General features: G+C 42.3%; 9 protein-coding genes and 1 pseudogene across 16 annotated transcripts in view; 4 read left to right on the top strand and 6 right to left on the bottom strand.

Annotated features, from left to right (window-relative positions):
- Positions 1–886, bottom strand: part of LOC106582843 (transcription factor HES-5-like) — a 1,620-nt gene extending 734 nt beyond the window's left edge. The window contains exons 1-2 of the mRNA XM_014166346.1: positions 749–886; positions 1–627 (exon numbers count right to left, since the gene is read on the bottom strand). The exon at positions 1–627 is cut by the window's left edge and continues 734 nt beyond it. Coding sequence (XP_014021821.1) covers positions 196–627; positions 749–871 — 555 coding nt within the window. The 5' untranslated portion in view covers positions 872–886 and the 3' untranslated portion in view covers positions 1–195. The remainder of the gene's footprint in view (positions 628–748) is intronic.
- Positions 887–3,437: 2,551 nt separating this feature from the next.
- On the bottom strand, positions 3,438–5,047 carry LOC106582773 (transcription factor HES-5-like). The gene is made up of 2 exons (XM_014166191.2): positions 4,910–5,047; positions 3,438–4,793 (listed from the first exon to the last, which is right to left on the bottom strand). Exons 1-2 carry the CDS (start codon positions 5,030–5,032, stop codon positions 4,362–4,364), a joined length of 555 nt encoding a protein of 184 aa, XP_014021666.2. The 5' UTR covers positions 5,033–5,047; the 3' UTR covers positions 3,438–4,361.
- An 8,145-nt stretch (positions 5,048–13,192) lies between these two features.
- Positions 13,193–14,715, top strand: LOC106582841 (transcription factor HES-5-like; annotated as a pseudogene).
- Positions 14,716–17,332: 2,617 nt separating this feature from the next.
- Positions 17,333–18,826, top strand: LOC106582840 (transcription factor HES-5). Its single transcript, XM_014166343.2, has 2 exons — positions 17,333–17,420; positions 17,537–18,826. The coding sequence occupies exons 1-2, from the start codon at positions 17,358–17,360 to the stop codon at positions 17,966–17,968; spliced, it is 495 nt and encodes a 164-aa protein (XP_014021818.1). The 5' UTR covers positions 17,333–17,357; the 3' UTR covers positions 17,969–18,826.
- Positions 18,827–21,734: 2,908 nt separating this feature from the next.
- LOC106582838 (bactericidal permeability-increasing protein) lies at positions 21,735–28,902 on the top strand. Its single transcript, XM_014166340.2, has 16 exons — positions 21,735–21,842; positions 24,694–24,811; positions 24,906–25,020; positions 25,140–25,271; positions 25,614–25,769; positions 25,917–25,980; positions 26,141–26,201; positions 26,318–26,409; positions 26,509–26,685; positions 26,773–26,832; positions 27,007–27,174; positions 27,281–27,348; positions 27,440–27,482; positions 27,568–27,631; positions 28,454–28,530; positions 28,650–28,902. The coding sequence occupies exons 2-16, from the start codon at positions 24,709–24,711 to the stop codon at positions 28,689–28,691; spliced, it is 1,422 nt and encodes a 473-aa protein (XP_014021815.1). The 5' UTR covers positions 21,735–21,842; positions 24,694–24,708; the 3' UTR covers positions 28,692–28,902.
- Positions 28,749–33,574, bottom strand: cdk5rap1 (CDK5 regulatory subunit associated protein 1). Of its 2 annotated transcripts, XM_014166198.2 has the most exons (13): positions 32,968–33,574; positions 32,775–32,878; positions 32,638–32,672; positions 32,429–32,529; positions 32,097–32,307; positions 31,784–31,904; positions 31,437–31,667; positions 30,830–30,927; positions 30,669–30,724; positions 30,342–30,472; positions 29,961–30,110; positions 29,408–29,554; positions 28,749–29,149 (listed from the first exon to the last, which is right to left on the bottom strand). In XM_014166198.2, exons 1-13 carry the CDS (start codon positions 33,254–33,256, stop codon positions 29,018–29,020), a joined length of 1,806 nt encoding a protein of 601 aa, XP_014021673.1. In that variant the 5' UTR covers positions 33,257–33,574; the 3' UTR covers positions 28,749–29,017.
- Positions 33,575–33,825: 251 nt separating this feature from the next.
- ghrh (growth hormone releasing hormone) lies at positions 33,826–37,504 on the top strand. Of its 2 annotated transcripts, none has more exons than XM_014166342.2 (6): positions 33,826–34,036; positions 34,573–34,657; positions 36,264–36,368; positions 36,501–36,605; positions 36,986–37,114; positions 37,287–37,504. In XM_014166342.2, exons 2-6 carry the CDS (start codon positions 34,575–34,577, stop codon positions 37,354–37,356), a joined length of 492 nt encoding a protein of 163 aa, XP_014021817.2. In that variant the 5' UTR covers positions 33,826–34,036; positions 34,573–34,574; the 3' UTR covers positions 37,357–37,504. The 2 variants fall into 2 exon arrangements, with proteins under 2 accessions (XP_014021817.2, XP_014021816.2); XM_014166341.2 differs by having other exon boundaries at positions 33,826–34,047.
- A 6-nt stretch (positions 37,505–37,510) lies between these two features.
- Positions 37,511–48,846, bottom strand: LOC106582837 (dolichyl-diphosphooligosaccharide--protein glycosyltransferase subunit 2-like). Of its 4 annotated transcripts, none has more exons than XM_014166337.2 (17): positions 48,593–48,846; positions 47,876–48,063; positions 47,581–47,676; positions 47,238–47,413; positions 46,935–47,010; positions 46,660–46,794; positions 46,265–46,441; positions 45,824–45,942; positions 45,578–45,683; positions 43,586–43,677; positions 41,743–41,857; positions 41,357–41,638; positions 40,933–41,028; positions 40,520–40,595; positions 40,275–40,404; positions 39,517–39,611; positions 37,511–38,275 (listed from the first exon to the last, which is right to left on the bottom strand). In XM_014166337.2, exons 1-16 carry the CDS (start codon positions 48,603–48,605, stop codon positions 39,560–39,562), a joined length of 1,929 nt encoding a protein of 642 aa, XP_014021812.2. In that variant the 5' UTR covers positions 48,606–48,846; the 3' UTR covers positions 37,511–38,275; positions 39,517–39,559. The 4 variants fall into 4 exon arrangements, with proteins under 4 accessions (XP_014021812.2, XP_045561543.1, XP_014021814.2 ...); XM_045705587.1 differs by lacking the exon at positions 48,593–48,846 and adding an exon at positions 48,334–48,361; XM_014166339.2 differs by lacking the exon at positions 48,593–48,846 and adding an exon at positions 48,220–48,285.
- Positions 48,847–49,218: 372 nt separating this feature from the next.
- LOC106582836 (myb-related protein B) lies at positions 49,219–65,455 on the bottom strand. Of its 2 annotated transcripts, none has more exons than XM_014166334.2 (15): positions 65,212–65,455; positions 64,604–64,697; positions 64,429–64,500; positions 64,169–64,261; positions 58,020–58,240; positions 57,649–57,793; positions 55,982–56,035; positions 55,529–55,753; positions 55,074–55,346; positions 52,073–52,245; positions 51,859–51,958; positions 51,641–51,748; positions 51,398–51,514; positions 51,175–51,306; positions 49,219–51,074 (listed from the first exon to the last, which is right to left on the bottom strand). In XM_014166334.2, exons 1-15 carry the CDS (start codon positions 65,229–65,231, stop codon positions 50,946–50,948), a joined length of 1,956 nt encoding a protein of 651 aa, XP_014021809.2. In that variant the 5' UTR covers positions 65,232–65,455; the 3' UTR covers positions 49,219–50,945. The 2 variants fall into 2 exon arrangements, with proteins under 2 accessions (XP_014021809.2, XP_014021810.2); XM_014166335.2 differs by having other exon boundaries at positions 55,529–55,735.
- Positions 65,456–68,660: 3,205 nt separating this feature from the next.
- The window catches only part of ift52 (intraflagellar transport 52 homolog (Chlamydomonas)), a 6,198-nt gene continuing 6,144 nt past the window's right edge, over positions 68,661–68,714 (bottom strand). For both annotated transcript variants that reach the window (XM_014166333.2, XM_014166332.2), the window contains one exon: positions 68,661–68,714. This exon is cut by the window's right edge and continues 339 nt beyond it. The gene's annotated coding sequence lies outside the window, so the exon portion shown is untranslated.

The following is a 68,714-nucleotide window of genomic DNA, read 5'->3' as shown; positions in this document are numbered from 1 at the left end:
TTTCTTGTAAAACGTTTTAACTTCAGTACAACTGAAATGAAATGTCTCAATGACAGCAAGACTTTAAAAAACTCCTGCATAAACAGAAAATAAAGAAGATATTTTCTTATACTCATTACTGTCCAGGAAATTAATCTTAGACCAATATGGTCCATCCATTGTGTTTGTCTGAGTGGAGCTCCAGTCTGTAGGTCTCTACCAGGGCCTCCAGAGGGTGATGTTGACTGGACTCCTGTCTTTGCTGATGCTGTGCTGGGCTGGGGAGCTCAGCTGAGGACGGTCAATCTCCCTCCTGTTCTTCTCAGAGGATGGCTGCAGGCTCTGGAAGTGGCTCAGCAGTCTTCTCTGGGACTGTGTCGTCAGCTCATCTTTAGACAGGAAGTGAACAATCTCTTGGACACACCTGGAGTAACCCTGATTGACAGGTGCTGAGCAGAAGGAGGAGCTCACTGACTGGTTCTGTTGCTGTTGTCTCAGGATGCAAACTGTCATCTCCAGGATGTCGGCTTTGTCCAGCTTGGAGTCGGGCTGCTGGTTGAGGATCTCTGGAACCAGGAGAGACTTGAGCTGCTCAATGCTGTTGTTGATACGATCTCTGCGTAACTTCTCCACCACTGGCTTTCTTAGCTGCAAGAACAGAAGAGGAATCATTAATAACCTTATTCTGGTGTATTACATTACCGAAGCAGATTAACAATCAATCAATACAAATGTAATAAATGTCATTGAATTTGAATCTTCAATTCACCTTGTTTGTCAGAGTCAGGTGCTCCTTAGAGTAGATCATAGCTGAAGTGATTGTAGGTACCATGGCTGGATCTCTGTGCTGTAGAGGTCTGTGTAGAGAGAATCTGATCTCTACTGGCTTCATCTCTCCTATATATAGTCCCAAATCTACATATGAATGTGTGGGTCTTGGGCTTGTTGGAGTTTCTCACAGTCTGTAGCCAATGGGAGAGCTTGGGAGGACAATGAGGAGTGTGGAGCTGCCACATGCTCAGTGTTCCTATTGCTGGGGGACAATGGTCACGTCTCAGGGGAACAGGTGGAGGGGTGGGGGGTGATGGAGAGTGACTGACAGAGCGCTGTGTGAATCTGGGAAAGTGGTGACCCCTAGATCTGCTGCCTGATGTTGGGATCAATGACACTAACAGAGCACACGCTCATCATTACAACTTACACGTGTGGGACTGACACAGATTCTCTAATGAAACGAACAGTGTTAATAATCCCCACCTATAAGGACATTGTTGAATGTGGTATTCTGTATCCATGCTTCATCACTGACTTAGAAACACTTTATTCTCTCCATTAATATGACCTCTGTTAATGAATGATTCTACAATATGCTTTTACTTTTCAGATACCGGTAGTTACATTTAACAATATGATGATACATGACAATGTATCATAATTACAATTCCTGTTAAATTTCATGCAGTAGGTTAGAATGTTTAGGAATATATAAGATTATTGTCAACATTAACAGGTGAGTGGATAGATACCGGGATAATGTGTACCTTGGTTTTCAGTATTTTAGGGGTCATCAGTATCAATAGCAAGGGTTCTCTTAACTCCGTATTAGCAGTTATAATTTCAAGCATTTTGGAGTTCAAATGTAGCAGATGTGTCCTCTGTCTTGAGGCTACCGGTCAGTGTGAGTAGAGAGCTGATCTGAGTTTCCCACACTGAGTCCTGTGTGCTGTGATCAATGCATTACAAAAGCTGCTCAGTGGACCATTAGTGACGGCTTTTGGCTCTGTGTTGTACTAAAGACAGAGGCTGACGTCACAGACCTTCTGGATTTTGGAGGGAAAGATCAGCACTGGCAGGATTATACTAACAGGACATAACTTTATGAATAAATATTCATCCTATCACGGCTTAGAACACATGATTTTGAGTACTCTGTTGAAAATTATTGTCTGTGATTTTTTTCATTATAAATCGACAAAGGGTTAACTTTTGTGTGCCTAATTGGAATTGAGAGCTGTTCTCTGTTTATCACACAAACAACTGAACTATATAAATGCACTGAATAAACCTGTCCATCATCAAGATGGAGAAAGCCTATCATAACTTGGGTAAATATATCAGAATTTGCTTTATTTAATAATTTTTGTATTTCCCTCCTAAGAAAGCGTAAGAAATAACCAAAATACCCCCTCCCACCCATTCTATCCACTGAACAATAGAAGTGTGCCTATTCACCATAGAGACTCACAGGTGCTGGTGGGACTGATGAGGACACTGAACTGTGACTCTGCTCTCCAGAGCTTTCCCACACTTTGCCCATTGAAAGAGCTTCCACTAAACAATACAACTGTGCCTTGTTAAATGCTCATTCATCTCTACACAAGCAGTTGCTATCAAGCCCGTTGGGGGTGAAGCTCTATACACAAATATTTATCTTAAGCAACAGATAAAGAGAATCAATTCAAGCTGTAATTGTATGTTTATACAAAGAAATATAATGTTTTCAACCATGCCCCACATACAAACAGAATAAAAACAGCATTCATTTCATTAATCTTGAAGAAGGGGCAAATACTGCCTAAAAGTGCTTTCAAAATGCACAAAATTACATCTTGAACTTTTTTTAGAAACATATGTTTTAGCAGATTTCTAAATTCAAGAACCAAATAGTAAACATTAAATGTTGTGGGATTATCTGAAATATATCCATTGATTTCCCCATAGAGACCCAGACCCCCACTCTAACCTCTGACAGTCCAGGGTAGAGGTCCCAGTCTATTGTCCCAAAGGGGCCCTGTGAGTGAGTTCTCCTCGGTTTCCCACATTCTCTCCATTCACTGCTTTCAATGGAGGAACAATAGAAGTGTGTCTTATTACACATCACATTAGCTACTGAGTTTGAGGGGCACAGCTGCTCTAAACATTTAAAGCATTAAGATGACAGTACTAGTTTTTACCCAACACCTGGAATCACTGATATATTATGACTAAACTAAAATAATGTAATACATTCTGAAACACTGAAAAGACATTTATTTATAACAGGTGCATCAATAAAGTATATATCAGTCATGTCTCCTAAGGAAGTCCGATTGATAATCACTTACTTCTCTATAGTTCATTACACCTTTACTACAACAAGATATGATATGACTGTTATGTTTTATATAAAAACAATTACTGTAAAATAATCATGTATGACTAGAAATGTCTCTTAACATTGATCTTAATCTGTAGATTTTCAATGAAGCACCCAGAGATAAAAATGTATATATTGATTCAATTGAGTGTTGCATTCCAATGCAGTCAATATCATTCTGCATAGTCTTGGGTGATTACTTTTATTGTTTTTGAATCAGCCACTTAATCTATGTGGAGTTTCATAAATCAGTAGTTTAATAATGTAATGTTGTTGGAGGATTGTCTTTGTCAAGAAAAGAATAAAGCAACAGACAAGAATATTTCATTTGATGATTTGTGTATTTATTCAGACTGGCTCAATGAGTCACACCATCAATACCTTAATGTCAGATAAATATTTCAACAGAAATAAAGTGATTAAACCTCACAACAAGAACTTGAACAAATCTCCAAGATATGATACTCTATCAGAGTATAGGATACAAAGTTACTGTCTTTATAAAAGACAACAGAATTGTTCAAAATAAACGTGTTTTTCAATTAGACGTTTTTTTTTATCCCATTTGCAATAAAATGATTATTCAAATGAGATGATCGACAATTTCACATATAAAGTATAATCTTAAAAGAGATCAAACACTGCTAATCACAGAGTGATGATAAAAGGTATAATACCCAGTTTGGATAAATAATCCTCTTGGAGGAACATTGATGCTGTAGCTCAAGTTGATCAATATCAAATATATAACTGATACATGCTTCACAGAAGATGCTCAATACAATGTCAATATGACTCTAGCACTACACAAATGTAGTGGTAAAAAAATAACTCACATTTTTAGACCATGAAAACAGAAATTTCAAATACAATCACAAACAGCTTGATGATGCATCCATTTTGGGTTAAACGTTCTCATGGAGGAGCATTAAAGTTATTGTTGATCATGAATATTAACACATGATCAATATATGCAACACGTTTTACAAATCATAAGGTTATAATGATTTCAATTAACACTACAAAAATGTACTTTTCACCGATCAGATTGTTTTCTTGGAAAAAGTTTTAACTTCAGTACAACTGAAATGAAATGTCTCAATCACAGCAAGACTTTAAAAACTCCTGCATAAACAGAAAACAAAGAAGATTTTTTCTTATACTCATTAATGTCCACGAAATTAATCTTAGACCAATATGGTCCATCCATTGTGTTTGTCTGAGTGGAGCTCCAGTCTGTAGGTCTCTACCAGGGCCTCCAGAGGGTGATGTTGACTGGACTCTTGTCTTTGCTGATGCTGTGCTGGGCTGGGGAGCTCAGCTGAGGACGGTCACTCTCTATCCTGTTCTTCTCAGAGGATTGCTGCAGGCTCTGGAAGTGTCTCAGCAGTCTTCTCTGGGACTGTGTCTTCACCTCATCTTTAGACAGGAAGTGAACAATCTCTTGGACACACCTGGAGTAACCCTGATTGACAGGTGCTGAGCAGGAGGAGGAGCTCACTGACTGGTTCTGTTGCTGTTGTCTCAGGATGCAAACTGTCATCTCCAGGATGTCGGCTTTGTCCAGCTTGGAGTCGGGCTGCTGGTTGAGGATCTCTGGAACCAGGAGAGACTTGAGCTGCTCAATGCTGTTGTTGATACGGTCTCTGCGTAACTTCTCCACCACTGGCTTTCTTAGCTGCAAGAAGAGACGAGTCATCAAAACCTTGTTCTGGAATATGGCATTACTGAAGCAAATAAACAATCAGTCAATACAATTTAATAAATGTCACTGAATTTGAATCTTAAGTTTACCTTGTTTGTCAGAGTCAGGTGCTCCTTAGAGTAGATCATAGCTGAAGTGATTGTAGGTACCATGGCTGGATCTCTGTGCTGTAGAGGTCTGTGTAGAGAGAATCTGATCTCTACTGGCTTCATCTCTCCTATATATAGTCCCAAATCTACATATGAATGTGTGGGTCTTGGGCTTGTTGGAGTTTCTCACAGTCTGTAGCCAATGGGAGAGCTTGGGAGGACAATGAGGAGTGTGGAGCTGCCACATGCTCAGTGTTCTTATTGCTGGGGGACAATGGTCACGTCTCAGGGGAACAGGTGGACGGGTGGGAGGTGATGGAGAGTGACTCACTGTGCGCTGGAAAGTGGTGACCCCCAGACTGCTGGAATCAATGACGCTAACAGAGCACACGCTCATCATCACAATTTACACGTGTGGGACTGACACAGATTCTCTACATGAGAATGTTGTAACACTTAATCCCTTCTGATGGTTGCACTGCAAAATAAAGTTGAATTGTCAAATTTGACAGTAAATTAATTTAATATAGATTTTGAATATAGATTTCTAGGTATAATAAACAGAGACTTTAAGAACATTGTCACCTTTGAAACCTAATATTGTATAGTAATAAGTTAACTGACATTTACCCTGGTACTGTTACTGCCAAAATAAAAGAAACACCAACACAAAGTGTTTTAATAGTATGTTGGGCCACCACAAGCCAGAACAGCTTCAATGCACCTTGACATAGATTCTACAAGTGTCTGGAACTCTATTGGAGGGATGCGACACCATTCTTCCACAATAAATTCCATCATTTGGTGTTTTATTGATGGTGGTGGAAACGCTGTCTCAATCGCCGCTCCAGAATCTCCCGTAAGTGTTCAATTGGGTTGAGATCTGGTGTCTGAGATGCCCATGGCATTTGGTTTACATCGTTTTTATGCTCATCAACCATTCAGTGACCACTCGTGCCCTGTGGATGGGGGCATTGTCATCCTATTTGGCCATAGCCAAAACAATGGCCTGCCCAGCATTTCTATACATGACCCTAAGCATGATGGGATGTTAATTGCATAATTAATTCAGTTAACACACCTGTGTGGAAGCACCTGCTTTCAATATACTTTGCATCCCTCATTTACTCAAGTGTTTCCATTATCTTGGCAGTTACCTGTATGTTGCATTGCAATACTGCTCTTGTGTCTGTGTATTCGAAGATTTGGCAGACAGACTACTGCCAGACTAGAGTTCAAACATAGCAGATGTGTCCTCTGTCTTGAGGCTACCGGTCAGTGTGAGTAGAGAGCTGATCTGAGTTTCCCACACTGAGTCCTGTGTGCTGTGATCAATGCATTACAAAAGCTGCTCAGTGGACCATTAGTGACGGCTATTGGCTCTGTGTTGTACTAAAGACAGAGGCTGACGTCACAGACCTTCTGGATTTTGGAGGGAAACTACCACTGGTTCCTTCCGTACTGATGCATATATTTATTTCATTTTATTCAGATATTCAAATGTTTCAGACTACATTACTGAATATCATAACCTATCTTTTTTTGTGGACAATAATATTGTTATTAGTTGTTATATTGATGTAAAGAATGAAGCTGCCAATGACACTAAACTGTGACTGCTCTCCAGAGCTTTCCCACACTTTGTCCATTGACGGAAATATCTTTGAACAATAGAAGTGTGCCTTGTTAAATGCTAATTCTTCTCTTTATACAACCAATTCCCCAAAGGTGCCTGGTGAGAAGCTTGGTAGTTAAATATGACTCCATTTCAATATGACTCAACTGCAAGTGTGCTAGGCACAAGAGTGAAACAACAGCCATGCAACAGCCATGCAACAGCCATGCAACAGCCATGCAAAATTATCACCTAATTACTGATGCCTTTTTGAATCAGAACACCAATTAGTGCAATGTTGGGATTTATCAGAAGTTGAGCATGTTACTGACTTGAGCCACGACAACATCTGTTTAATCTGATACACATCATAACAGAATAGTTGTATTGCAGTAAGTCAGGATATAATGGATAGAATACTTTTAGCCCTATAACGTCATTGGTGCTTGAACACATTCTGCTAACAAAACAGTAAAAGGTTTTCTGTGGCATGTGGAGATGTTCAAGGTGTACAACGTTCTAAGTACAGCATTGTGTGTTTATTCCTACACTATCTTAGTAAGTTATTCACTTATGTTACATCTGGTTTTTTTAACACACCTGGCCTGGACTCTACACGTATTCACTTCCTGGTTTCTTACTTTCCATTTGATGCTTTCTTGTGCTATAAAATGTACCACATGTTGGCTTGTTGACTGTCCAAGTTCACAAGCTACTGTAGAGGTATGAATGGCCCTTTAGTATAATATATTTTCCCATTTTTCTGTCATTTCATGTCAGGAGCATAAAACAGAAATCAAGAAATCATTCCTACATGAGATATAACATATAGTATGTACCTGTCACAGGCGTCGTAAGGATAGGACCAAGGCGCAGCGGGTAAAGTGCTCATCTTCTTTATTTGAAGTAACGTGAACACTAAAACAAAATAAACAAACAGTTACGGAAACAGTTCCGTAAGGCAACACAGGCTATACAGGAAAACAACCACCCACAAAACACAAGTAAAACAAACACAACTAAATATGGCCTCCAATTAGAGACAACGACAACCAGCTGCCTCTAATTGGAGGTCATTGCCAAAAACCCAACATAGAAATAGAAAACTAGATATAAACATAGAAATAGAGAACATAGAACCCAAACCCAAAAACACCGAAACACACAAAATAAACACCCCCTGCCACACCCTGACCAAACTACAATAACAAATAACCCCTTTTACTGGTCAGGACGTGACAGTACCCCCCCCAAAGGTGCAGACCCCGAATGCACCTCAAACAAAAACCCCACAAAAATAACCCCAAACTTAAAGGGAGGGAAGGGAGGGTGGCCACCGTCAACGACGGTCCCTGTGCTACACCCCCCCTTCCCAATCCTCCCACTATGGAGGTGGCTTTGGGTGTAGCTCCCGTTCAGAAGACTCTAGGCTGGGGAGCGTCGCTGGAGTCTCCTGGCTGAGGGGCGTCGCTGGAGTCTCCTGGCTGAGGGGCGTCGCTGGAGGCTCCTGGCTGAGGGGCGTCGCTGGAGGCTCCTGGCTGAGGGGCGTCGCTGGAGGCTCCTGGCTGAGGGGCGTCGCTGGAGGCTCAGGGGCATCACTGGAGGCTCCGGGCTGAGGGGCGTCGCTGCAGGCTCCGGGCTGAGGAGCGTCGCTGGAGGGTCCGGGCTGAGGAGCGTCGCTGGAGGCTCAGGAGCATCGCTGGAGGCTCAGGGCTGAGGAGCATTGCTGGAGGCCTCCTGCGTGGAGCTGGAACCGGTCTCCCCGGACTGGGGAGACTTACACGAGATTGGGTGCTAGAGCGGGCACTGGGCACACTGGGCCGTGGAGACGCACTGGAGGTCTGGAGTGCACGGCCTGCACAACCCGTCCTGGCTGGATGGTCACTGTAGCCCGGCATGGGCGGAGCGCTGGCACAGGGCAAATTGGGCTGTGCTGGGGAATGAGGGCTGCCGTGCGTAGAGCAGGCGCAAGGTAAACTGGGCCGAGGAGACGCACTGGAGACCAGATCCGTTGTGCCGGCACACTTCTTCCTGGCTGCCGGCCAACTCTCGCCCGACAATGCTGCGGAGCCCTTACTGGCAGCACCGGACTGTGCGTGCGTATGGGCGACAAGCGTAACAAGGTGCTTGCTTGATCCGTCGCTCCCCATAATAAGCACGGGGAGTTGGCTCAGGACTCCACCCTGACTCTGCCCAACTCCCCGTGTGCCCCCCCACATTTTGTGGGGGGATGCCTCTCGGCCTCATGTAGCTCCCTTAATTTTCTCTCCCAGAAACGTTGTTCTGCTTCCCACGTCCATCCTTCTCCTCGGTGCTCCAATCCCCGCTGCTTGGTCCTTGTTTGGTGGGTGGTTCTGTCACAGGCGTCGTAAGGATAGGACCAAGGTGCAGCGGGTAAAGTGCTCATCTTCTTTATTTGAAGTAACGTGAACACTTAAACAAAATAAACAAACCAGTTCCGTAAGGCAACACAGGCTCTACAGGAAAACAACCACCCACAAAACACAAGTGAAACAAACATAACTAAATATGGCCTCCAATTAGAGACAATGACAACCAGCTGCCTCTAATTGGAGGTCATTGCCAAAAACCAACATAGAAATAGAAAACTAGATATAAACATAGAAATAGAGAACATAGAACCTAAACCCCAAAACGCCGAAACACACAAAACAAACACCCCCTGCCACGCCCTGACCAAAATACAATAACAAATAACCCCTTTTACTGGTCAGGACATGACAGTACCTAATGCCGTCATCCCTCTGGGGTTTGCCAATGGAGAGATGTGTTTTGAATACAACACGAAAAGACAAGTGGTTTGATGAAAATATTTATTTTGTCTTTGAATTAAACACTTTAGGCACATTTAAAAACACTTTAGGCACATTTATATATGTGTGAAGCCATTCATTAGTAGTTGAAAACAAAATAAACAGTACGTTTTAAGATAACAATCATAACATTTCATCTTAGTGTAAAGGCCAGCAGGGTTCAAATTCGACATTGACTCACATACCCTAAGAAAGTGGGATGAACCAATGGTCACATTTTCAATACTTCTACATTGTAACAAGAGTGGCCAGCACTCGCTAACTCAATCTCTGAGGACAAGTGTTTACAATCAGAGGAACCAGCTCTGTTCTCTTCCAGGTAGCAGAGATCACCAAACACATCCAAGGTTGACTTTCTCATAGAAAGGATAGAGCAGTACGACTGCTAATAACAATGCATGCAAATGCATTTCCAAATCATTTCGACAGAATTGAAATATACACAAACTAAGCTTCACAAAATCACTGTAATTTTAGACAAAACCTATTTTGGACTTATTATTCATTTAACTATGTCTCTCTGTCAGTTGCGATCCAGTGTCGGCCAATCAGATGCAGTCTACATCTATAGCAGCGCCTCAAGGGAATACATTAAGCCAACGCCACGGTAAATGTCAGCAGGGTCCTTGACCTCTGAACTGGAACCTCCACGTCCATGCATCTCTCCACTCATTGTTCAAAGCAGAGTGGTACAATGTCCTCCTCTGGAGTGGGAAAGAGACGCAGTATGTCCCTGGAATATTTGGAATAGCCCGTGGGTGACAGCAAGGCCTTCTTCGGTGTGAAAAAAGACACAGTTTTCTCAAGAATAGGAGAAATGGGAGATGTAGGGATCCCGTTCTGGAGGTGTTCTCCAATAACTATCTTCAGTTTCTCCACACCACCGCTGCACTTCCTCTCCAGCAGAGAGAGTTTACACCTGAAAAACAACACAAGACAATCATCAGCACCTATTCTCGCTCACAGAGTTTATATTCATTTATAACTGTTACAACCTGAAGTATTTCAATGTAATTCATCATGAGTTTACCTAATGTGCTGATCTTTCACGTTCATGCTGTTCTGAAGAGCGATGTCCAAGTAGGCAGGCATTTTCAGATGTTGGCCTTGAGTTTGCAGCTCGTCAATAAAGTGGAGATGTTGTTCTTGGTAGGTCTTGATGGTGGTCTAGAGTTTGTGTTCTGGTAGCTCCTCTGTTCTGCTCTGTTGCGGCTGGTCTTGGGTCAGCTGATGCTTAGAGAGTCTTCATTAGGGAGCTCTGCATCTCCACATTGTATTTATGTGCCTCCTTCTGCGCTGTCTCACGCTCTGCAGCCAATCAGAGTGCTCCGATGGTGGGACAATGGTCAGTAGGAATAATAGCTGATTCCTCACAGGACAGGTGGGATGTTTTTTTTATTATGCCATATGCCAAAGAGGTCGGCCACATTAGTCCCTGGGAATGTATCTATGCCCATGAGTACACAGACAAATCATGTTCCCATGTCAAGTTGTGATACAAATCAACAAAATGCAAATATGACACGTATTCTAGGATCACAAGTCTTTCTGCTCCTAGTCAACTATCATTGCAGTAGATTACAATGATATATGTGTGTACTATCTCTCCGATATGGCCTTTTTACAGTAAGTTGGTCATGTCAAGATTCTAATAGATAACCTAGGCAATATTATTTGCTGATATTAATTCGGAAATCTTTGGTCGCTGACGGGCGAGATACATCATCAACTTTCCTGGTATCCATAACATGGGGTCAATTTGTAAACTTTCTCTTCATAGTACATAGTACACACATATATAATTTTAAGAGTTTCTTTGGTAAAGATCTTGTCAGAATATTGTGCAATTCCTTAAAGTGTTCCCAAATGGAGTTATATGGGATCCAGATAGTTTGCCTGTAGGCAGTGGTGGAAAAAGTACCCAATTGTCATACTTGAGTAAAAGTAAAGATAGCTTAATAGAAAATGACTCAAGTAAAAGTCCGTCATCCAGTAAAATACTACTTGAGTAAAACTTGAAAAGTATTTGGGTTTAAATATACTAAAATATCAAAAGTAAAAGTATAAATCATTTCAAAATCCTTATATTAGGCAAACCAGACGGCGCGATTTTCTTGTTTTTAAAATGTACAGATAGTCAGGGGCACACTCCAAAACTCAGACATAATTTACAAAGGAAGCATTTGTGTTTAGTGAGTCCTCCGGATCAGAGGCAGTAGGGATGACCGCCAGATCAGAGGCAGTAGGGATGACCGCCAGATCAGAGGCAAAAGGGATGACCGCCAGATCAGAGGCAGTAGGGATGACTGCCAGATCAGAGGCAGAAGGGATGACCGCCAGATCAGAAGCAGAAGGGATGACCACCAGATCAGAGGCAGTAGGGATGACCACCAGATCAGAGGCAGTAGGGATGACCGCCAGATCAGAGGCAGTAGGGATGACCGCCAGATCAGAAGCAGAAGGGATGACCACCAGATCAGAGGCAGTAGGGATGACCACCAGATCAGAAGCAGAAGGGATGACCGCCAGATCAGAGTCAGTAGGGATGACCGCCAGATCAGAAGCAGAAGGGATGACCACCAGATCAGAGGCAGTAGGGATGACCGCCAGATCAGAAGCAGAAGGGATGACCACCAGATCAGAGGCAGTAGGGATGACCACCAGATCAGAAGCAGAAGGGATGACCACCAGATCAGAGGCAGTAGGGATGACCGCCAGATCAGAGGCAGTAGGGATGACCGCCAGATCAGAGGCAGAAGGGATGAGCAGGGATGTTCTCTTGGTAAGTGCGTGAAATTGACCATTTTCATGTCCTGTTAAGCATTCAAAATGTAACGAGTACTTTGGGTGTCAGGGAAAATGTATGGAGTAAAAAGTACATTCTTTTCTTTAGGAATGTAGTGGAGTAAAAGTAAAAGTTGTCAAAAATATAAATAGTATATAAGTACAGATAACATCCAAAAACTACTTAAGTAGTAGTTTAAAGTATTTTTATTTAAGTATTTACAGCACTGCCTGTAGGTACTAGACTGCCTTATAAACCATCCCTCTCCCTGGCTTGCTGTGCATGGGCACAGCCAGTGGGGCTTTGTGAGAGCAGACACACTTCTATTGTGTGTCAGGGCTCAGCAGGCGGCATGCAGAAGTGTGGGAAGCCGTGTGTCCCTTTGGCTCCCAGCTCCAGGAAGAGGAGGGCGTGTGACTGGGGCACGCTCAGCGTTGTGCAGGGAGCCAGCTGTGCTGTGGAGCTCAGAGGAGGGAAGTTTGCTGCCTGGGGCTTCTATGAAACCTGAGCCTGTAGACAGACAGAAGATCATCATCACCTCAGAGTTGCTGCACTTAGATGGAGTCACATTACCTCGCTGGTAATCTGCTAGAGACAGATCAGTGTCAAATGACTCCAATCTGATTGATACTATTTCTAAAAGACCGTCAGTAAAAAAAATTATAGAAATGAAATACAATTTTAGTAGCCAAAAAGCATTTTATATAATGTGCTGTATTCCAATACATTTTAGAGACATGTCAGTCTCACACGTGTAAATTGTAAAAATGAGGAGTGTGCTCTGTCAGTGTCATTGATCCCAACAACAGGCAGCAGATCTAGCGGTCACCACTTTCCCAGATTCACACAGCGCTCTGTCAGTCACTCTCCATCACCCCCCACCCCTCCACCTGTTCCCCTGAGACGTGACCATTGTCCCCCAGCAATAGGAACACTGAGCATGTGGCAGCTCCACACTCCTCATTGTCCTCCCAAGCTCTCCCATTGGCTACAGACTGTGAGAACTTCCAACAAACCCAAGACCCACACATTCATATGTAGATTTGGGACTATATATAGGAGAGATGAAGCCAGTAGAGATCAGATTCTCTCTACACAGACCTCTACAGCACAGAGATCCAGCCATGGTACCTACAATCACTTCAGCTATGATCTATTCTAAGGTGCACCTGACTCTGACAAACAAGGTAAACTGAAGATTCAAATTCAGTGACATTTATTCAGTTGTATTGATTGATTGTTTATTTGCTTCAATAATGTCCCACACCAGAATTTAGTTAATTAATCACTCCTCTTCTCTTCTTGCAGCTAAGAAAGCCAGTGGAGAAGTTACGCAGAGATCGTATCAACAACAGCATTGAGCAGCTCAAGTCTTTCCTGGTTCCAGAGATCCTCAACCAGCAGCCCGACTCCAAGCTGGACAAAGCCGACATCCTGGAGATGACAGTTTGCATCCTGAGACAACAGCAACAGAACCAGTCAGTGAGCTCCTCCTTCTGCTCAGCACCTGTCAATCAGGGTTACTCCAGGTGTGTCCAAGAGATTGTTCACTTCCTGTCTAAAGATGAGGTGAAGACATAGTCCCAGAGAAGACTGCTGAGACACTTCCAGAGCCTGCAGCCATCCTCTGATAAGAACAGGAGGGAGATTGACTGTCCTCAGCTGAGCTCCCCAGCCCAGCACAGCATCAGCAAAGACAAGAGTCCAGTCAACATCACCCTCTGGAGGCCCTGGTAGAGACCTACAGACTGGAGCTCCACTCAGACAAACACAATGCATGGACCATATTGGTCTAAGATTAATTTCATGGACAGTAATGAGTATAAGAAAATATCTTCTTTGTTTTCTGTTTATGCAGGAGTTTTTTAAAGTCTTGCTGTGATTGAGACATTTTATTTTAGTTGTACTGAACTGAAAAGGTTTTTCCAAGAAAATAATCTGATCTTTGAAAAGTACATTTTTGTAGTGTTAATTGAAATCATTATAACCTTTATGTTTTGTGAAATGTGTTGATTATATTGATCATGTGTTTATATTCATGATCAACGATAACTTTAATTGTCCTCCATGAGAACCTTTAAAACAAAATGGATGTTATGACATCAATGTATTTGTGACAGTCTTTGATTGATCTGTTTTAAGTTCAAACTCTACAAGCTACAAACCTATTCCCACTACATTTGTGTGGTGAGATAGTCATATTGACATTGTATTGAGCATCTTCTGTGAAGCATGTATCAGTTATATATTTGATATTGATCAACTTGAGCTACAGCATCAATGTTCCTCCAGGAGGAAAATTTACCCAAATTGGGTAATTGTATCGCAAATGGGATGAAAAAACTATCATTGTAAAAGTCTTGTTTATTTAAAACAATTATTTTTTTATTTTAGGAAGACAGTAACTGTGTATCCTATACTCTGATAGAGTATCATATCTTGGAGATTTGTTCAAGTTCTTGTTGTGATGTTTAATCACTTTATTTCTGTTGAAATATTTATCTGACATTAATATATTGATGGTGTGACTCATTGAGCCAGTCTGAATAAATACACAAATCATCAAATGAAATATTCTTGTCTGTTGCTTCATTCTTTTCTTGACAAAGACAATCCTCCAACAACATTACATTATTAAACTACTGATTTATGAAACTCCACATAGATTAAGTGGCTGATTCAAAATAAAAAAAAGAATGACCCAAGACTATGCAGAATGATATTGACTGCATTGGAATGCAACACTCAATTGAATCAATATATACATTTTTATCTCTGGGTTTTTCATTGAAAATCTACAGATTAAGATCAATGTTAAGAGACATTTCTAGTCATACATGATTATTTTACAGTAATTGTTTTTATATAAAACATAACAGTCATATCATATCTTGTTGTAGTAAAGGTGTAATGAACTATAGAGAAGTAAGTGATTATCAATCGGACTTCCTTAGGAGACATGACTGATATATACTTTATTGATGCACCTGTTATAAATAAATGTATTTTCAGTGTTTCAGAATGTATTACATTATTTTAGTTTAGTCATAATATATCAGTGATTCCAGGTGTTGGGTAAAAACGAGTACTGTCATCTTAATGCTTTAAATGTTTAGAGCAGCTGTGCCCCTCAAACTCAGTAGCTAATGTGATGTGTAATAAGACACACTTCTATTGTTCCTCCATTGAAAGCAGTGAATGGAGAGAATGTGGGAAACCGAGGAGAACTCACTCACAGGGCCCCTTTGGGACAATAGACTGGGACCTCTACCCTGGACTGTCAGAGGTTAGAGTGGGGGTCTGGGTCTCTATGGGGAAATCAATGGATATATTTCTGATAATCCCACAACATTTAATGTTTACTATTTGGGTCTTGAATTTAATAATCTGCTAAAACATATGTTTCTAATAAAAGTTCAAGATGTAATTTTGTGCATTTTGAAAGCACTTTTAGGCAGTACTTGCCCCTTCTTCAAGATGAATGAAATTAATGCTGTTTTTATTCTGTTTGTATGTGGGGCATGGTTGAAAACATTATATTTATTTGTATAAACATACAATTACAGCTTGAATTGATTCTCTTTATCTGTTGCTTAAGATAAATATTTGTGTATAGAGCTTCACCCCCAAGGGCTTGATAGGAACTGCTTGTGTAGAGATGAATTAGCATTTAACAAGGCACAGTTGTATTGTTTAGTGGAAGCTCTTTCAATGGGCAAAGTGTGGGAAAGCTCTGGAGAGCAGAGTCACAGTTCAGTGTCCTCATCAGTCCCACCAGCACCTGTGAGTCTCTATGGTGAATAGGCACACTTCTATTGTTCAGTGGATAGAATGGGTGGGAGGGGGTATTTTGGTTATTTCTTACTCTTTCTTAGGTGGGAAATACAATAATTATTCAATACTAAAAACTCTGATTTATTTGCCCAAGTTATAATAGGCATTTTCTAGCGATAATGATGAACTTGGTTTTATTCTGTAAATGTATGTAGTTCAGATATTTGTGTGATAAACAGTGAACAGCTCTCAATTTTAATCAGGCGTACAAAAGTTAACCCTTTGTCGATTTATAATGAAACAAATCACAGACAATAATTTTCCACAGAGTACTCAAAATATCATGTGTTTTATGCCATTAAAGGATGAATATGTATTTATAAAGCTGTGTCTTGTTAGTATAATCCTGCCGGTGCTGATCTTTCCCTCCAAAATCCAGAAGGTCTGTGACATCAGCCTCTGTCTTTAGTACAACACAGAGCCAATAGCCGTCACTAATGGTCCACTGAGCAGCTTTTGTAATGCATTGATCACAGCACACAGGACTCAGTGTGGGAAACTCAGATCAGCTCTCTACTCACACTGGCCGGTAGCCTCAAGACAGAGGACACATCTGCTACGTTTGAACTCCAGAATGCTTGACCTTATAACTGCTAATACGGAGTTAAGAGAACCCTTGCTATTGATACTGATGACCCCTAAAATACTGAAAACCAAGGTACACATTATCCTGGTATCTATCCACTCACCTCTTAATGTTGACTAAAATATTATATATTCCTAAACATTCTGACTGACTGAAAATATAAATATGCATGAAATAACCAGGAATTAAAATTATGAAACATTGTCATATATTATCACATTGTTAAATGTAACTACCGGTATGTGAAAAGTAAAAGCATATTGTAGAATCATTCATTATCAGAGGTCATATCTATGGAGAGAATAAAATGTGTCTAAGTCAGTGATGAAGCGTGGACACAGAATACTACATTCAAAAATGTCCTTATAGGTGGGGATTATTAACACTGTTCGTTTCATTAGAGAATCTGTGTCAGTCTCACACGTGTAAGTTGTAATGATGAGCGTGTGCTCTGTTAGTGTCATTGATCCCAACATCAGGCAGCAGATCTAGGGGTCACCACTTTCCCAGATTCACACAGCGCTCTGTCAGTCACTCTCCATCACCCCCCACCCCTCCACCTGTTCCCCTGAGACGTGACCATTGTCCCCCAGCAATAAGAACACTGAGCATGTGGCAGCTCCACACTCCTCATTGTCCTCCCAAGCTCTCCCATTGGCTATAGACTGTGAGAAACTCCAACAAGCCCAAGACCCACACATTCGTATGTAGATTTGGGACTATATATAGGAGAGATGAAGCCAGTAGAGATCAGATTCTCTCTACACAGACCTCTACAGCACAGAGATCCAGCTATGGTACCTACAATCACTTCAGCTATGATCTACTCTAAGGAGCACCTGACTCTGACAAACAAGGTAAACTTAAGATTCAAATTCAGTGACATTTATTAAATTGTATTGACTGATTGTTTATTTGCTTCAGTAATGCCATATTCCAGAACAAGGTTTTGATGACTCGTCTCTTCTTGCAGCTAAGAAAGCCAGTGGTGGAGAAGTTACGCAGAGATCGTATCAACAACAGCATTGAGCAGCTCAAGTCTCTCCTGGTTCCAGAGATCCTCAACCAGCAGCCCGACTCCAAGCTGGACAAAGCCGACATCCTGGAGATGACAGTTTGCATCCTGAGACAACAGCAACAGAACCAGTCAGTGAGCTCCTCCTCCTGCTCAGCACCTGTCAATCAGGGTTACTCCAGGTGTGTCCAAGAGATTGTTCACTTCCTGTCTAAAGATGAGCTGAAGACACAGTCCCAGAGAAGACTGCTGAGCCACTTCCAGAGCCTGCAGCCATCCTCTGATAAGAACAGGAGGGAGATTGGCCTTCCTCAGCTGAGCTCCCCAGCCCAGCACAGCATCAGCAAAGACAAGAGTCCAGTCAACATCACCCTCTGGAGGCCCTGGTAGAGACCTACAGACTGGAGCTCCACTCAGACAAACACAATGGATGGACCATATTGGTCTAAGATTAATTTCGTGGACATTAATGAGTATAATAAAATATCTTCTTCATCTTCTGCTTATGCAGAAGGTTTTTAAAGTCTTCCAGTGAGACAATTAAAGTTGTACTGAACAAGTTAACGTTTTCTGAGAAAATGATCAAATCGATAATTGAAATAACGTTAATGTTTTGTGAAACGTGTTGATTATATTGATCATGTGTTAATATTCATGATCAACAATAATTGTAATGCTCCTCCATGAGAACTTTTAACCCACAATAGATATTATATAATCAATCTGTTTGTGATTATCTATGACTGATCTGTTTAAAGGTCAAAATGTACAAGACAAAAACCTATTGCCACTACATTTGTGTAGTGCTAGAGTCATATTGACATTGTATTGAGCATCTTCTGTGAAGCATGTATCAGTTATATATTTGATATTGATCAACTTGAGCTACAGCATCAATGTTCCTCCAGGAGGATTATTTACCCAAACTGGGTATTATACCTTTTATCATCACTCTGTGATTAGCAGTGTTTGATCTGTTTTTCAGAAAATGTTGCTCACATTAAATTAATAATTTGTATATTGCATTGAAAAACCCTTTATTTAAAACAATTGTATCGTATTTTATAAAGACAGTCATTGTGTATCTTGTACTCTGATAGGGTATCATGTCTTGGAGATTTGTACAGGTTCTTGTTGTGATGTTTAATCACTTTATTTCTGTTGAAATATTTACCGTAAATTAAGGTATTCAATGATGTGACTCAGTGAGTCAGTTTGAATAAATACACAATGTTTCATCGAACGAAATATTATTGTCTGTTACTTCATTCTTCTCTTCTGAGAAGTTTCCAACATGGTTACATTTCTGATTTCTGATATTCCACATGTAAAAGCAAAAAAAGCCTATCTTGATCCAAAACTGTACACAATGATCTAGAATGCATTAGAATACAACACTGAATCTACTGTACATACCTCTGGGTGCTTCAATCAAAATCTACCAAGTAAGCAGTGTTGGAAAAAGTACGAAATTGTCATACTTGAGTAAAAGTAAAGACACGTTAATAGAAAATGACTCAAGTAAAAGAGAAAGTCACCCAGTAAATTCCACAGTGGTGGGAAAAAGTACTCAATTGTCATACTTGAGTAAAAGTACACTCAGACATAATTTACAAACACAGTATTTGTGTTTAATGAGTCCGCCAGATCAGAGGCCGTAGGGATAACAATGTGTTATATTGATACGCGCGTGAATTGGACCATATTGATGGGCCTGGGTATTCGAAATGTTACGAGTACTTTTGGGTGCCAGAGAAAATGTACGGGAGTAAAAAGTACATATTGTCTTTAGGAATGTAGTGGAGTAAATGTAAAATTTGTCAAAAATATGAATAGAAAAGTAAAGTACAGATACCCTAAAAAAACGACTTAAGTAGTACTTTAAAGTATTTTCTATTTAAGTTCTTTACCCCACTGTAAGTAAGATACAAGTTCAGAGACATTTCTATCCATACATAATGGATTTACATTAATTTGTTTTATATGACATGTGAAATGAATTATAGAGCGATAATTATTCATACTTATGGAGGCATGAAGGTTTTTTAGTTTGTTGCTGATATCCCTATTTTACATGTATTTTCAGTCATCATTCCAGTCATCTTGATGTTTGCTTAGTATGATATTTACAGCGTGATAATCTGAAATAATCTCATAAATAATCTCATACCGTACATATTGTTACCATTGTCACCAAAATCACCATTCCCTGATCTTTTTCACCTGTCCTTGTGATTGTCTCCACCCCCCTCCAGGTGTCGCCCATCTTCCTCATTATCCCCTGTGTACTTTTACCTGTGTTCTCTGTTTGTCTGTTGCCAGCTCGTCTTGTTTGTCAAGTCAACCAGCATTTTGTCTCAGCTCCTGCTTTTCCCAGTCTCTCTTTTTCTCGCCCTCCTTGTTTTTACCCTTGCCTGTCCTGACTCTGAGCCCGCCTGCCTGACCACTCTGCCTGCCCCTGAGCCTGCCTGCCGACCTGTACCTTTTCCCCACCTCTGGATTGTTGACCTCTGCCTACCCTGACCCTGACCCTGCCTGCCGTCCGGTACCGTTGCCCCACCTCTGGTTTACTGACCACTGCCTGCCTTGACCTGTCTATTTCCTGCCTCTGTTGGAATATTAAACCATTGTCAATTCGACATGTCTGCATCTGGGTCTTACCTTGATTCCTGATTAAATGTGATGATGTACCTGGTGGGCAGATTAGTGAAGTAACAAGAAAGGGCTCTGTTCTTGGCCCACTCCTATTCTCGCTATACACCAAGTCACTTGGCTCTGTCATATCCTCACATGGTCTCTCATATCATTGCTATGCAGATGACACACAATTAATCTTCTCCTTTCCCCCTTCTGACAACCAGGTGGCGAATCGCATCTCTGCATGTCTGGCAGACATATCAGTGTGGATGACGGATCACCACCTCAAGCTGAACCTCGGCAAGACGGAGCTGCTCTTCCTCCCGGGGAAGGACTGCCCGTTCCATGATCTCGCCATCACGGTTGACAACTCCATTGTGTCCTCCTCCCAGAGTGCTAAGAGCCTTGGCGTGACCCTGGACAACACCCTGTCGTTCTCCACCAACATCAAGGCGGTGACCCGATCCTGTAGGTTCATGCTCTACAACATTCGCAGAGTACGACCCTGCCTCACACAGGAAGCGGCGCAGGTCCTAATCCAGGCACTTGTCATCTCCCGTCTGGATTATTGCAACTCGCTGTTGGCTGGGCTCCCTGCCTGTGCCATTAAACCCCTACAACTCATCCAGAACGCCGCAGCCCGTCTGGTGTTCAACCTTCCCAAGTTCTCTCACGTCACCCCGCTCCTCCGCTCTCTCCACTGGCTTCCAGTCGAAGCTCGCATCCGCTACAAGACCATGGTGCTTGCCTACGGAGCTGTGAGGGGAACGGCACCTCCGTACCTTCAGGCTCTGATCAGGCCCTACACCCAAACGAGGGCACTCCGTTCATCCACCTCTGGCCTGCTCGCCTCCCTACCTCTGAGGAAGCACAGTTCCCGCTCAGCCCAGTCAAAACTGTTCGCTGCTCTGGCACCCCAATGGTGGAACAAGCTCCCTCACGACGCCAGGACAGCGGAGTCAATCACCACCTTCCGGAGACACCTGAAACCCCACCTCTTCGAGGAATACCTGGGATAGGATAAAGTAATCCTTCTAACCCCCCCTTAAAAGATTTAGATGCACTATTGTAAAGTGGTTGTTCCACTGGATATTATAAGGTGAATGCACCAATTTGTAAGTCGCTCTGGATAAGAGCATCTGCTAAATGACTAAAATGTAAAATGTAAATGTAAATATTTAAAAATAATGTATTCTATTATCTATTAGGCTAAAGCAATCATGTGTGATTAAGAGCACCTACACTTAATGGTTTAATTGCTTTACAATCTCAATTATTAGTTGGTTTTGCATCAAACTATGTTACCAAGTTTCATTGGTACTCATAAATATTCCATTGTTTACTCTTTCTTTACTGTATATCCTGAACAAATCCCTCTCTGAATGGTATGAATTAGTCTGTTAACATGACTAAGGGAACAGCTAACATTCACTGGATTGTCCTGCTTTGCACAAAATTCGCTCCATCCTCTCCATTATCCACAGAATGGGTAGTCTCAGTAACTCTTCCTGGTTCAGAGAAGTGAATTAAAGGCCATGTGACTCTCTTCCCCTTTCACTTTGCCCTGCCGCCAGCCAGGGTGCAACAACAACAGAAGTTCTACACCACTTTCTTACTAGTGCATAAGGTAACTACAGAGTTGTGCATGACTAATTATGCTTTATCTAATACAATGTAACTCATATATGTTATGAACGGTACTGTATACCATATAGACTGTTTCTCTCAGTTTAAAAGTGATCTCGCGTTTAAGAAGTGTCAGGTTATGAGAGAACCCATGTTGGTGTGTTTTGCAGGTATTTATGGCAAATGTATTGTAGAGTGCCGTGGTGTTATTTTATGAAAGCGGTCACTCCTCAATCACCACTGAGTAAGCAGGCTAGATGGTGGGTCACATACAGTGTGGTAAATTATACAGTCTGTCAAAAACAGTGTTGGGGAGTAGTGAACTACAAGTAATTAAACAACATTTTGCAGTAGCTTCAAATGTAGGTAGTGTTTTCATCAGTAATTAATTCCTTTTTTGCCATGTAGCGCTGTACTCTAGCTAACTACTGAAACTACACAATATGTTTTTGCAAAAATAAAATATATGTGAAGTAGGCAATAATGTCCTTTCTTTTTTGGCATCAGACCTGCTTAATTGTCACATGAAACATTGTTATTCTCCACAAAGCAGTTTGGAGGGAACTACTTTTTCAAAGTAACTTCAGTTAAGAAAACTATCTTTTTCTTATGGGTAGCTTTAGCGTAGCTTAAAGGACAATTCCACCCTAAAACGATCTGTTCATATTTGTTTCGTTAGTCCATTGTTGACATAGTCCCAAACTGTTTTGCTTGGCAGCAATCAAGTTTTCAAGATAGGTAACTTAAAAAAAACACAAATCCTCCCCATATGATACATTCTGCAAAACGCAGCATCATATGATGCAAAATGCATCATACGGGGATGATTGGCCTTCCCTGTAGCTCAGTTGGTAGAGCATGGTGTTTGCAACGCCAGGGTTGTGGGTTTGATTCCCACGGGGGGCCAGTACAGAGAAAAATAAAGTAATTGGTAGCTTGGTAAACTATATTTTCCAAGTAGCTTTTCCAAAAGTGCTCTCTTTTTCTCTGGGTAGTTGAGGAACTGTCTATATGTGGTTTGAGAATTTCTTCAACATTCTCAATTTGAAAAGCCACCTAAAACTAATTCCAGTGGGGAGGGCCTTCAACAAACAGCCAACTCTCTACACCGAGTTCCTTAAAATGCACTAGTCACATGTCTGTGATTTAGCAAGCCAAATCTGTCTACTTTTTTTCGCCTTGCCTCTGTTAATTTCAGGCAAAGCATAATTCAATATAGGCCCAGCTCACGCTAACTCCTCACGGATCATGTGGCTTTATCTGCAGCTCTGACAGAAACACTCAGCTCTTTCAGAGCCCTAAAGTGAATCAAGTCTGGATTGTATCATTTGGGTATCTTCCCCATCCCCCAGGGCTCCAATCAGGACCTGTAAGGCCACTGTCGTGGCTGATTACATTATCTGATTGTCTGTCATTCAGAATCAGTTGCCAGTCAACAGAAAGAGGTTATCATTTCCAAAGTGATGATCACTGGGGTACTAAGCATGAGCATCTGTTGGTCTGTTAAAATTATGATGATCAGATAATAATAGCAGTTCAGTTTCCTTTTTTGCCTTTCTGACTGGCAAGCTTCATGATTGTGTAACTCCTCTTTAATAGGATATGAAATATGGGACTTTGTTTCCCCAAGAGTTGATGGTGTCAGGGAAGCTGCGTGCAACCGGCCATGGAAACCCATGTCATGAAGCTCCCGACAACAGCTCCCGCTGGAATCATGTAGCACCCAAAAAAGTGTAAAACAAATCAAAATATATTTTAGATTCTTCAAAGTAGCCACCCTTTGCCTTGATGACAGCTTTGCACACTCTTGGCATTCTCTCAACCAGCTTCACCTGGAATGCTTTTCCAACAGTCTTGAAGGAGTTCCCACATATGCTGAGCACTTTTGGCTGCTTTTCCATCACTCTGCGGTCCAACTCATCCCAAACAATCTCAATTGGATTGAGGTCGGGTGATTGTGGAGGCCAGGTCATCTGATGCAGCACTCCATCACTCTCCTTCTTGGTAAAATAACCCTTACACAGCCTGGAGATGTGTTGGGTCATTGTCCTGTTGAAAAACAAATGATAGTCCCACTAAGCACAAACCAGATGGGATGGCGTATCGCTGCGGTAGCCATGCTAGTTAAGCGTGCCTTGAATTCTAAATAAATCACTGACATTGTCACCAGCAAAGCACCCCCACACCATCACACCTCCTCCTCTTCCATGCTTCACAGTGGGAACTACACATGCCGAGATCATCCGTTCACCAACTCTGCATCTCACAAAGACACGGCGGTTAGAACCAAAAATCTCCAATTTGGACTCAAAAGGATTGATTTCAACCAGTCTAATGTCCATTGCTCGTGTTTGTTGGCCCAAGCAAGTCTCTTCTTCTTATTGGTGTCCTTTAGTAATGGTTTCTTTGCAGCAATTCGACCATGAAGGCCTGATTCACGCAGTCTCCTCTGAACAGTTGATGTTGAGATGTGTCTGTTACTTGAACACTGTGAAGCATTTATTTGAACTTTTGAGGCTGGTAACTCTAATGAACTTATCTCCTGCAGCAGAAGTAACTCTGGGTCTTCCTTCATGAGAGGCAGTTTCATCATAGCGCTTGATGGTTTTTGCGACTGCACTTGAAGAAACTCTCAAAGTTCTTGAAATGTTCCGGATTGACTGAATAGCTAAATTATCCATGATATGAGCATATTAAAACAATTCCATGTCAGCTCAAAACCAACCCCCGCCACATCCCTCCCTTGAAAGGGGAAGCCCAAATGTCTGAAGAATGGTGCCATTTCTATTATGACCAACAATTCACCTGCATTGTAGAACAGATATATTATTGTTGGTTTGTCCCCCATAAAGGTGACTGCAGTCAAGATGTCTTCATGCTGTTGGCTGGCTCTGTTGGCTCTCGTCCCCTTAGCAATGGCCACCAACCCTGGAGTCAAGGTCAAACTCACAGAGAACGGCATTGAATATGGTAGGTGTAAGGCAAGGGCAATAGAGCTAAATGAGTGTGTTTGTGTATTGTGATCATTCTGTCCCAATCCCCTGCTATCCTGTCTTGTTCACAGGCAAAAAGATTGGGATGGCATCTCTGCAGCAGAAACTCAAGACCATGAAGGTCCCAGACCTCTCTGGGACAGAGCGAGTTGCTCCCATTGGCAAGGTCAAGTACAGTTTGACAGGGTAAGAGAGTAAATCCAATATATTGCATTGATCTGTATATCTCATGTAAATTGTTGTTGATATAGTCAACTGTGCTTACAAATGCTACAGTGTTTACAATACTCGATTTTATCCTCCAGAATAACGATAGTGAATCTGGGACTGCCGAACTCTGCTCTGGCACTGGTGCCAGATACTGGAATCAGCCTAAGCATTACTAATGCCGTCATCAGCCTGCATGGGAACTGGAAGATCCGATACCTCAGTTTCATGTAAGTGCATCCTCGGGACCAGCTGGATTGTGCCAAGCAAGCTGGAACTAAAGACTGCACACCAGTGGAGGCTGCTGAGGGGAGGACGGCTCATAATAACGGCTGGAACAGTCCATGGAATGGTATCAAACACAAAGACGTGGTTTCTGTATGGTCGATACCACTCCGTTGACTCCATTCCAGCCATTATTATGAGCCGTCCTCCCCTCAGCAGCCTCTACTGCTACACACCCAGTACATCCCCAGGACAAGGTTTGAACAACACTGCACAATTTTCCCTTGGGTCTGTCTATAAAACAAAGGACACGATCCACAATCCTTATTTTCTCTGTAACAATCTAGAAAAGACAGTGGCTCCTTCGACCTGGAGGTGAATGGACTCACCGTCACTGACAGTATTACAATCAAGAGTGATGAGACTGGCAGGCCAACGGTCAGCAGTGTCAACTGTGTGGCCAACGTGGGCAGTGCCAGCATCAAGTTCCATGGTGGAGCAAGGTAACTAGACTATAAAGCTGCACGAAAAACTAGTCCACTAAAAACTTTGTGAGAACGCATGTTACCGACTAAGGAAGCCTAATCAAACCGCAGTGTCATAAAATGATTGCAATGTGGATTTATTGTGCTTTGGTTCTTGTTTCCCAGCTGGCTGTACAACCTTTTCAGTGACTACATTGACAAGGCCCTGCGCAGTGCTCTGCAGAAACAGGTGAGAGACAGTGTAATGCCAGACCACAAACTCAACCAATAACTCTCTTCCTGTATGACTGATCTCACTTCCTCTTTGACTCAACTCACTTCAACAATCACAACCGGTATTTTTCTTCTGTTCTCTTGACAATAATAATCGCTCTGTATCATTGTTACAGATCTGTCCCCTAGTGGCTGATACTATTACTGACATGAACCCACACCTCAAAACTCTCAATGGTAAAACACAACTTGTACATAAGAACGTATGATAATAAATCGATTAGTTCATTACTGTGTAATTCATAGGCTACTAAATTGATACAATTGTTTTTATTTATTCTGCCATCTTGAAGTTCTAGCCAAAGTGGACAAGTATGCTGAAGTTGAATATTCCATGGTGACATCACCCACCATTTCAAATGCCTCCATTGATTTCAGCTTGAAGGTGAGAACTCCAGATTTCCGACTACAAATGTATCTGTTGAAAGGTGTAAACAAGCAAGAGGCATAAAGGTCAAACCTCTCTCTCTCTCTCTCTCTGCAGGGTGAGTTCTACAACATTGGGAAGCACCAGGAGCCTCCTTTCTCCCCCATGCCCTTCTCCCTGCCTCCTCAGGTCAACAACATGCTCTACATCGGAATCTCAGCCTTCACCACCAATTCTGCAGGCTTCGTGTACAACAATGCTGGAGCACTTAGCCTCTATATCACCGATGATATGGTGAGGATCCCTTCACAACTGCAAACGTGTTTGTTCCAGACTCATCCAGAGTGATCCAGAGTCCTCCTCTCTATTTTCTCCTGACAGATCCCTCCAAGCTCTCCCATTCGGCTGAACACCAGAACGTTCGGGGCCTTCATTCCAGAGGTGATAAACACAACCCACCATTGTCTTCATTCTACCTCACGATATTCAGAACAGTACAGAATGACATTACTGTCCCTCTAGAAACGGAAACATGCCTTTGTTCAAACATCTAAGTAAGGATAGCATGAGTGTTCTTCTCGGGTCAGAAGAGTGAAGATATTCTTCTGTGCTCAGATAGCCAAGCGTTTCCCTGGCATGATGATAAAGCTGCTGGTGAAGACGGTGAAAGAGCCCACCATCTTCTTTGAGCCCAACAACGGGACTGTCCAGGCCAGTGGCAGCGTGACGGCCTACGCCATCCAGCCCAACACCACCCTCTCTCCCCTCTTCGTCCTCAACATGGTCAGTCAGTCACTATGTCAGTCACTCAGTCAGGAGGAGGTAGAATGCCGTAGGTCAAACTGTCAGAGTGATACATAACTCTACAAGCTCTCTGTTCTCTCTACAGGAGGGTAGTGTCAGTGCTCGACTGTACGTGACCGGGGTGAAGTTGGCCGGGGCTGTCACTCTGAACAAGTGAGTATGATTGTCTACACGGGTGAAAAAGGGGAATCAATTATTTTTCAGAAAGTGTCCAAAGGAATTGAATGCGGTCTGCTTTTCACAGAATTGAGATGACTCTGGAAACGAGTTATGTGGGACCGTTTCAGGTAAGAATGACATTCAGAGCTTGTAACTTGAATATAACTTCCTTTTTAAATAGATAAACACACTGAATCTAAAACACTGAAACAGGTTGGATCTCTTGACAACATCTTCCTGATGGTTCTGAAAGTGGCTGTGATACCAAAGGTCAATGGTGAGTGCTTTCCTTCCTTGATTATTTATATTTGGGTCGTTCCATGAAGAGTACTCTCTTTTGATATTTTAGGTGGAAATTGTGCACCAATATTGAATTTTAAAAGCCTGTTATATTAAATAAAGTGCCCATTAATATCAACCACACGGAGAATTCAATAAATCTGTCACTTCTAGGAAGATTAACCCATGTAATTTCCAAATTTCTCCAAGTTTAACCACCATTGTAAAACCCGAGTTATTTTGTTGCTTTGACTATGTCATTTCTGAATATTATTTATTTAATGTGATTAGTGATTCATTTACATCTGTCTCTCATTTTAAGGTCATAAAAAAATCCTGTCCCTCATTTTAAGGTCAACCCTGAACTCTCGTTTTTAATATGGTGAAAATATTCCTTTTTAAAAATGTTAAAAGAAACATTGAACATCTAATAGTCAAATCACAGTGTAAAAGCAGGTGAGCTGGTTCTACTCTTTTCAGCCATTTTCTGGTGTTTTGTGGTGGAAAACTGAGTGGGTCGAGCATAACACATCAACCCTGTTACCCACAGACAGGCTAGAAATATTAATAATAATTTCATTTTTTTTGTGAAACTTGCATTCAATTACCCTCCCTGTGGCACACAAACTTGTAATCCCTGTCACAACGGGATTTATGATGAAGTCGTCAATCCTGTTACTTCATTTTTTTTATTTAACCTCGAGGTGTTGAAATCTAAAGTATTTTTTGACTAAGTTACACTCCTCAAAAGGCACTGTATTGGTGGAAGGAAACATGAATTGTTTCTGCTCTGATTGACCACTGTGTTTTTATCCTATAGCTCGCCTAGAGAAGGGGTTTCCCCTTCCCGCTATTGGAAAGATGAGCCTTGTCAACACTCAGCTGCAGGTCCTGAAGGTACATTAGATCTAAGAGCTCAGTGCTACCAACATCTATCATTTACAATATCTCCTATACTATAAACAGTGTGTTTGTGTCCCATATTTGACAAACTACTGTTGCTTTTCTCTCTCCAGGACTACATGCTGATTGGGACAGACGTTCTGTTCACAGGATAAGTGCCATGTAAATCTCACTGCAAATCAACAATCAAATCAAACCAACGAGACATGCAATTAACGTTTAAAAATCTAAATGTATTATACATAATACACCACATTCTTAAATATCTTTAAATCGTTTCAGTATTCCACTTTCGTCCAATTTATAATTAATATATTTGTATAATTAAACAAATCACAATAAAGCTTCTTTTTTTTTTCAATTTCATTTGACAAGTCTTCTTCAGTCAGTTGTCTCTGGATTGAATCTTTGTCGATGTTACATCTGCGTCGTGGTGCCACAGAAGACGTCCACTCCACACTCACTTTCAGGGTATAGAGGACTAGATACCGTGTCTAGCGACTGAAGCCAGTTGTCCGTCATGGCGGTGGTCAGGTAAACGTGTGGCTGAGTCACTCAGAGAGGTGTGGCTGAGGGCGTGTCCTCTCAGGCTCTGGGAATTGGCTGATTCTATCTGTATGGGAGACAGGCCAGTCAGTCACAGGGCAGGAACAGCACAGTTCTAAATATGGTGCCCGATTACCTTTAAAATGGCTTATTTCTTGAAAATAACTACTTAAGCCCTTAATAAGGACCTAAGCATTTAAAAGCAAAGCATCCATCAAAGGAAAGCTTTTCATACATACAGTATAACTGAAAGAGGGAAGTCTTGCTGTGACTAAGTGTGATAGAAAATGTTGTATGAAACAGCTACGGCAGAATGAAAGTGTACCTTGACCAGGACATAGTCTCCCGGGTTGACGGGGGAAGTGTCAGTGCCTGTGTCAGTGGGCTGACCAGCCACTTCCTGCCGAGGGAAGATCACCTTCACGTTCCCATCGTTCCTCCCACACAGGTCCTGAGCTGATCTCTTACTCTCCTGAGGGGACGTGAAAACAAGGTCAACTTATATTGGAACGATGTGGTACCATTAATTAAGTACCATTGCCTATATGTGAATTAAAGTGGGTTTTACACGATTCGCCCGGTGAATTTTGAATCCTCGTTGGCTCGACCTGCTATAATGCTACGTTTGCACGCCACGGGTAAAGATGAATCGGTCCGGTCTAAATTGCTAGTCTCCCCATGGAGGGTAAGTCTGAAGTGTGGGGAGCAGGGGCTCATGGCTCAATTCATTTGTATTTAAAGATGTACATTATGCTAATAGTAACCATATGAGTAGGGATAGGAGTTTCTCCCCATCAGGTCAGGTGGAAAGGCCAAGCATTGGGTCCAAGATATGAGGAGAGCGTTTTATTTCAAGAGCAGAAGAAAATGGTACTCACTCCCTCCACCAGTACGAGCTGTGTACTGCCGATGAGGGCGGAGTTGACCTTGGTGGCCTCCTCTCTGAACATGCCGATGAGCTCCTCGAGCCGCCGCTGCTTCACCTCCGCTGGCACGTCGTCCTGAAGACGATGGAACGCATGGGTTTTCTGGGAGAGAGGACACAGCACAGTGTACGTAGGATATACGGCATTAACACAATAAATGACATTTCATTTACTCTTGAAAATATTGTCTAGTTTAGAGGGGCCTGGATTTCGTAACACAAACTATGGGCCTCTGAAAAAACAAAAACGACGGTTGCGAACCCATGCTCTACACCAATGGTATTGATAGAACATGTGGAATCATTTCCAGTACGTCAATTGAGTTGAACGGACCTTCCGCATACTGTAGGCAAAGAGGAAGCCCACGTTGTAGCGCACCTCCCTGATCAGAGACAGGGTCTGCAGGTGGTCCTCTTCTGTCTCCCCACAGAACCCAGAGATGAAGTCACTGCTCAGGCTCACCCCTGAGACACACACACACAGGATTGAACCGTCACTGACCCAATGGCAATAAGACAGTCAGTGCTTTGAAAAGCACATTACACAAGATGCCGTTGGCATGCAGCCAATGTGCATAGCCGAACCGGTCTGCAACGGTTACCTGAATTCACAGCAACTACTCATCACAAAGAAACGTATAAACAAGTTGAGGTGGTCTACCTGGGATTATTGTCTTGATGTTATCCACAAGCTCCAGGTAAGCCTCCCTACTATAGCTGAAATTTCCAAAATGGACACAATTAAGACGACAAAGATATTTGAATCTGTTTCCATGGATCTAGTTACATTTCTATTTGAGAGCAGAGTAAAAGCTGTATTACCCCCTCCGCATGGCCTGTAGGACTGTGCTGCTGCCACTCTGAGCCGGGAGGTGGACCTGCTTACAGATGTTCGCCCTCTCTTTGATCAGCTGCAACACCTACACACAAACACCAGGGTCACAATGTCCACGTCAACTTTTCAATGCTGAGAACAATCTACTTTATAAACTGGGTGGTTCGAGCCATGAATGCTGATTGGCTGACAGACCATATACCACGGGTATGACAAAACATGTCTTTTTAACTGCTCTTATTACATTGCTAAGCAGTTTATGATAGCAATAAGGCACCTCTGGGGTTTGTGGTATACGGCCAATATACCACGGCTAAGGGCTGTATGCAGGCACTCCGCGTTGCGTCGTTGCGTAAGATCAGCCCTTAGCTGTGGTATATTGGCCATATACCACACCCCCTCGTGCCTTATTGCTTAAGTATATCCTTCAATGGTCAAATGTTTACCTTACATTTTTGCTTGAGATTAGTGTATGTGTGTAGCAGTGAACAGAATAAGAACAAAGTGCATTCTTTACAATCTTACAAACTATTAGAATAACAATATAATTCCAATACTATTAACATCAGTTTGCCTTTTGGACTCCATTTGTACCTCATCAGGGAAGTCCTTGGGATGAGGGGAGGTGAACCTGATTCTCATGTCCGGGTCTATGAGGGACACTCTGTCCAACAGGTCAGCAAAGCGCAGGCCCCCGGGCCGGGCTCGGTACACCGTCCTAAAGCCCCGGCTCAGCTGGCCTGGCTCTGAACTACAGAACTGTTCCTCTGATGTGTCCCTGTAGCTGTTCACATTCTGACCCAACATCGTCACCTCCTTCACGCCCTGGTACAGAACAAAAACACAGTAATGCTAAGAATAGCTTAAGCCTGCATACAGTCCATTAAGAAAGACACAAACAAGAGCAGTAACAGCACACCTAAGACATTTAAAACACTGACCTGCTCCGACAGGATATGGACTTCCTCAAGGATAGAGGACACTGGTCGACTCCTCTCTCGACCTCGAGTGAACGGGACAATGCAGTAGCTGCACATGTTATCACATCCTCGCATGATGGACCTACAAAGCAGAGAGGGACCTGAGGACGCAGGATCAAGGCCAATGTCCTGTATTCGATTCTATATGTAATTCTAGGGTCCTGTGTAACTCATCTGATTGTAAATGGTAAAATGCACCAGAGTACATTCAACCTGACGAATAAACACTTGCCTAGCTGTACAAGATGTGACAGACAGTCAGAGAGACACTCACACAAAAGCGCTGAGACCCTGGGGGGAGTGGTGAACTGGCATGACATCAGCATATGTCTCCTCTAGAGACAGCAGCACGTTGCTAGCCTGCTGACCACCATGGGCCACAGACAGGAGGCGAGGAAGGTCCCGGTATGCATCTGGACCAGCCAGAACATCCAACAGCTTCTCCCTCTCCAGCAGCTCAGACTTCAGCCTCTCGGCCATGCAACCTGGGGCCACAAACATACAGGGGATCAGAGCCAGCATGAATGCTGTGTTGACCCTAGAGTGTTGGTTTAGACAGAGACATCAAATGTGTCATAGTCACAAGTCGGACTGTAACTCATTCACCTAAGACTCCAATTTTCATGGGTACGCGGGTCTTTAAGCGTCTTTTCTTCATGGCTGTGAGTTGCCGTAGTCTGTTCCAGATTGTTTGTTCTGCTTTTTCTCTGTGCGAAGCATAGCAGAGAAAACCTTGCTTGAGTATGTTGAAAGTTCAGTGAACAAAACTTCAGTAAAAATGCCTCCCTCTGTCCTAAAAAGACTTTGAACTTTACCTTATGGAGCATGTAACAAGGAGGACAACATCAGCCTGAAAGAGATAACATGTATATTTAAACCACAGGTTTCTGTCAATAGAAATATTTGGTGATGCACATTTTAATCCTCCTAAAAAAGTGAATGTCATCTGTACCTCAGCAACATCACTTGTGCGTTGATATCCCTTCTTCTGCAATATTGACCAGGCAATTTCTGTGTCGTTGACATTCATCTGACAGCCATAGGTTTCAAAACACACTGTAAAAAAAAAAAAAATGCATTATTTCAACGGTCATTAATGGAAGACGATTTTTTTTATCCGTGATGTGAAAGTGCAGTGCACAAACCTGTCCTAGAATTCCCAATTTCTGAGTCCTCAGGAAGATAGGCATGCTTGTCAGTGTCTATCAAATCATCAGTGATAACAGGTTGCTGTTTGTTGATAGAAGCTCCCTTGACAAAGTCATGAAATCTTGGACCTGTGGCTATTTGAGTCTTGAATTTATCTGCCCTGCTCTGCTCGTTGGAATGAACGCTGACTGGCTTTGAACAACACAATCTGTGTTGCAAGCTCCATCTAGGTAACCATTGTTCAAAAGTAAGAAAAATAGGCCTTAAACGGCTGGTGTTTCTCATATTTGTCAAATATGTCTATAACGTAAATTACCGCGACATTTTTGCAATGGGTGAAAATGTGAAAACAATGTTCAAAGTAGCTAACGTTAGCCAGCTAGTGGCTTGACATCAGAAAAAGAGCCCTCCGAAGCTTTCGTATGTCATAATTCTTCTTTCTGCACATTAACTTGCCGGTTGAATACTACATTTGCCCTATTGAAGTCGTTTTAATCCCCAAGTTGTCATTCGGTACACAAAGCAATTTGCCAGCGTGATCTTCACGTCTCATGTGTAAACAACTGCCGTCTATCAATCGCGTCCTCAAGGACGTACAATATTGCGGTCCGTCTTGAACCAACTATTTTACAAAAGGTTCCACTGTGACAGTGCCATCATTGTGCACCTTGAAGGAATCTGTACTTAATAACTACAGAAAAACTGTTCCATAAATATACATTATATTCCAGGTGTATTTAAACAAATAAAACATATAGATAGATGACCAATGAAAGAGAAGGGAGAGAAATCTAAATCATATCTCAACCAGTACGGTGAAAGGAAAAGAGAGAGATAAAGAGAGCGATGGGGGGGAGTGGGACACACAGACAGACAGAGAGGAGAGAGCGAATTTAACATCAGAGGTGATGTCACTAGTGTCTTTGATGGGTTGGTTTAAAAGGTTTATTCAGAGAGTGATGTTCACAAAAAGCTGTTCCAGCATTTCTTCTGAGATGATGACCTGAACTGACATCAAGGACTGCAGGAGAAGGACCCAATAGAATTAACTCACACTTAATCCAGGTAACTTTAAGGTAACTAACTTTATGTTTCAGATTTGATAGTGTTTGTGTGTCAAGAAGACCATTTGATGATATGAATACATACATTGATATTGTAACCTTTTTAACTATATGTCAATCACTTTTTTATTATTATAACATTTCTATTGTTAACGTCAATCATACATGGATGTTTAGTTTTCAAATGCAATCACTACACGTTTGTGCTTTAATTATTTATTGGTTGGAACATCAAACAGAAAATATATTACCTGAGTAAAGTTACCCATTTAGTGGATAAAGACATGTCACATTATAGCAAATATTTACCTAAATTTAGTTACATATTGCTACACTGAAAAATCCATACTTTATCTTTGTCAAAGTAATCATCAGAACAATATAGCAAGGCTTCAAGTCTACCTCTCCTAGAGAACTCAATGTCTACTGCTGTGATATCAGATCAGGGGCCAAGTGAGGAAAACTGGCTTCAGTGTTTTTATAATGTAATTTTAACACTGCCATTTCTTCTTGCTGTCCGTTGTTTTCCAAAACTAGTCATGATGATGGATAGAGCTGTACTGCTCGTTTTCTGCTGTCTGGTGATGTCTGTATCAGTTGCCCCACTCTACCCATCTATTAGGTAAGAATCCAATCAATCTGCATGAGAGCAATTTTCTTTAAACATTTAAAGTCATTTTAATAGCATTAAAATGTGTCAAAAATATAAACCAACATGCTAATTTGACAAATATTGTATCGAACATGGGTTGTATGACGAATTGTCCAATATAATTATTATTTAGAAAATGTTTCTGATAATACATTTTAAGTTTGCTATCTAAAAAAAGCATGCTGATACTACTTGAGTTTAAATAATTAAATATGAATATGATTGCAACTGTTAAAGCTTACTAACCATAATGAACTTGAATACGAAAGAGTGATTTGTGATTCTAGTAGATTACTGCTAGAGCATCCAAAATAGTTCTGTCACTTGTCATATGATTAAATTACATTTTGAATCAATTAGCTTTTCATGAACCCCTAGTATCTATGTCAATAGTGGTGTGCATTGCCTTTTGAGTGACATTTACAACACTCCAATGTGTAAGTGTTCTAATATCAATCTCTGGTGAACAGCAACTAAACCCCCTCAGTAAAATATGTTACTAACCCTCTTGTTAAACAGGCTAATGACGCAGAGCTTGTTGAGTGGAATGATCCACACCTGAACTGTAGTTATCCCCCCACTACTCTGCCCCCAGTCTCCTTGACCAGGGGCCAGGTATACACAAATACTCTCTGCTAGCTCCCTTTTAAGAATTCAATTTTCACTCTGTGCTGCTGAAAAAAAATGATGTAATGCTTCATCCCAAAGATGAACATGAGGTGTGGTTAGTAACAGACAAAGACTGGACTGCCAAGAGAGAGCAGAAAGAAGCAGAGAATAACTGCAGCCAGCAGTCTGTCTCTGAACACGATGCTCTAAATCTATCAGGGGTCAGTGTGCCTGTCATAGTGTGCCCTGTCTTTTTGTTATGCTAACAAGGGTCAAGATGTCTGGATTAGTCACTAAAATGTGTAACATTTGCACAGCACATTAATCACAGCATTCGGGGGCAAAGTATGAGACCATTGTTATGCATATGCGAAAAAACACATCTACTGAAAATGGTCACTTGACCTAACTACAATTGAGATAATGGCATTTGAAATATGGTTGTCTATGATAATATTTTTTAGACCGTTTATTTTGAATGTTATCTTTATAATTCCCTATAAAGATTAGAGCTGCCCAGACATTTTTGTTGTTGCGATTTCACTTGGTTTTGCGAAAGTCACCAGTGATACACTTCCTCATGCTTGTCCTTTTAGAATGTCCTTTCAGAAACGGCAACGCTCTCGATATAGGTGTTATACTCATGAAATTGTTATTCCGAACTTAATCTAAGCGAAATCTCACAAAAAGTGTCTGACTGCCCACTGGGCACAGACGTCAGTTCAACGTCTAGTTTTGATTTACATTTGGATGAGCTGTCAACTAATGTGAATTCAACTTGAAATCAACAAAACATTTCACCGTGTCATTGGATTTAGGTTAAAAGTTGGGTATTAAAAAAAAAAGACTATGCCCTTACCTTGATGACTTTTTGCAAATTAAAATGTGGAAACAACTTTGATTCAAACAGTTTTGCACAGTGGGTGGACACATCATACCATATTTATGTGACGTGTTTTCCACCCAGGTTTGGTCAGAGGGACACGTCCATCCTGATGACCTCCTCTATAGAGCATCCCATGCAACTGCTGGGAAAAAACAGCACTCCCTTGACGCAAAAAGCCGAACTGCGGTCAGTGCCGCCCCAAAATCTGAAATACCTTTTTGTTTTATAACAAAAGCTATCAAGGCAATGACTGAACTTTCAAAATCTATACATCTATCCATGAAATGGTCATGTGCTCCCTCCCATCTTTCATCTCAGATCAGGAAGACATGCTGATGCTATCTTTACCAACAGCTACAGGAAGGTTCTAGGTCAAATCTCAGCCAGGAAGTTCCTACAGAGCATCATGGGAAAACGGCTACAGTGAGTATTTGCTGTTTATGCAATCTGTCAGTAATGATATTCTATAGTTAAGCAATAAGGCCAGAGATGTGGTATAAATCCAATATACCGCGGCTAATGGCTGTTCTTAGCACGACACAACACAGAGTGCCTGGACAGTCCTTAGCCGCAGTATATTGGCCATACATCACAAACCCCAAGGTGCTTTATTGCGATTATAAACTGGTTACCAACGTAATTAGAGCAGTAAAAATAAATGTTTTGTCATACGTGTGGTATAAAGTCTGATATACAACAGCTGTCAGCCAATCAGCACTCAGGGCTCAAACCACCCAGTTTATAATTAAGTATAGAAGCACTAAAAATGTTTATACTGTACTTTATTCTTTTTTCAAACCCAGAGTAGAAGGCCGGAGCTATAATGTGAAATGCCAGTCAGACATTTACGAGGGCACCTACAAACAGGACCTGACATCTGTTCAGAGAAAACAGAGTTACAGGGGACTGCAAAACAATTTCAAGAAGCCAAGGTACAGTTCCCACCCAGTACATGGTTTGGAAATCATGATCTCACTGCAGACAAGTTATCGGTAAGCCTTCAGGGCATACACATACGTTGCCAAATTGTAATCTGTTTAGTGTGTCTCGTGGAAATGCATAGTTGTGATTGAACTGACATTCCTACTTAATGTTCTCTTCCAGACTTCTATGTAGTGAATGTAAGCGAGGACAAAGTGAAGACAAGTGTTTATCTCCAACCCTAATGACCTGAAAAAAATGTCACAAAATAATTTAAAAAGCTATTTTCCTATCACAGCTTTGAGTCAAGAAAATCAATGTCGCTCAGTTCATACACTCTGGTAACAATTGTACTAAAGGATATGTAACCACAGTTGTCACAATAAAGCAAAGAGATTTGATATGAGTCCAGTGCATTATTTTTTACTTCCAACTGAAACAAATGCATTGTATAGGCACTATTATTTCAAGGACTTTAGAGTATGATAGAATTAGTGTGTATTGCACCAATAAGAAACAGCAGTACTCAAATTAATCCCCATTTCTTTAATTACAAAAACAGATTTTCTAGGACTGCCCATCTTGTTCGGGGGGGTCTTTATTGTAATGAGTGAATAGCTCACACCCTCCACATGTAATTCAGTGAGGAGATAAGCAAATAATTACAGACTTACGATGAACATGTCAGACACCTCAATCAACTTCTATCAAAAGGCCTTGTAAAATTGATGGCTAACTTCTTGATGCAAATTTTTACAAAGCAGTGGTAAGATGGGCACTGAGAAACATGAATGTACAAAAAAAAAAAAATCCATCCACATTTCATTTTGAAACCACAAAATTATATCCCCAAGCCCATTATAAAAACAAACATAAAAAAAGGGCATTTGCAAAACAGTCAAACAAAAATGAAGTGCAAGGATGGTTAGCGTTCAGACCTCAGTAGGAGCATTTGTGTCAGGAAGCATCTGTCTGATAACTCTACCGAGAACTTTGATTTTAACATTTACTTTCAAATGAAGTCAAACTGCATTTCAAATGTTCTATTGGATTCATGGAATAACATGCCTTTGATGACAGTCTGATGGTTGATGTGTCCTTAAATGACTCCTTGAAAACCAAAAACGAAGCATCTTAAGTCTCCAATCGTCGGTCATCATTTACTTGCAATTCTGCCAGAGAAGAAAATAGATACATTAGTACGTTTGTTGTAAATGTTAATTATCAGACAAAGACCTTTGAAATAAAGTCGACAGTGAGCTCCAAAAGTATTGGGACAGAGACATGTTGTTTTGGCTCTGTACTCCAGCACTTTGGATTTGAAATGATACAATGGCAATGGAGGTTAAAGTGCAGACTGTCAGCATTCATTTGAGGGTATTTTCATCCATAAAAAAAAAAAATCAGGTCAACCATTTAGAAATTACAGCAATTTTTGTACCTAGTTCCCCCCCTCCATTTCAGGGGACTAAAAGTATTGGGACAAATTCACTTGAATTAAAGTAGTCAAGTTTAGTATTTGGTCCCATATCCTAGAACGCAATGATTACGTCACGCTTGTGACTTCAAACTTGTTGTATGCATTTTCCATGTGTTTTGGTTGTGTTTCAGATTATTTTGTGCCCAATAGAAATGAATAGTAAATAAATGTGGTGCCATTTTGGTTTCACTTTTATTGTAAATAAAGATTAGAATGCTTCTAAAACACATCTACATTGTGGATGGTACCATGATCACGGATAATCCGGAATGAAATCGTGAATAATGAGGAGAGAGAAAGAGGCATAAATATAATATCCCCCAAAATGCTAATCTCCCATGTTAACGTAATGTCTTTGGGGTATGATATTTGTGCGCGAATCTCTCACTCAACATTATTCACGATTCATTCAGGATTATCCGTTATCATGGTGGCATCCACATTAATGTAGAAGTTAAGAAACATTAGTTTTACAATAAAAGTAACAATACATGATCTACTATTCATTTCTATTGAGCACAAAATTAAACTGAAATGAGATCTTAAAATGTAAAGCCTGCATGAAAAGTCCTGGATACATTAAAAATCACATCCAATGTGAGAAACTTCATGCATTTTTTTCCAGCATAAAGATGAAGTGTACAGGATTTCACCGCAACAGAATATGAACTGCAAGACAATGAGGATGATAGGATAATGCAGAGCTTAGCCAATGAGGAAGCACCACACGTTGCATCTTTAGAATAACCGTGTACAATGGCAGGCAATATTAAGATTAATAACTGGTGACATGGATAGGATGGAAAAAGTGAGCAAAGATGATTTTATGGTGGGATGAGCAAGATGCTGGTGAGTGAGCACTGCACCACACAACCATGCATTATACAGGGCAATGGGGATGCACTGGGATGCAGTCCATACAGATGCCCTTACTTCAGCATGGAAGACTGGCCCGTTGTTATTAGAAAACAGGCCTTTACCGCAGGCTCCTATATTTTGCCAACCTACTACTTTGCTCTGCGGCAATCCTGAAAGAGAGAGATGTAGCAAGGAGTAGGCAGGAGAGTTAGGGAGACAGGAGGGCACTATAGGAGATGGTGGCTAAAGAAAGAAAGTCAGGCTAGTCAAGTTTCATCAATTGTGAAATTAAATCCGCTGACTCCACATCAACCAAAAGGAGCATGAGACTAGAACATGATTAAAAGGACTGGGTCAGAAAGGACAGGAGTAAGGTGCAGTAATTCCACAGTAACACTAGGCAATTAGAGCTTGACGCCTTCAGCCAGTGACACTTATTACCGCTGTGTCTCTATGGCCTTTGGAGAGCTCTACATGTGGAAGACTTGAGGGGGAAAATCACCCACACAGTTCAATCTGGCCAGGCCCTCTCATGCTCCCAGTAGACATACGCTCTACAGCGGCGGCTCCACTCTTCTGCTAGCCTGGCAGGGCGAGGGGCACCTGGGGGACACACACTGAGGGGGCAGCGCGTCACAGTAGGCCCTTACACACGATCTCAAGGGCCCTAAGTGAACGTCCGGCAGCCACAATCTCAGAGAAGCACCAAGAGGTCCCAAAGCCCCAGAGTCCTTCTCATATGAAAAGAGGTCAAACTTTCTCCCTGTGGTTAAGAGCTCTCTAGGCAGAAAATCTCTGCCAGTCTGTGTTGCGAAAGCTAACAGAAGCCATACCTCTTGACTGCTTTCTGGGCCAGCATGCGGTTTCCAGCCAGGAAGGTGAGACTGCCGATGATGGCCAGGTACTTGAGGGTCTGGAACATGTTGAGGTGAGTCCAGTAGACGTACATCAGTCCCAGCATGCCTGAAACATCGCAATAAACAAGAGTAAAGGTGATAAACTAGGAAAAAGAGATATCGGTGGAGTGACAATGCCAGTAGTTTCCATTGTAATCCATGTCTCAGAAATCCGTACTCACATGCGTGGCCCACATGGAAGAGGACAGCGCTGGGGGAGAGGCTGAAGTTTGAGATGTTGGCCCCGAGTTTGAACCACTGAACAGAGAGGGGGGCGAGAACAAGAGAATATTGTTCATGGACGACGGCAGTACAACAAAAGGTCTGGAAATTCATTTACAATGGAAGCCTTTTCGCAGTATGGACAATGTCATCACGCAACGGTGTCAGAAATTACATACAGCATCACTATTGTCATTTCAAATCAAAACAAGTGTTATCCAAAAACCAAGGCTCATTCAGGAAGTATCAAGGTTTTATTCTAAAGGGCCTTGCTAAACAGAAAAGACAGTGAAGAGGCAGATATGAAAATGTTCTAAAAAGAAACCTTTAGACCATCAAACAATTTCAAACTTGAAGAAGAAAAGAGTGTCACCAGAATAAGCAGCAGCAGGAAGGGTGAGAGGACGAGGGCTGTGAAGGCGTTGGACACCACTGTGGGTGGCTTCTTCTCTGGCTCCCGGAACAAGTGCTACACACGACAAGAACATCAGGTCAAGTCCACCTATTTGTTTCGACGACCACGCACAACATGGACATTGGCGTAATCGTTAACCCAAAACCGTAGCAAAACGGAAAACATGTTTTTATTGGACAAATTCAGGTAGTTCCCGCCCCATTTTGTTCCTAGTGAATACACCCCAGCTATTCATCTATTTATTTGTCAGGGACCACGCACAACATGGATATTGCACCAGAGTTAGCTTAGCTATATAACTCATTTCAAGCTATGACTAGCAACCAGAAGACTAGAGAAACAAACTAATGTGTTAGATTGATATGCAAGACTTGTTGTTTACCTGGATATCTGGCTTAGGCATGTAAAGGGTCTTAGATTGGATGGCTGCTGGGGCCTCCTCATCAAGGAACTTCAAGACAACGTCAGCCACGTTCCACAGAATGGGGTTCTCCAAGGTGGCATCTCCCACAATGAGGTGGAGGGCATATGTTCCAGACATTGAGTCAAACTCAGACTTTCTCTCGGCTGTGTCCAGCTCAAACTTGTAAAGGTTCTTACTGTCAGGCTCGGCCACAAACACAACCTCCTGGCCAGTTTTATGATTGTGCAACCTCACAAAGGTCTGGAGAGAAAGACAATAACAATACTCAAGAGATATAATAGCACAATGTTGACAGAAAGATAATATGAATATAAAAATGTAGACCCACAGGAACAGCTAGATACCTGATGGGGCGTGAGCTCTACTCCAGTGTTGACATCCACTAACTGGAAAGTCATGGCAATGTTCTGGTGGCTGTCTGCAGTAAAGGAACCCTTGGCCTTGAAGGGATAGTCCACCCTGGAAATGAATTTGTATGTATTTATATATACTGCACAAAAAAAATAAAGTGAACACTTAAACAACATCCTAGATCTGAATGAAAGAAATAATCTTATTAAATACTTTTTTCTTTACATAGTTGAATGTGCTGACAACAAAATCACACAAAAATAATCAATGGAAATCCAATTTATCAACCCATGGAGGTCTGGATTTGGAGTCACACTCAAAATTAAAGTGGAAAACCACACTACAGGCTTATCCAACTTTGATGTAATGTCCTTAAAACAAGTCAAAATGAGGCTCAGTAGTGTGTGTGGCCTCCACGTGCCTGTATGACCTCCCTACAACGCCTGGGCATGCTCCTGATGAGGTGGCGGATGGTCTCCTGAAGGATCTCCTCCCAGACCTGGACTAAAGCATCCGCCAACTCCTGGACAGTCTGTGGTGCAACGTGGCGTTGGTGGATGGAGCGAGACATGATGTCCCAGATGTGCTCAATTGGATTCAGGTCTGGGGAACGGGCGGGCCAGTCCATAGCATCAATGCCTTCCTCTTGCAGGAACTGCTGACACACTCCAGCCACATGAGGTCTAGCATTGTCTTGCATTAGGAGGAACCCAGGACCAACCGCACCAGCATATGGTCTCACAAGGGGTCTAAGGATCTCATCTCGGTACCTAATGGCAGTCAGGCTACCTCTGGCGAGCACAGAGGGCTGTGCGGCCCCCCAAAGAAATGCCACCCCACACCATGACTGACCCACCGCCAAACCGGTCATGCTGGAGGATGTTGCAGGCAGCAGAACGTTCTCCACGGCGTCTCCAGACTCTGTCACGTCTGTCATGTGCTCAGTGTGAACGTGCTTTCATCTGTGAAGAGCACAGGGCGCCAGTGGCGAATTTGCCAATCTTGGTGTTCTCTGGCAAATGCCAAACGTCCTGCACGGTGTTGGGCTGTAAGCACAACCCCCACCTGTGGACGTCGGGCCCTCATACCACCCTCATGGAGTCTGTTTCTGACCGTTTGAGCAGGCACATGCACATTTGTGGCCTGCTGGAGGTCATTTTGCAGGGCTCTGGCAGTGCTTCTCCTGCTCCTCCTTGCACAAAGGCGGAGGTAGCGGTCCTGCTGCTGGGTTGTTGCCCTCCTGCGGCCTCCTCCACGTCTCCTGATGTACTGGCCTGTCTCCTGGTAGCGCCTCCATGCTCTGGACACTACGCTGACAGAAACAGTAAACCTTGCCACAGCTCGCATTGATGTGCCATCCTGGATGAGCTGCACTACCTGAGCCACTTGTGTGGGTTGTAGACTCCGTCTAATGCTACCACTACAGTGAAAGCACCGCTAGCATTCAAAAGTGACCAAAACATCAGCCAGGAAGCATAGGAACTGAGAAGTGGTCTGTGGTCACCACCTGCAGAACCACTCCCTTCTTGCTAATTGCCTATAATTTCCACCTGTTGTCTATTCCATTTGCACAACAGCATGTGAAATTTATTGTCAATCAGTGTTGCTTCCTAAGTGGACAGTTTGACTTCACAGAAGTGTGATTGACTTGGAGTTACATTATGTTGTTTAAGTGTTCTCTTTATTTTTTTGAGCAGTGTATATTGTGTGGCTAATGGGTAGGGCCATGAGTTTTTCCTGACCATATAACCTGCAGGAAATAACTCTGGGTCTTAGTTATGGGTCTGACAAGGGCAGTATTAAAAGGGCTTCATATACGAGATTGGGCTCTCTAACCTGGATGTCTTGGTGCCGATGCTCTGGTCCTTATCCACTACAGACAGGTCCATATTAGTGATGGCCACCTCAGTGGACACCTTCACTTTTAGCTGAAGGCATGTGGGGAGAAGGAGGAGAGAGAGAGAGAGAGAGAGAGAGAGAGAGAGATGCAGGAAAATTAGAAATTCAAGGGAATTCATATGATGAAATTCACATGCAAATTTCAGGGTGATTAGTGTCACATTTATGGTGAATTAGTGTCAGGGAGAGTAAAAGTAAATACTTGAGGTTAATGGCTTTGACACATGGTTAAGTAACAAAGGTTTGTAAGCTAATGAAAGCGGCTACTAAGTAAGAATCCTCAATTTCGAGCACATTGAACTGCTAACCTTTTGGCAAAAGCGAAAGGAAAGTGACTTAACTTACAAGAACTGTAACTACACACAATTACAAATCCAAAACTATATACAGGGCATTCGGAAAGTATTCAGACCACTTGACTTTCCAATTTGTTCCATTACAGCCTTATTCTAAAATTGATTAAATTGTTTTTCCCCCCTCACCAATCTACACACAATACCACAAATGACAAAGCAAACAGCTTTAGAAATGTTGGCACATTTTTTACAAATAAAAACACTGAAATATTACATAAGTACTCAGACCCTTTACTCAGTATTTTGTTGAAGCACAGGCTCTGACTGGGCCACTCAAGGACATTCAGAGACTAGTCCCGAAGCCACTCCAGCGTTGTCTTGGCTGTGTGCTTAGGGTCGTTGTCCTGTTGGAAGGTGAACCTTCGCCCCAGTCTGAGGTCCTGAGCAGGTTTTCATCAAGGATCTCTGTACTTTGCGCTGTTCATCTTTCCCTCAATCCTGACTAGTCTCCCTGTCCCTGATGCTGAAAAACATCCCAAAAGCATTATGCTGCCACCACCATGCTTCACTGTAGGGATGGTGCCAGGTTTCCTCCAGACATGACGCTTGGCATTCAGGGCAAAGAGTTCAATCTTGGTTTCATCAGACCAGAGAATCGTGTTTCTCATGGTCTGAGAGTCCTTTAGGTGCCTTTTGGCAAACTCCAAGCGGGCTGTCACGTGCCTTTTACTGAGGAGTGGCTTCAGTTTAGCCACTCATCCATAAAGGCCTAATTGGTGGAATGCTGCAGAGACGGTTGTCTTTCTGGAAGGTTCTCCCATCTCCACAGAGGAACTCTGAAGCTCTGTCCGACTGACCATCAGATTCTTGGTCACCTCCCTGACCAAGGCCCTTCTCCACCGATTGCTCAGTTTGGCCGGGAGGCCAGCTCTAGGAAGAGTCTTGGAGGTTCCAAACTTCTTCCATTTAAGAATGATGGAGGCCACTGTGTTCTTGGGGACCTTCAATGCTGCAGAAATGTTTTCGTACCCTTCCCCAGATCTGTGCCTTAACACAATCCTGTCTCGTAGCTCTACTGACAATTCCTTCGACCTCATGGCTTGGTTTTTGCTCTGACATGCACTGTCAACGGTGGGACCTTATATAGACAGGTGTGTGCCTCTCCAAATCATGTCCAATCAATTGCATTTACCACAGGTGGACGCCAATCAAGTGGTAGAAACAACTCAAAGATGATCAATGGAAACAGGATGCACCTGAGCTCCATTTCGAGTCTCACAGCAAAGTGCCTGAATACTTACGTAAATAAGGTATCCATTTTTGTCTTTGTAATAAATTTGCCAACATTCCTAAAAAGCTGTTTTCGCTTTGTCATTATGGGGTAGAGTGTGTAGATTGATGGGACATTTTTTTAAATAAGGGTGTAACGAAACAAAATGTCATAAAAGGGGTCTGAATACTTTCCGAATGCACTGTACCTTTTATACTTGGTGATGAGTGAACCATGCCCCCATTTTGGAAAAATGTAAACTGGCATAAACTTCCAAATAATATAGAAGATCGTTTATCTTGCAAGTAATCGGGTACAAAATGATTCCCAATACATTTTCTCTTGAAAAGATGGCCAGCTCACCTCAACCCGACTGGCAACCAATCGGGTGTCCCCGGTGATAGCCACAGAGAACTGGTAATATCCACTGGCTGGCTGGCTAGTCATGAAGTTCAGTTCAAAAATGCCACTGTAAAACAGGTAGAAATAATTATTATACACTACAAACACTGCAACGCAGACATTCACAAATCATCCATATTAAAAATCAACACAACTAGCAACATTAGTACCCAGACAAATTCTAATCTTTCTGTCTATCAAACTTACTCCCTGAGGGAGAAAGGTGCCTGGGTGAGTATGACGTTCTTAGAGACCACAGCTTGAGCAGATTCCACCGCCACACTGGCTGAGGCAAGAGGATTGGAGAGGACGTCAGTCACCAGAAGCTGTGGTAAAGACAAGGAGGCAGAAAGATGTCAGTGAAAAGAAAAGCATAATGTGAGAGAGAAGACCATTGCTCAGTGGTTGACTAGAGCAGGGTTTCCCAAATTCGGTCCTGCCTCCCCCCGGGTGCACATTTAGTTTTTTGCCCGAACACTGCACAAATATTTAAAGCTTGATGATGATTATTTGAAATCAGCTGTCTAGTGCAAAAACATGCGAAAACCTTCAAATGTGTCTCAAATTGATAACGACCAAGTAATGGACATAAAAAAATGAAGTGTAGTCAGTCACTGATTTAGAAACACCGGTCATAGTGGAGTGTACCTGCAGGATTGGCTGGTTGTGGGAGACGGTGGCAGGCCCCTGGGTGCTGACGATGACTGGCACCTGGAAGCGGTTGTTGGAGAGGGCGGCAGCAGCACAGGCTACGCTGAACGCCTCAGACAGGGATTGCCAGGACTTCTTACTGAACACAGAGTTCACCAGCTGGATCACCTGGTCCTGTGAGGAAAAAGGCTCACATTAGTTGTCACATGCATAGTTATTTTAAAACAGGTAGGTTGGTGTTGTTATTCTAGATTTCTATTATCAAGTATTATACAGAGGACTAATACCTGACACATGTTCAGGAAAAATCCCTGGCCCTACTCGTGCAGCCTGCTTTCCTTCAACTCCCCTGCATCAATCTACCACCCACATAAATTGTGAGAGCAGTTTACCTCTTTCAGAGGAGGCTCTGTGTCCACATGGTCTGAGAGTGTGTAGGCTGCTGTCACAAACAGGGCAGTTGCCTCAAGTCCCTCTTCGAACTGGAGGTACACTCCACCCAAGTCATCCAATCGTGCTGCAAGATCCTTAAGAGGGAGATTAAGGTTAAAATACAACACCTCTGCTTAAGAAACCAGTTTGCATGTGAGTAATTAGTAACTTTGTAAAGCAATTTACCTGACTAAACCTGCAGCACAGCACCACCTGGTGGACTTGTGAAACTCACCTCAATCTCCTCCAGGATTCCTCCAAAATCAGCCTGCTGGGAGAGACGGGTAGCAGTCTGGAGTGCCGTGGTGATCCTGTAAAGAACAGTCACAATACAATGACAAAACACATCATGGCTTTAGATCCATGTCCATAGGAATATCTTCTGTTCAAAAGCGGAGTTTGTTTGAAACGATTCAAAGTAACAATTAAGTTCAGAAGCTTATTTCTACCAGTTAAACATGGCAGATCTCCTAAAAGATCAAAGAAATTATCCAGCAGCAAGTCTGTTCCACCTGCCAGGCTAGCAGGTATTACTCACGCCAAGACGTTGTCCTCTTTAGCAATACGGGCGACCAGGGCACCGACGACTTCCTGTGAAGCCAGAGGAAGCCCCAGGGAACTGAGGGCGCTAACAGCTCTGAAGATCTGCGTGACTGTGGAGTCCTCACTGACTGCTGCCAGAAGGATGTCACGGGTCTCATTGGACACCGGGATCTAAAAGAGGATGAATAAAGAAGTCAACAGAACCAAGCTATTAGTGAAGAATTCACTGGCAGAGCACCCAAAAGCACAAACAAATGTTGTTCGCCGGTTCATCTTGATGGAGGAGCAAATTACATGTTTCGTTAATTTAAAATCAAGCACCCAATACAAGTACCTACCTCACAGTCTGAGATGGCCTGACTGGCCTCAGCAGCAAAGAAGAGGGAGTCGACACTCATGGGGTCCAGTTGGGCCTTCAAGAAATGACAGGCATCCTGCAAAAGGAAAAACAAGGATTTGATGAGGCAACAAACTACTAGTGTCTCCCTTGGATTTTTTCTGTAGTGGAAAACATTGTGGACGTGAATAGCAAAGGTGCAAACTTAACACTAGTGCAAACATGTCATAGGCTACATGTTTTGGGTACTCCAGTCAAGCCCCTTTACTTCAATACTTAGTAGCCCATTTGCTTACATTTTCATCAGCAACTGAGGCTCCAAGCTTGCTTAGACCAACAATCGAGTAGTATGCTGATGCCAGGTCTGTGAAGGGTTGGCTCAGGAGAGCTTGAAGTCTAGCAACGTCTGACAGGGAAAGGTGATGGGATGGGGTCAGAGCCTGGGCTCCGAGAGCCACGGTGAGGAGGACCAAGCTGAACAAACCTGTGGGCACATACATGATGGTTACAGGAAATATTGCAACCGTTTTAAACGTGTGAAGTAGTTCGTAGACTCAATCATGCAGCCATTACACAGAAACCCATGCAATACAGCCCATTCCTTAACTAGAGGAACCAGCTAGTTATCTAGTTAACTTACCTAACTAATTTAACTAGCTAACCAGCCAACGTGAACGAGCGATTTCAAACTCACTAGACATATTACAGACAACGCTAGTTCGTATACAATCCAATGGTCTTCATGATGATGTACCTGTAAAATACATGTCTAGCAAGATCTTGCTTGCTAGTTAGTTACGACAAGCGTGTTAGCTAGCTTACTAACGTTCGCTTCCATTGGCATGGTCCTGTCACTCCAAATCCATTACATACATGCACGCGCCATTTATAGACTACGAAAACTCCGGTAATATAAAACCCCGCTAGATTATATTAGTAAATTATAATAATAACCATTAATATGAAGTGTACTTACATTGTATTTAGGCCAAACAAAACCCTAAAATACTTACGAGGTTGGGCCATTTCTTGTCGTCTAATGCAGCGTCACCAAAGAGCCGGAATTGCTTCCGGGATCCAAGCCTTGGACACTACCATTTCAAAGACAAGGGGTGGTAATGGCATTTTCAGACTTGGTATGTATTATTATTAGACACGTACCTTTCACATAACGTATTGTGTCCAACTACACTACAATAAAATAAAATGTTTAAATCGCATATCCTCAGATGCTTTGTTTTATTCCATGCTCAATCTAACAGTCGTTACCCCTATTCGTGTAATTGGTTACAACCAACTCCTGCAAATGAATGAACTTGTTCAGATATCAGAACCAGAGCTTTGTTGGACCATCTGAAATTTTGGCGAGAATAATTTGCGTTTTGAAATATAAAATAAAATAATCTGGTATAATATCCGCGAATATTGTACATTTACATTCAAATTTTATTTCAGTGCCGTTCAAACGTTACCGGGCTCCCGTGGCCGCCCCTCTAAACAAAAAGGGGCATTGTGTCCGTTTTTCATTGGTCCTCAACAAGAAACAAACCAGTCTCTCAAAATACTAATCTGGCCCAATCTATGATTTATCAGAAAATCAATAGTTCACCAACCTACTAGGTCAATAAAAGGTAACTTCTAAGATGGCATCATAGATTTATTACTTGTTCAATCACACATTGTTTAAATGCAAGAACAATTTTACAAATTGTTGATAAAATTATATATATTTTTTACATTAGTCAGCAGATGATTTACTCATACAGCTTGTTATCTGCAAGCATAAAATGTATCTGTTTTCAGCAGAAACATTGTGTAATTCAAAGCACCACAATCTTATCAAATCTATACAATTCTGGACATGGGAATAGGGCAACCTGAGTGTATGACGGTTCTTCTACAGTGATTCATATTCACATCACATTCTTCTATTCTTAATAAAATAGTAGCCTATAATAAACCTAAGATTGGCTAGTAGACTACATAACGTAAAAATAGATTATAGAAAACAAACATTTTAGCAACCCCTCAACAACTCTCTGTTCACTTGTGTCAACTTGTTTCCATTCATTACTGATTGATCAAGTAATCAAATGCACGGGACAGTTACAACCGAAACTCAATACTGATTGATGTCAGTGCAAAATGACATGTATACTTGAGATATCAAAATGAAAACATTATGATAGACCTTTACATTACTTTTGAGTATGACAAACGTGATGCAAGTATGGATTATTCAATTGTTGATGGACTGTGGTAAAACTTACTAGGAAATGGTGTGTGTAGATTCAGACAGCATTACATTTGGAAAAACTTGAAATAACATAAAGTTGCCCTACAATAAACATTTTTTCAAGTATCCACTACTTCAGTTCAGTTGAGCTTGCTCAACATAGCACTGCATCAAAAAAACATTTACAAAACCTTTTAGAAACCTATAACAAACATAACCTTGCTAGGAAAGAATACCAACACAATGTTTTGAATAGTCACATTAAACACGTTTAACACAATGAAGATGTCTGCACAGCAGAGAGTTATGCCACATTCACGTCCTCGTCAGAACTTCCTATTTCTTAGTTGTGACGACGGAAATACGACTTTGTTTCATTCATGTACTTTTTGGTCAGAACAATTCTTCAACCAAAGCTTGATAAACTAGCTACTTTGCTAATAATAAACAGCTAGCTTGCTTAACATTGACAATATCGTCAAACTAGCTACATTCTCCATATTGATAAGGTTGTAGTTGTCAAAAACTGATGTCATCTTTTGTTTGAAAAGGTAAAAGAGCACTGGTGAAACATCACAACTCTGCAACAACATTTTCTCACTTGTAATCCAACTATTTATTTAACCCTTATTCCACCAGGTAAGTTGACTGAGAACACATTCTCATTCACAGCAACGACCTGGGGAATAGTTACAGGGGAGATGAATGAGCCAATTGTAAACTGGGGATGATGGTATGAATGGGAATTTAGCCAGGACCCCGGGGTTAACACCCCTACTCTTATGATAAGTGCCATTGGATCTTTAGCGACCACTGACAGTCAGGACACCCGTTTAACGTCCCATCCGAAAGACGGCACCCTACACAGGGCAACGTCCCCAGGTCACTGCCCTGGGGCATTGGGATATTTTATTTTAGACCAGAGGAAAGGGTTCCTCCTACTGGCCGTCCAACACCACTTCCAGCAGCATCTGGTCTCCCATCCAGGACCAACCCTGCTTAGCTTCAGATACAAGCCAGCAGTGGGATGCAGGGTGGTATGCTGCTGGCATAGAGGGTTGTTAGGAATTTCCCCAACTCTGACAGCATGTGAACACGGCATAAGTGAGAACTTGGTAGTGAGGGAGGGCTCAGGACAGGATGCGGGCCCGGTTGGGAGCGTGGGATTTTAGTGAGCGGAGATAACATCTAGCTTTCTCTGTCATTATAAGTTGGTCCTTAGTCCGTCCACATACCACTGCTTCCCATGCCTGGGACATCTAAGGACACAAGAAAGCATATCAATAACTTCAGATACAAACAAACGAGGGAAATACATATTATAAAATATGACAAGACGTATAATATTATGATACTTACTGGGGTTGGTGGCACTGTGTTGGAATATGCACAACTCTCCCTGGGTCCTAAACAGAAGCCCTGATCCAGAACATTCTCCTCTTTATATTCCCTCTTCATGCAAAAGGATGAGGAGTTGAGAGACGTCTCAGCCTGTAACAAAGACAAGACAAAATCCAAAATCAATGAAAACACTATAAAAAAATAACAGCATAAGCATTTCATCCATGTCTAATGAATGTACCTTAGGACAGGGTTGGGGCCCAAACTTAATGGAATGATGCCTGGAGGTGACCGTCTCTTTGCAGTCCATGACATCCAAGGCCAGAGATTTACGCACTTTCTTCATTGTAGGTCGATGCTGGAACCAAAAGGAATGGACCACATATTCAGACCATTCCATAAAACTGAGAAGCAGCATTGGTTGAAGTAAATGATGGTTCTTCTTAGGTGTAAACTTCCTCCTGCCATCTTTCATCACACTCACCACCTGCTTGCGTCTTTGCTCAAGTGGACTCTCATCCGTCACGATCAGCTCAATCCCAGTCTCTTTCAAGAGGACTTCTTTCAAGTCCTCCTCGTTCGGAGTCTGAGGCTAAGACATAAAGAAAGAAAATGTTTTTTTTTCAGTGAAATATTGAATAAATTACCCACACAGACAATTAAGTTGCTTTCGTTGACATCTGTAGCGAATGAGGGACTCACCAGAGGCTGCAAAGGACCATACTTCTCCATGGCATTTTTGAATGGAGTTGGAGTCCGCGGGGTGGTGTCAAGATTTGACTTGTGGTTGGGTGTGATGAATCTTTATGAAAATTAAAAATGAAATAACATTTTGCCACAAGGGAGTCATCATATTGCATCCTAATAATCACTTATTACATACAAGAAATGTGTGTGTCAATGACTTATTACATACACTGAGTTTGAGTACAGCTTGGATGCAAACACAGAGTTTTCCTTCTGGGTGAGTGGAGTCTTGTCGCGGTGTAGTGGTGTGGTACCCGCAGACTTCTGACTACAGACTGGGGTAGAGGTGAGGGATGGATTCTCCAGTTCAAAGTTGTCCTGTTTGGTCCACATGTTGAGGAACTGGAAACATATTCAAAGTAACGTGACCCCCAACATCCATTTGCAATCATACCATATAAATAAAAATATGGAATTTAACGTGAGGGATATAACAAATTGGTCGAATGTGTTTTTGGCAACATCATTCGTGACAGTTGAAAAATATGGCAAACTGGATGGTCTTCAGAGATAGATGGATAACTAATGTAAAATATACAGTGTACGTAAAATGTATGTAGCAGGTATAAACTGGAAGTAGAAGCCCAAGTGTTGTTGCCAAATTAGTTTACGCCAATTAGGGGGAGTGGTAGAGTTAGGGAAAAATAAAGGAAAATATACACTACCAGTCAAAAGTTGACACACCTACTCACTCAGCGGTTTTTCTTTATTTTTACTATGTTCTACATGGTAGAATAATAGTGAAGACGTCAGAAATATGAAATAACACATGGAATCATGCAGTAAAAAAAAAAAAGTGTCAAGAGTGGGCAAAGCTGTCATCAAGACAAAGGGTGGCTACTTAGAAGAATATATAATATATTTTGATTTGTTTAACACTTTTTTGGTTACTACATGATTCCATGTGTGTTATTTCATAGTGTGGATGCCGTTACTATTATTCTACAATGTAGAAAAGTAAAGAAAATCACGAATGAGTAGGTGTGTATTAACTTTTGACAGGTAATGTATACTGCCGGTCAAAAGTGTTAGAACACCTACTCATTCAAGAGATTTTCTTTATTTTTACATTGTAGAATAATAGTGAAGACATCAAAACTATGAAGTAACACATATGGAATCATGTAGTAACCAAAAGTCTTAAACTCTTCATAAAGCCACACTTTGCCTTGATGACATCTTTGCACAATCTTGGCATTATCTCAACCAGCTTCATGAGGTAGTCAACCTGGAATGCATTTCAATTAACAGATGTGCCTTCTTAATTTGTGAAATTTCTTTCCTTCCTAATGCGTTTGAGCCAATCAGTTGTGTTATGACAAGGTAGGGGTGTATTCGGAAGATAGCCCTATTTGATGAAAGACCAAGTCCATATTATGGCAAGAACAGTTCAAATAAGCAAAGAGAAACGACAGTCCATCATTACTTTAAGACATGAAGGTCAGTCAATCCATAACGTTTCAAGAACTTTGAAAGTCTCCTCAAGTGCAGTCGCAAAAACCATCAAGCGCTACGATGAAACTGACTCATGAGGACCAGCACAGGAATGGAAGACCCAGAGTTACCTCTGCTGCAGAGGATTAGAGTTACCAGTCTCAGAAATTGCAGCCCAAATAAATGCTTCACAGAATTCAAGTAACAGACACATCTCAACATCAACTGTTCAGAGGAGACTGTGTGAATCAGGCCTTCATGGTCTAATTGCTGCAAAGAAACCACTACTAAAAAACACCAATAAGAAGAAGAGACTTGCTTGGGCCCAGAAACACGAGCAGTAGACATTAGACCGGTGGAAATGTGTCTTTTGGTCTGGAGTCCAAAGACGTGAGATTTTTGGTTCCAACCACCGTGTCTTTGTGAGACGCGGTGTGGGTGAACGGATGATTTCGGCATGTGTATTTCCCACCGTAAAGCATGGAGGTGGTGGTGTTATGGTGCTTTGCTGGTGAAACGGTCTGTGATTTATTTAGAATTCAAGGCACACTTAACAAGCATGGCTACCACAGCATTCTGCAGCGACACGCCATCCCATCTGGTTTGGGCTTAGTGGGACTATCATTTGTTTTTAAACAGGTCAATGACCAACAAGCCGCCGCAAAACACCAGTCTCAACGTCAACAGTGAAGAGGCGACTCCGGGATGCTGGCCTTCTAGGCAGAGTTACAAAGAAAAAGCTCTCTCTCAGACTGGCCACTAAAAATAAAATAAGATGGGAAAAAGAACAGACACTGGACAGAGATATGGCTTTTTCTTTGCAACTCTGCCTAGAAGGCCAGCATCCCGGAGTCGCCTCTTCACTGTTGACGTTGAGACCTTTTTTTGTGTGGGTACTATTTAATCAACCTGCCAGTTGAGGACTTGTGAGGCGTCTGTTTCTCAAACTAGACACTAATGTACTTGTCCTCTTGCTCAGTTGTGCACCGGGGCCTCCCACTTCTTTCTATTCTGGTTAGAGCCAGTTTGCGCTTTTCTGTGAAGGGCGTAGTACACAGCGTTGTACGAGATCTTCAGTTTCTTGCCAATTTCTCGCATGGAATAGCCTTCATTTCTCAGAACAAGAATAGACTGACGAGTTTCAGAAGAAAGTTCTTTGTTTCTGTCCATTTTGAGCTTGTAATCGAACCCACAAATGCTGATGCTCCAGATACTCAACTAGTCTAAAGAATGCCAGTTTTATTGCTTCTTTAACATCAGAAAAACAGTTTCCAGCTGTGCTAACATAATTGCAAAATGTTTTTTTAATGATCAATTAGCCTTTTAAAATGACAAACTTGGATTAGCTAACACAACGTGCCATTGGAACACAGGAGTGATGGTTGCTGACAATGGGCCTCTGTACACCTATGTAGATATTCTATTAAAAGAATCTGCCGTTTCCAGCTACAATAGTCATTTACAACATTAACAGTGTATTTCTGATCAATTTCATGTTATTTTAAAAATGGACAAAAAAAATGTGTTTTTCTTTAAAAAACAAGGACATTTCTAAGTGACCCCAAACTTTTGAACAGTAGTGTGTGTGTGTGTGTGTGTGTGTGTGTGTGTGTGTGTGTGTGTGTGTGTGGGGGAGAGAGAGATATACATGTACACATACACACAATTCTGTACAAAGCAAAAGGCACTAATAAGTCATCTCACTGTGTGTTAGGTCATGGTGGTCGAGCAATTACCTGTGAGGGAGAGAAGGGCAGGATCTTGACCGGGGTGCTCATGGGGGTCCTGGAATAGTTGGAGTCAGGAGATAGAGCGATGCGACGGCGGCTGCGGCGGGTCAGTATGGAGGGTGGGGTGATTCCTCCAGGGGAGATGGGGATCAGTTCTCCCCGGTTTCCCTTGCTCAGCTCCTGCAGGGCGCTGCCCTCCAGACGGAACTGGGTCCGCTCTGGGCTCTGGCTCTCCTCGGGCAGATCAAAGACAGACATGTTGCACCATCCATCTAGGTCCTGGTGGAGAGCAAGAAACAGTTTATGAAATATCATTTCCCAAGCTAGGTCTGCCCCAAATCTAATCAAACTCTACATCTGGTTTTACATATCTGTTCAAATGTGACTTCTTTGGTGATTTATGCAAAGTATAAGACTAACGTCATGAAACTAAGAAGACTGAGTTTAGGTAGAACTCTTACCCCATCCACCATATCCATCACCTCCTTTAAGCCTGGCCCATTGGGAGAGAGGAAGCCTGAGCTGTCCACCACCCAGCTATTGGTATTCAGTTCACGTCCTGGGGTGTCTGGCTCACTTTTGGGTGTCTTTGACTGTTGAGGAGAGACAGCCTTGTGGGAGCCTGCTTCCCTTGGTCCGCCTCTCACAGTAGATGTAATGGTATTCTCCTGTAGGGGCGACATAAGCTTGAAAATCAGTGAGAGAGTGAGAGAGTAGTACAGATGAACTGAATATGAATGAACACAAACAGCTACCAGAACAATGTGTTCTACCTTGAAAAACAGTATAGGTTGGTGATATTTTAACACGCTCTGCATCTCCTGCATTATATATTTAATCACACAAAAGACTAGTTTATCTGCTTTCCCCCCCCCACATAGAAGGTAGCCGGCATCCAGTGATTGAATTCTTACCAGCAGTGTGGTGTCTTGGTCTGGATCCCTCTCCATAGAACCATCATATTCCATCTGTAGAGACATAACAAATCATGTTTCACAGCACAACATTCAAATGAGGATTACAGTGAGGATAGCACAGATGTTGTCAAACTGATTTCAAGCAGAACCTACAGCTGAAATCAGAAGTTTACATATACCGTAGCCAAATACATTTAAATTCCTGACATTTAATCGTAGTAAAAACACCCTGTCTTAGGATTACCACTTTATTTTAAGAATGTGAAATGTCAGAATAATAGTAGAGGGAATGATTTATTTCAGCTTTTATTTCTTTCATCACATTCCCAGTGGGTCAGAAGTTTACATACACTCAATTAGTAATTGGTAGCATTGCCTTTAAATTGTTTAACTTGGGTCAAACGTTTTGGGTAGCCTTCCACAAGCTTCCCACAATAAGTTGGGTGCATTTTGGCCCATTCCTCCTGACAGAGCTGGTGTAGGCCTCCTTGCTCGCACACGCTTTTTCAGTTCGGCCCACAAATTTTCTATGGGATTGAGGTCTGGGCTTTGTGATGGCCACTCCAATACCTTGACTTTGTTGTCTTTAAGCCATTTTGCCACAACTTTGGAAGTATGCTTGGGGTCATTGTCCATTTGTAAGACCAAGCTTTAACTTCCTGACTGATGTCTTGAGATGTTGCTTCAATATATCCACATAATTTCCCTCCCTCATGATGCCATCTATTTTGTGAAGCACCCCCACAACATGATGCTGCCACCCCCATGCTTCACGGTTGGGATGGTTTTCTTCGGCTTGCAAGCCTCCCCCTTTTTCCTCCAAACATAACGATGGTCATTATGGCCAAACAGTTGTGTTTCATCAGACGAGAAGACATTTCTCCAAAAAGTACGATCTTTGTCCCCATGTGCAGTTGCAAACCGTAGCCTGGCTTATTTATGGCGGTTTTGGAGCAGAGGCTTCTTCCTTGCTGAGCGGCCTTTCAGGATATGTCCTTGCTATTGTTCTGGGATTGAGTTGAACTTTTCGCACCAAAGTATGTTAATCTCTAGGAGACAGAACGTGTCTCCTTCCTGAGCGGTATGACGGCTGCGTGGTCCCATGGTGTTTATAATTGCGTAATATTGTTTGTAAAGATGAACGTGGTACCTTCAGGCATTTGGAAATTGCGCCCAAGGAAGAACCAGACTTACATTTAAGTCATTTAGCAGACGCTCTTATCCAGAGCGACTTGTGGAGGTCTACAATTTTTTTCTGAGGTCTTGGCTGATTTATTTTGATTTCCCCATGATGTCAAGCAAGGAGGTACTGAGTTTGAAGGTAGGCCTTGAAATACATCCACAGGTACACCTCCAATTGACTCAAATTATGTCAATTAGCCTATCAGAAGCGTCTAAAGCCATGGCATAATTTTCAGGAATTCTCCAAGCTGTTTAAAGGCACAGTCAACTTAGTGTATGTAAACTTCAGACCCACTGGAATTGTTATACAGTGAATTATAAGTGAAATAATCTGTCTGTAAACAATTGTTGGAAAAATTACTTGTGTCATGCACAAAGTAGATGTCCTAACCGACTTGCCAAAATAAATTTGTGGAGTGGTTGAAAAACAAGTTTTAATGACTCCAACCTAAGTGTTTGTAAACTTCCGACTTCAACTGTACCTGCTGATCTTTACTGTGGTGGGCCATGCCCTCCTCTGCTTCCCCCTGATGATGCTTCAGAGTAGGATCCACCCCACTAAAGAAGCCCATCTCAACCCTACGCTTGATGGTTGAGTTCCAGCGGTTCTTCACAGCATTATCTGTCCTGGAAGGGCAAATTTCAACATAATGTTGTAGTAATGAAGATGTGAAGTATGAAGGTGAACTAATGATGTGGAACAAAATGCTGTCCCTAAATGTCACTAATCCATTCAAATTGCATTTATCACAAAATATGTGGAGACCAATAAGCTAGTCTGAGTGATCCTGACATTTCAGCACAGACATGGTAGAGGGATTCTCTTAGCTGGAGTACCAGTCAAGACAGTTACCTTCCGGGGAGCAGCTTGGCAATCTCAGCCCAGCGGTTTCCCAGCATGCAGTGGGCCTTGTAGATAACGAGGTCTTCCTCTTTTGTCCAGGAGGACTTCTTCACATCCGGGTTGAGGTGGTTGTGCCAGCGTTCCCTGCACTGCTTCCCCACACGGCCCTTCAGGTGCTTAGCCACTATGGCCCATTGCTTGTTGCCATACCTTTTCACCAGCTGTATCACCTGTGGAGAGGAATGCAGGGTTGAAGTTAGTCTGGAAATGTGGCTCCATGTCTGCAGTACAAGATAAGAGTCAAAGCAGCCAGTGGAAGGTATATTTCTCTCTTGTAGTACAACAGACATGATTCTGAGATCTGACTGGACGACTGTTGATAAAACTCAACTTAGCTGTCACAAAGAAGTCTAGTAGAACTCAAATTTTATTAGTCACATGCGCCGAATACAACAGGTGTAGACCTTCAGTAAAATGCTTACTTACGAGCCCATAACCAACAATGCAGTTAAAAAAATATATAAGAATAAGAGGAAAGTAACAAGTAATTAAAGAGCAGCAGTAAAATAACAATAGCAAGACTTAATACAGGGGGGTGCCGGTACAGAGTCAATGTGCGGGGGTACTGGTTAGTTGAGGTAATAAGTACATGTAGGTACAGTTATTAAAGTGACTACGCATAGATGATAACAGAGTAGCAGCGGTGTAAAAGAGGAGGGGGTGGAGGGGGGCAATGAAAATAGTCTGGGTGGCCATTTGATTAGATGTTCAAGAGTCTTATGGCTTGGGGGTAGAAGCTGTTTAGAAGCCTCTTGGACCTAGACTTGGTGCTCCGGTACCGCTTGCCGTGCGGTAGCAGAGAGAACAGTCTATGACTTGGGTGGCTGGAGTCTTTGACAATTTAAGGCCTTCCTCTGACACCACCTGGTATAGAGGTCCTGGATGACAGGAAGCTTGGCCCCAGTGATGTACTTAGCCGTACGCACTACCCTCTGTAGTGCCTTGCGGTCGGAGGCCGAGCAGTTGCCATACAAGGCAGTGATGCAACCAGTCAGAATGCTCGATGGTGCAGCTGTAGAACTTTTGAGGATCTGAGGACCCATGCCAAATCTTTTCAGTCTCCTGAAGGGGAATAGGTTTTGTCGTGCCCTCTTAACTGTCTTGGTATGCTTGGACCATGTTAGTTTGTTGGTGATGTGGACACCAAGGAACTTGAAGCTCTCAACCTGCTCCACTGCAGCCCCGTTGATGAGAATGGGGGCGTGCTCGGTCCTCTTCTTCCTATATTCCACAATCACCTCCTTTGTCTTGATCACATTGAGGGAGAGGTTGTTGTCCTGGCACCACACGGCCAGGTCTCTGACCTCCTTCCCTATAGGTTGTATTGTCGTTGTTGGTGATCAGGCCTACCACTGTTATGTCATCGGCAAACTTAATGACGGTGTTGGAGTCGTGCCTGGTCGTGCAGTCATGAGTGAACAGGGAGTACAGGAGGGGACTGAGCACGCACCCGAGGGGCCCCCGTGTTGAGGATCAGCATGGTGGATGTGTTGTTACCTACCCTCACCACCTGGGGGCGGCCTGTCAGAAAGTCCAGGATCCAGTTGCAGAGGGAAGTGTTTAGTCCAAGGGTCCTTAGCTTATTGATGAGCTTTGAGGGCATTATGGTGTTGAATGTTGAGCTGTAGTCAATGAATAGCCTTCTCACATAGGTGTTCCTTTTGTCCAGGTGGGAAAGGGCAGTGTGGAGTGCAACAGAGATTGCATCATCTATGGATCTGATAAGGCAGCATGCAAATTGGAGTGGGTCTAAGGTTTCTGGGATAATGGTGTTGATGTGAGCCAATACCAGCATTTCATGGCTACAGATGTGAGTGCTACGGGTCGGTAGTCATTTAGGCAGGTTACCTTAGTGTTTTTGGGCACAGGCACTATGGTGGTCTGTTTAAAACATGTTGAAATTACAGACTCGGACAGGTTGAAAATGTCAGTTAAGACCCTTGCCAGTTGGTCAGCGCATGCTCGTAGTACACATCCTGGTAATCAGTCTGGCCCAGCGGCTTTGTGAATGTTGACCTGTCTAAAGGTCTTACTCACATCGGCTGCGGAGAGCGTGATCGCACAGTCTTCCGGAACAGCTGGTGCTCTCATGCATGTTTCAGTGTCATAGAAGTAGTTGAGCTCGTCTGGTAGGCAAGTGTCACTGGGCAGCTCTCGGCTCTGCTTCCCTTTGTAGTCTGTAATGGTTTGCAAGCCCTGCCACATCCGACGAGAGTCAGAGCCGGTGTGTTACGATTCGATCTTAGTCCTGTATTGGCGCTTTGCCTGTTTGATGGTTCGTCGGAGGGCATAGCGGGATTTCTTATAAGCTTCCAGGTTAGAGTCCTGCTCCTTGAAAGCGGCAGCTCTACCCTTTAGCTCAGTGAGGATGTTGCCTGTAATCCATGGCTTCTGGTTGGGTATGTGTGTACGGTCACTGTGGGGACAACGTCATCGATGCACTTATTGATGAAGCCAATGACTGATGTGGTGTCCTCCTCAATGCCATCAGAGGAGTCCCAGAACATATTCCAGTCTGTGCTAGCAAAACAGTCCTGTAGCTTAGCATCTGCTTCATCTGACCACTTTGTTACTGATCGAGTCACTGGTGCTTCCTGCTTTAATTTTTGCTTGTAAGCAGAAATCAGGAGGATAGAATTATTGTCAGATTTGCCAGATGGAGGGCAAGCGAGAGCTTAGTATGCATCTCTGCTGATAGAAATTTTGTAAAACGAATTTAAGTTTACCTGCATTAAAGCCCCCAGCAACTAGGAGTGCCGCCTCTGTGTGTGCGGTTTCCTGTTTGCTTATGGCGGAATAGAGCTCATTCAGTGCAGTCTTAGTGCCAGCATCAGTCTGCGGTGGTATGTAAACAGCAACGAAAAATACAGATACAGACTCTAGGTAGATAGTGTGGTCTACAGCGTATCATGAGATACTCTACCTCAGGCGAGTAAAACCTTGAGACTTCCTTAGATATTGCGCACCAGCTGCTATTTACAAAAATACATAGTCCACCGCCCCTTGTCTTACCAGACGCCGCTGTTCTATCCTGCCGATACAGCGTATAACCAGACAGCTGCATGTTGATAATGTCGTTGTTCAGCCACAACTCCGTGAAGCTTAAGACAGTTTTTAATGTCCCGTTGGTAGTTTAATCTTCCGCATAGGTCATCGATTTTATTTTCCCAAAGATTGCACTTTTGCTAGCAGAATGGAAGGAAGTCGATGTTTATTTGATCGCCTACGAATTCTCAGAAGGCAGCCCTCCCACTGGCCCCTTTTTCTCCGCCTTCTCACGCAAATAACAGGGACCTGGGCCTGTTCCCGGGAAAGCAGTATATCATTCACGTCGGACTCGTTAAAGGAAAAAAAAGGATTCTGCCAATACATGGTGAGCAATCGCAGTTCTGATGTCCAGCAGTTATTTTTTATCATAAGAGACAGTAGCAGCAACATTATATACAAAATAAGTTACAAACAACGCAAACAAACAAAATAACACAATTGGTTAGGAATAAGTAAAACGTCAGCCTTGTTCTCTGGCGCCATCTTAGTATCTGAACTGATTGCAGGGTTCGTACAGACAGTGGCAAGTCAAATTCAAGGACTTTCATGTACTTTTTCAAGCACTAGTATTTATTTTCAAGGACCATCAATTTGTAATAGTTCCTTTTATGCAATTGTTTCTTGTCACCACCAGATGGCAGTATATCATCACAGCTGCATGAAAAAAAATCAACTTACATCACTACCTTACAAGTTCTACTCAATAATTGCACTACATACATGAACAGTAAGTCAGTACTGATTATGTTGTACTTTGAGTATTGATGAGCAGTTTTGGGACATGACTACTGGTGAACACACATTTCCTATTCGCATTACTACACAATTCCAGCTTAATGACTATTGTATTTTTATTGGGTATTTGGGTTTCTACTACTTAATAGCTATGAAAAAGCAACTAGCTTCCGACTGGCATCTTTAGTGTCACCGGTCGGGAGAAGGGCGGGTGGGCTGTGTGAGGAAAACGGCCACCGGAATAGCAGGAGCATGACTGCCACTTGATAAAGCGGAATATTGCAGGCGCCCTGTGAATGAAGCGATTGGTAAACAAAGCTCTGGAATTTGTTGCAGAGAAAAAGCCACATAATGTAGAACTGGCGCCAGCACAGGATTCAGCGTTGTCCCTTCATGTGGCTCTTCAAGGCCAATTTACCCATGCTCGCAATGTCAAAGTCCGACACATTTTTTGCATCTTACACAATGTGGGATGGTTGGGTCCAATGATGTAGTGGTAAAAAAAGGTGGGTAACTATAATGAACAAAAATGTAAATTCTCAAATGACTCACCTGGTTCATCAACTACTTACTCTTTTCTCTGTATACATAAAAAATGTTGCTCTTGCTGCTGGTGATTCTCTGATCCACCTCTACGCAGACGACACCATTCTGTATACTTCTGACCCTTCTTTGGACACTGTTAACTAACCTACAGACGAGCTTCAATGCCATACAACTCTCCGTCCGTGGCCTCCAACTGCTCTTAAATGTAAGTAAAACTAAATACATGCTCTTCAACCGATCGCTACCAGCACCTGCCCGTCCAGCATCACTACTCTGGACGGTTCTGACTTAGAATATGTGGACAACTACAAATACCTAGATAACTACAAATACCTAGATGTCTGGTTAGACTGTAAACTCTCCTTCCAGACTCACATCAAACATCTCCAATCGAAAGTTAAATCTAGAATCAGCTTCCTATTTCACAACAAAGCATCCTTCACTCATGCTGCCAAACATACCCTCGTAAAACTGACTATCCTACCGATCCTTGACTTCGGCGATATCATTTACAAAATAGCCTCCAACACTCTACTCAACAAACTGGATGGTCTATCACAGTGCCATCCGTTTTGTCACCAAAGCCCCATATACTACCCACCACTGCGACCTGTATGCTCTCGCTTCATACTCGTCGCCAAACCCACTGGCTACAGGTTATCTATAAGACTTTGCTAGGTAAAACCCCGCCTTATCTCAGCTCACTGGTCACCATAGCAACACCCACCCGTAGCAAGCACTCCAGCAGGTATATTTCACTGGTCCTCCCCAAAGCCAACACTTCCTTTGGCCGCCTTTCCTTCCAGTTCTCTGCTGCCAATGACTGGAACGAATTTCAAAAATCACTCAAGCTGGAGACTCATATCTCCCTCACTAACTTTAAGCATCAACTGTCAGAGCAGCTCACAGATCATTGCACCTGTACATAGCCCATCTGTAAATAGCCCATCCAACTACCTCATCCCCATAATGTTTTTTCTTCTTCTCCTTTGCACCCCAGTATCTCGACTTGAACATTCATCTTCTGCACACCTCAGTGTTACTCTAGTGTTAATTGCTAAATTGTAATTACTTTGCCACTACGGCCTATTTATTGCCTTACCTCCCTAATCTTACCTCATTTGCACACACTGTATATAGATTTTTTCTATTACGTTATTGACTGTACGTTTGTTTATTCCATGTGTAACTCGGTGTTGTTGTTTGTGTCACACTGCTTTGCTTTATCTTGGCCAGGTCGCAGTTGTAAATGAGAACATGTTCTCAACTGACCTACCTGGTTAAATAAAGGTGAAATAAAAATAAATTAACAAATTAATAAAACACAGCATGTAAAGTGTTGGTCCCATGTTTCATGAGCTGAAATAAAAGATCCCAGAAATTCTCCATATGGACAAAAGGCAGGATTGAATCTACATTTGCCTGGCATTTTAGCTATCGATGTGACGTTTGGTGGCGCCTAATCAGTCAGTCCTGTACCTGCCTGGCTGAGTGGCAGTGTGGGTGGAATGATCGAGCTAGCCTGGCAACCAGAGCACGAAACACATGAGGAAATAAAACTGGGTAGTCTGCCTGAAAATTAAAGACAAATCAATTTTTCTAATATTTTTCATTAACATCGATCATTTTCTGTTCTCTTATTTTAATTTGAGAAAATGTCAGATTTTCAAGATATTCCAGTAGTTGAATTTCAGAGTGCCAAATTCAAGTACTTTAAGCACCTTGTGTGAACCCTGTGATTGTAGAATGGTCGCCATCAGACCACTTACCTTCTCGTCCTCCTCTTTGGTCCAAGGCCCTTTAACCAGATCTGGATCCAGAACCTTCAACCAGCGGTGCTGGCACTGGTGTTCTGAGCGATTCTGTGCAGAAGGGTTACCATACAGTTAATGATTCCATGCAATAGAAACCACACAACCCTTCAGACAGCAAATTGGAGTCTTTTCTATTTTAAACACTTCAGTTGTATTATTTGCATTGTCAACTGGATATTACAGAATATATACTGTAATCTGTCGATATAACTCACCAGTAAAAAACTGGCTATGTGTTTCCAGTCATTTGGTCCCAGGTTTTGGACCAATGCTTTCAGATTGTCATCCTGAGAATAAAGGACAGCCATTTTATGAAGAGCAAAATAGCCAACTCATCCCCACTTGTTGCAAATAACCAACCATGTCCCCCTGATCTATAAATGAACTCACCTCCTCTTGTGTCCATTTCACTTTGACCTTTCCACAGTCTCTCTGTTCAGCCACATCAGAGTCGGTGTCCTGATACATAGCCTCCTCATCCTCTCTGAAAAGACAAGCAACCAGTCAACAGGGTGTGGCAGAGATCATCTAGAGCATTCTCTAACAGAAACTGACCAGCCCCCAAATCTAGTATGCATGCATTCTATTCCCTGAAAAGTAGCTGGCATGGGTGGGTCGCATGCTTAAATTGTCACACAATACATTTTGATTCACTAGCTACATAGCTAGATACTACAACCAGATTCAGTTAACTAACGTTTGTGGCGGACATTTCGATCTTGCCGGTAACTTATGTACTAGAACATTCCTTAGAATAATTTGCTTCCTGACATTTGGCTAGCTAACGTTCAAAACATCTGACATCACCCCTGGTAGGGTTACAAACGCGCTTTCAAATCACGTAAACGCGCAAAAATAATCAATGACATCCAGTAATCTCAGACATTATAAACGGTGCATAGATCCCTATCCTATTGAAAACATAGGACGTGGAGTCGACGTTGATAGTTGTCCAACAGCTGCTGTAACCTCAACACGGTTAGAATCAGATTACTTACCCGCGCAACCACCAGGACATTTATCTTTGTTTTACCGCTTAAAATACAACTGTATATTTTGTCAACCACGTCGTGCATAGATTCCCAAACTATATACCACGAGCAAATCTGTGTTTATTGTATAAAATCCACGTCCATGAAACTCTATTTGTCGGAGGGCTGGGTACTCCACTTCTGTGTTGCTGACAACACTAACATCAGTCCGCGCTCAAGTTCCTATCTCGCGCGCTTCTTTTTTCTTCTTCTTCTTCTTTGATTTCATGGCGGTCCGCAAACAAACGTTTACAGTGCATGCCGCCACCTACTGTATTGGAATGTACGATCAATCATGATATGCCCAATTCTGTAGTACCGTGAAAATAAACATCTAAAGCAAAGAAATCCATACTTACTTCTACGTTGTTGCCTTTCCATCAGCACTGGGGAGCCTAAATAAATCTGCACCGTTGAAAAGCTGGAATTCACCTCTCCTGAGTGGCGCAGTGGTCAAAGGCACTGCATATCAGTGCTTGGGGCGTCACTACAGACACCCTGGTTCAAATCCGGGCTGTATCAAATCAAATCAAATGCCTTACAGCCTCAAAATATGATACATCATGACTGATCCTATTTCTCTAATCCTCTCTATGCACCTGGCATCCACCAAATGCTGCACTGTGTTCTCCCCCACAATTACAGCACTTAACCTTCACATTGCTTCCACATTCACTGTAATCATGTTCCCCTCCACACTTGGCACATCTTTTCTTTCCTTTACACTCAGCAGCTACATGTCCCATTCTTTAGCATTTAAAACACCACAGTGCATATAGAACATATTCTCTAACACGATTCCATAGATTCAATATCTGTACTTTTCCCAGCAAAACATTCTCAAACCTCAGCATCACTGATAAGCTTTCACTTCTTTGTGCCTCTTTCATACTGATCAAACTTTTGGCCTCAATCACTCTGCCCCCCTTCACATTTTCTTTAATATCATCTGTGGACATAGATATTGGGACCCCAGTGATGACTCCCCTCAATCTAGCATAAACACCAGGGACATGGCTTTTAATTTTCTTCCCATTAAGCTTTTCCATTTGCAGAATCTTCCCTTGCTGAGCCTGGCTACCAAAAACTATTATCAGTCTACCATTTCCAATTAACCCGGCTAGTTTAACTTCACCTCTCTTTCTCTACGACATCAGTTAGTCGGATAAGGTGTAAATGAGGCCCTATGGTCTCATCAAACACCATCACAACTTTCAACTCCGACACATTATTATTCTTGCTTCCTACCTTGACCCTCTTTTTGCTTTCTACACTAGACGCACCACTGATTTCAGTATCATGATCTCTCTTCTTCCTATGTCTTTCCACTACAGACCACTCAGATCCTTGACAGTCATCTTCCCGCTCCATATCGTCAGAACGGTCACCCATATTGATCGCCTTCCCGCACAGCTGTTGCTTCTCCAAACGTTCTCTCCATTTCGTCCACACTAGTCGCTGCCATTTCAAGCCGATGCTGCGTGTCTCCTCAGCATCATTCATTTGTGTGCCTCTTCCCTCTTTTCGCTCAGACTCTCAAATATTTCCCGGAGTGACGTGACCAGAGGTGTGCGCGCGCAGAATTGTGATCCTATGAATACGTCAAGGGACAGAAAGATTTTTATTCCAAAGTGACTTTTCACAATGTTGTGTCTGTGTAATTATAGTCTACCGAATACACTGTTGATCATATCTATGCATACATACAATAAGAGAGAAATGCGCGCTTTTCTAACAAATTATTCACCCTGTGGCGGTGCGTGGGTAAAATCACTCCAAAAGCCAGAACAAAAGCCATATTACAACCTGATAATTGCGTTGTTTGCGCTATAACCTGTTAATTCATTTGCCTTGCTATCGTGAAATATAGGCCGAGACAATAAGACACAGCGGCAAAAATAAATTCAACAACACCATTGTTTTATCACAAAACCGGATAGAAAACTGTCCGATTTAGTCCAAAGTTTCCAGATTTTTCGGACCACTAAACAACTATTGATTTAGAACACAGAGTTGCCGCAAGTCGCAAAGAAAACAGGAGCTGCCGCCACTATTCCAGCACCATTTCGATGTCAACATAATCAAATCACCTCTGCTTAGTCTAATAGTGACAACTAAAATATAGCAAAAACTATTTAGCCCAATCAACTTAAGCTAAATATGTCCATGGTTCTTAATTATGGGTGTGCATATGTGTGCGTTCGTGCAAGTAAAAAAGATGTCAACTCGAAACTCCAACGCCATCCTCCTCTCTTTCATGTTAATGAAACGGTGGAGCAGTACAAGTTTTTATTTTTTGTTGTCCTAGACTACCTGGCTAAAATGCTTGCTCGCTAGCTAACTTGCATTCATGAGCAACATTATCTAGTTAACATTAGCCTAACAGCTAGCTACATATTGAACTGCCATTATCGCAGGCCAGGGGAACAATAATGGATGGATCAGAATCGCCGTTCTAATTATTGGCCAGTAAGGATAATTAAGTAAACCCACAAGTTCAAATCCCGATCTCCATCCATTGCTAATTTAGGAAAGGCCCAACTTTAGCTAGCTAGCTACCAAAGGACAACGACATGCAACAATTGAAGTTGTTTCTGTCAATGACGTATGCCCTCAATGCAATTTGATAGGAGTGACGCCAAGATCCATACTGGCTTCCGTTGACACTTTTTTTTTTGGTGGGCCAGGACCATTCACAGTTGAGCTTGCTCAGTTTAGCTCTGACGCTAATTGTTATAGTTTTTTTGATCAAGGTAGGCCAAATGCTCCATTCAATGCTACGGGCGGTAACAATGTCATACTCGTTTGGACCAAATAGCATCAGATAGATGGCCTACACGTAGATAGACAGAGGGGCGCTGTTTCGCTTTCTCCTGTGAGATACAGTCAGCCTCTTGCGAATTGAACGGAAATTATGAAACACAGAGAAACGAAAGATACATATATTTTTTTTATTTGTGATTTTTTGGGGGGAAGCCTGACTTCCCTTGGCTCCATGAATACACGCCACTGCCCTCTCCCATCATTGCTGTTGGCAGTTGCCTTGTTGGTGAAGTCGCTCATCATCGCTAGCAGATTAAATACAAGCTGCATTTTAATTAGGCAACTGTTCAACAATTGACCCAAAAATATGAGCGAGGAGCTAGCCAGTGCTGGTAAGACTGAACAAGCCAAAGTGGTCATGTGGCAGTGCTTTACTGAACAGTTGAGGTAAGGTTCTCAGGCTCAGTAACTGCTGGCCAGCAAGAAGTCATTTTGGTGAAAGTGGACCACACTTTGGCATGCTATTTCCTAATTAAAAGTGTATATATTTGTTTTATGGCTGGGCAACTAAGACTTCAGAGGTTGTTTAATGGCTTGTAATATTGACATGTTCTCCAATTTCACTTTTACAGACAAAGGGACACAAGAAGATGCCAGTCTGAAGAAAATGTATATTTTACAATCTATTATAGTAAATAACGTTTTTT

Source organism: Salmo salar, chromosome ssa22 (assembly GCF_905237065.1).
Source record: "Salmo salar chromosome ssa22, Ssal_v3.1, whole genome shotgun sequence".
Taxonomy (NCBI): Eukaryota; Metazoa; Chordata; class Actinopteri; order Salmoniformes; family Salmonidae; genus Salmo; species Salmo salar.
Note: the sequence above shows the minus strand (reverse complement) of the source record. Positions and strands in the feature narration are given on the sequence as shown.

Coding starts and splice junctions, on each gene's coding strand:
- LOC106582773 (XM_014166191.2), bottom strand. CDS start 5,032: ATGAAGCCAGTAGAGATCAGATTCTCTCTACACAGACCTCTACAGCAC. Junction 4,794..4,909: donor ACCTGACTCTGACAAACAAG/GTAAACTTAAGA, acceptor CTCTTCTTGCAG/CTAAGAAAGCCAGTGGTGGA.
- LOC106582837 (XM_014166337.2), bottom strand. Junction 41,029..41,356: donor TGCCTAAGCCAGATATCCAG/GTAAACAACAAG, acceptor TGTCGTGTGTAG/CACTTGTTCCGGGAGCCAGA. Junction 40,596..40,932: donor TCCTGCTGCTGCTTATTCTG/GTGACACTCTTT, acceptor CTCTCTGTTCAG/TGGTTCAAACTCGGGGCCAA.
- LOC106582836 (XM_014166334.2), bottom strand. CDS start 65,231: ATGTCCTGGTGGTTGCGCGG. Junction 64,698..65,211: donor ATGTCCTGGTGGTTGCGCGG/GTAAGTAATCTG, acceptor TTGTCTTTTCAG/AGAGGATGAGGAGGCTATGT. Junction 52,246..55,073: donor TGCCCTTCTCTCCCTCACAG/GTAATTGCTCGA, acceptor ATATGTTTCCAG/TTCCTCAACATGTGGACCAA.
- ghrh (XM_014166342.2), top strand. CDS start 34,575: ATGATGATGGATAGAGCTGTACTGCTCGTTTTCTGCTGTCTGGTGATG. Junction 34,658..36,263: donor CCACTCTACCCATCTATTAG/GTAAGAATCCAA, acceptor TTTTCCACCCAG/GTTTGGTCAGAGGGACACGT. Junction 36,606..36,985: donor ATCATGGGAAAACGGCTACA/GTGAGTATTTGC, acceptor TTTCAAACCCAG/AGTAGAAGGCCGGAGCTATA.
- LOC106582838 (XM_014166340.2), top strand. CDS start 24,709: ATGTCTTCATGCTGTTGGCTGGCTCTGTTGGCTCTCGTCCCCTTAGCA. Junction 24,812..24,905: donor AGAGAACGGCATTGAATATG/GTAGGTGTAAGG, acceptor TCTTGTTCACAG/GCAAAAAGATTGGGATGGCA. Junction 25,770..25,916: donor AAGTTCCATGGTGGAGCAAG/GTAACTAGACTA, acceptor CTTGTTTCCCAG/CTGGCTGTACAACCTTTTCA.
- LOC106582840 (XM_014166343.2), top strand. CDS start 17,358: ATGGTACCTACAATCACTTCAGCTATGATCTACTCTAAGGAGCACCTG. Junction 17,421..17,536: donor ACCTGACTCTGACAAACAAG/GTAAACTTAAGA, acceptor CTCTTCTTGCAG/CTAAGAAAGCCAGTGGTGGA.
- cdk5rap1 (XM_014166198.2), bottom strand. CDS start 33,256: ATGAGAAACACCAGCCGTTTAAGGCCTATTTTTCTTACTTTTGAACAA. Junction 32,673..32,774: donor GCACAAGTGATGTTGCTGAG/GTACAGATGACA, acceptor TATCTCTTTCAG/GCTGATGTTGTCCTCCTTGT. Junction 30,473..30,668: donor CATCAAGACAATAATCCCAG/GTAGACCACCTC, acceptor TGTGTGTCTCAG/GGGTGAGCCTGAGCAGTGAC.